This window comes from Triticum aestivum, chromosome 2A (genome assembly GCF_018294505.1).
Source record: "Triticum aestivum cultivar Chinese Spring chromosome 2A, IWGSC CS RefSeq v2.1, whole genome shotgun sequence".
Lineage (NCBI taxonomy): Eukaryota > Viridiplantae > Streptophyta > Magnoliopsida > Poales > Poaceae > Triticum > Triticum aestivum.
The window spans coordinates 20,071,375-20,143,463 of NC_057797.1; the positions used below are offsets into that span (position 1 = coordinate 20,071,375).

Sequence of the window (72,089 nt, forward strand, 5' to 3'; positions counted from 1 at the left end):
CCCGCGCGTCGCCATCGCCAAAATCCCCCAGTGGGTGACTTAGCTGCGAATCTGTTTCGCCTAAGTTCGAGAAATCCTACCGAGTGGAGAGCAAACCTCCTACTCGAGGGCTTAGCTGCAGTGCAGTACTCGCCTAAGTTTGAAAAAAATCCTATCGAGTGGAGAGCAAACCTCCCACTCGGGGGCTTAGCTGGAGTCCAGTACTCGCCTAAGTTTGAAAAAAATCCTACCGAGTGGAGAGCAAACCTCCCACTCGGGGGCTTAGCTGCAGTCCAGTACTCGCCTAAGTGTTTGAAATCCTACCGAGTAGAGAGCAAGCCTCCCACTCGAAGGCTTAGCTGCAGTCCAAGGACTCGCCTAAGTAGCCAAAATCCGACTGAGACAAGAGCAAACCTCTAATTCAAGGAGCTGCATCACAAGTATAATGTGCGCTCCATCCCTATCCGCAAAGACACCGAGACGAAGGTCGACTGTCACCATCGCCTCGTCATCACTCGGCCGCCCCACGCGTCGCTACTCGGTTGGTCGCCTCATCACCATTCAGCCACTCGCGCGCCTTCAAACAGCTAAGTCATTCTAGCACTACATTCTGTTATTTCCCCGTGCCTGAGTATCCCGTAATTCACAAATCATGTTCACTCGGAGGCCACGCCACCGAGTGTGCCCCTACGCTCGGTTTCTTATTTTTCACATACTTGCTTAGTACTCACTCCTGAGTCCAACTTCCATTTTTAATGCATACGTCATTCACGAACACCATGTGTTCTTCATTTCGAGTTTGCATCAGTCCTCGGGGGCTGCAACTCAGTCGGAACACTACACTTCCATTTTATTTGAGCCAGCACTCCAACATGTCCAGTTGGATCCTTCACTTCGTCAAGTTCGACTAGATCCTTCACTCTTTTAGAATGTTGTTGGTTTTGAACCAGCAAGCCCCTTGCACTCCCAGTGGGTGTCTATGGGTGTTATTTACATAAATCATTTCAGCACACATCAAATTTCCTCGAGAAATTATTTCGTTGGCTTGTGCCATTTTTTAGACAAGTTACGCGATCACTCGACGACCCTATGCGCCAACTTCATCGCTACTCGGACTCGGTCACCGTGCCGGCCCTAGCGTACCACAACACCAACATTGTCGCTCTATTGACTTCAAACACATTCAGCCAACCCCTCGGAGGAATCCTCTTCATCATATCAATTACATAGACCTTGTCAGGCATGAGACTGATAAGTCCCTTTTATAATTAAACTGCACCCTTCACTCCTTGCGAGTTTGCGTCTTTCGAGCATCACTCGGAAGCTTCTCCTCATCTTTACCCGAGTCCGACTCGATTAATTACAAATTATCCATTCCAAACTATATTTCTCGTATTCCGGCACGTCCGTTGTCGAAGCCTATAGTACGCTCGGGGGCTACGCCGCACTCGGGAGCTGCAGCTCATTCGGAATGATACAATCCTAAGTGGTTGAGTACTTCATCACCAGTTAGACCCTTCACTTCAAAAAGTACATTCGATCCGTCACTTTGACAAATTACATAATCACCCAGACACTCTGCATGCCATCTTCGTTCCTACTCAGACTCAGTTGTCGCGCCGGTCTTGTTGCGCCGCAGCCACACAACACCGACCTCGTCACTACATCAGCTTCGAAAGCATCTGGCTAATTCCTTCGAAGACCATTTCAGCCACTTGGCTGGACACACAGTCCTTCACTCGACCTCCCCGCGCTTCGCCACTTGGTTGTGCACGTCTTCACCACTTGGCCGCTCCGCGCGTCGCCTCTCGGTTGTGCATGCCTTCACCACATGGCCGCCCCGCGCGTCACAACTTGGCTGGACACATAGTCCTTCACTCGACCACCTCGCACATCCTCACTCAACCGCCCCGCGCGTCGCCACTTGGTTGTGCACGTCTTCACCACTTGGCCGCTCCGCGCGTCGCCTCTCGGTTGTGCATTCCTTCACCACATGGCCGCCCTGCGCGTCACAACTTGGCTGGACACATAGTCCTTCACTCGGTCACCTCGCACATCCTCACTCGACTGCCCCGCGCGTCGCCTCTCGGTTGTGCATTCCTTCACCACATGGCCGCCCCGCGCGTCACAACTTGGCTGGACATATAGTCCTTCACTCGGCCACCTCACACATCCTCACTCGGCCGCCCCGCGCGTCGCCATCGGTTGGTCACCTCATCATCACTCGGCCGCACCGCGCGTCACCATCGGTTGGTCACCTCATCACCGCTCGGCCGCCCCGCGCGTCGCCACTCGGTTGGTCACCTCATCACCCCTCGGCCGCCCCACGCGTCTCCACTCAGTTGGTCACCTCATAACCACTCGGCCGCCCCGCGTGTCGCCACTCGTTTGGTCACCTCATAACCACTCGGTCGCCCCGCCTTGGCTGTGCACGTCTTCACCACTCGGCCGCCCCGCGCGTTGCCACTCAGTTGTGCACGTCTTCATCATTCGACCACCTCGCACATCATGACTCGGCCGCTCCACGCGTCGCCACTCGGTTGTGCACGTCTTCACCACTCGACCGCCCCACGTGTCGTCACTCGGTTGTACACATCATCGCCCATCGGACACCTCGCGCGTCTCCATCATTTGGACATGTCTTTACCTCTACACCCAGCGGGTGCACTCAGCGTGCCCCCACTGGAAGAGAACTCAGAAAGAAACATTTTGCTCAATGCAATACCAGCTCCAGAATTACTCGACCTCCGAGTCAGAGAAGAACAAGTTCGATCAGTACCATCTAAGAAGAGTTTTAGTTCTCTCAGACCACCGCCGACTGCCCGCAGTCAACGGCGGTCTCGGGGACTACACCCAGTGGGTGCACTCAGCGTGCCCCCACTGGAGTAATCTCCACTCGGTACGGCCTGACCAGTCCGAGTGATGAACAACAACAAAAAAGACAGGCTCTAAGACTCTCGCCGACTGCCCGCAGTCGACGGCAGTCTCTGGGACTACACCCAGTGGGTGCACTCAGAGTGCCCCCACTGGAATGGTATCCACTCGGAACGGTCCGCCCGGTCCGAGTGACGGCCAAACAATAAAACAAAGACACGTTCCAGGCGTGAAGAAATTCCAAGTAATCAGTTACTCAATGCAGGACCAGCTTCAAATCACTCCAAAAAAAATTGCTATAAGGTGAGTTTAACGCTCCTCCGCGGACCCGTTTGAGCTCATTTCACTCGGACACCATACAGTCTGGAATCCGTCAAGGAAACATGCGGAGATAAGATCGCCGGATGACCAGAGGGAGTTCATAAGTGCCTCCGCAGCACTCGACTCATCTGGGAATTCACCTCGACTCGACCCGCTCAACCTCGACCGATTCGGGGGCTAATGACGAGGACATGTATTGGGGGTAGGGTAACAGGCCTGACCTAAAGGCCCTACCCATGGACATCGTACACTTTGTACTGGGCCCCTGGGCCAGATCGCTGTCCAGATGTACCGCAACTTGAAAGTCACTCGGACGGCGATCACCACTCGGAGCACGACACTGCACTCGACGAGCTCATTCCACTCGACCGTGTAACTCACTCGGATATGCGAAGACCAATAGTCAGCATGACGGTTTTGTAGTGGGCAGGCATTATGGCATTGATGCTCCATCGTGTAACATAAGGGGTGAGGGGGTGGCGCACTCTATATAAGCCACCCCCCACCACTAGACTAAGGGGGTCTTTTCTTCCATCTCTCTCTCTCTCTCTTTCACCATTAGTCTCAGGACTACGGGGATCCGTTCCCCTCTCATTGTAATCTCTGGATACATACTAAGATAAAACAAAGCCTCTCCTGAGCACGAGACGTAGGGTTGTTATCTCCACCGTGAGAGGCCCGAACTCGCTAAAACCACCGTGTCACACATATGCATCTCGATAGATCATGCTCCTTTATCCTACCCCTCACTTATTGTCGGAATCGTTACCACGACAATGCATGCAATTATTTTATTAATTATTTACAAAGACCTTACAAAATAATAGATCAGTAAGTCTAAAGCCATCATCTTGGTAACATCTGTCACTACTCGTATTCACTTGATAAAGGGGTGCCGATAGTATTAGTATGAACCAAATAACAAATAGACATTGCACCAAAGCATTACATCTAAACCCGGTGGCCCCAACCAAGCCGCATTGCCGGTCCGAGGCACACACCGATCCGGCGCACTCTCAGAGGCCGCCACTGCCGTCTTTCACTGATCCATCTTCAGAGCAGGTACTGACACATCGATCTTGTCAGGCCTGCCGTCGACGCCACCACGGCGCCAGACAACATCACCTTCCTACGTGTGTCCATCATCACACGTCCGTCGCCGAGACCCTACTACGCCTCGTCGATGCGTGACATGAAATGACGCTCCACCGCTAAAACCGTCCACTGGTCTCTCGAGCCAATGCGCACCTTTAAGAATGACGTCCCTAAAGAGGGAACGACACAAGAGCGTCGCCAACATCCGATCAACTGAATCACTAACAACGGTATTAGCTTCTTTCTTTGTTGCCTTTTGATTTCCCTTTCTTGGAGGCTGGCAGGCTGCCCAATAATCCAATCCACACAAGGCAAGTAGGCATCCATCATGTGGCCTGCCTGCACACGGCCACAACGAGAGAATCTAATCGCAGCCAGCCAGTCAGCCAGCCAGCCAACCAACCAATCAAGCTGTCTGTTCGAACGTAGTAGCGACACAAAACTGAATCATATCATTAAAAAAAAACAAAAAAAGCCACCAGACAGCATCCCATCACCTCCCTTCTCAGCGCCTGCAAATCTTGTTGGGTCTGTCTGGGACACATTTAGATGTGACATAGTTATGTCACATCTAATCTGATGTACACTTTGTTTATGGTCTATTTTTTTATTTTTTGTTTTTTTTGTTGCATTATTTATTTATGGAAGCTTAGATGTGACATCCTTAAATAAGATCTAGATGTGAATTAGACAAACTGAATCTTGTTATCTCGCCTGCAAAAAGAAAAGTATAAATCCTGTTGTCTCTTCGCTGGAGCCACGCATACTTCAAATAGGCTTTTGACCCGGTCTGCTTTACAAATAAAACCCAAACAGTTGAACTGAATATGGGTGGGCCGATGTTCATGGCAGCTTTGAAAGAGATGACATGTGAATCTGATAGATTATCGTTGGGTAGAGATGATGTTAGGTACAAATTGTTCTACTGAATATTCTATATCATATTCCTATGACACAGCTATCTACTTCTAGATGGTTAGGAAACGAGTACATTTTGATCATTTAGAGAAACTTGGTACTGCTAAAGTTGAAGTAAATTACCCATCCAGCTACCAATAAATGAAAAAAAAACTCTTCATTATATTTTTTTGAATTTTTCATTTGTCATCGAAACTATCCCTAAAGTTGAAGTAAATTACCAACCTCGCCCCGTAAAAATGAAAAAAGAGAGCACATTTTGATCATCTGGAGAAACTTCGTGAGAGGATATATACCACCTGGTTGTTTTGCAATCCCTCAATGTTGAGCCAGTTTATGGGAACTACTCCCTTCGTCCCATAATGTAAGACGTTTTTTGACACTACACTAGAGTCAAAAAACGTCTTCCATTATGGGACGAAGGGAGTAGAAAGGATGGCGCAGAGGAGCGTAGTGGTATATCTTTTATTGAAGAGCCATATAACTCGTGCTCGCCTATGATCGCGCTGTGTATGGCCCAACAGCGGGCACTTTTCTTGTCTATTCTTTGCGGTTTTCTTTTGGTTTATTTGGGAACCTGGTTTGTCTGTTTTTTTATTTTCGTTATTTTTTTGGCTTCCTTTTGTTTTTTGTTTACTTTGGGTTGTTTCTTTTTCATAACATAAACTCGTTTTATTTTAAATAGTTTTCAATTCTATTTTCTTGTTTCTTGTTTTATTTTCTACTTTATTTTCCTGTTCATCACTTATATAATATATTTTAATTTTATAGGGCAATATTTGTTTCAATATATATGGTTCTTACTTTTTTGCTGGTTTAAAAAAAATTTTATCGCGTATTTCAAGGTTGTTCACTGTGTTTAAATGAGTGTTCTAGGCATATTTAAAAAATGTTCATTTCATTTAAAAGAATGTTCATTATATATTTTAAAAAATGTTAATCATGTATGAAAAAGAGTTCATTGCGTACTAAAAAATGATCATCAGGTATTAAAACATTTCATTGTGTATTTTAAAGTCTTCATCTTGTATTTTAAAATCTTCACTATGTATTACAAAATCTTTACCTTGTATTTTTAAATGTCCTTTGTGTAATAATAAAACATTCATTGTGTAGTTAAAAAGTGTTCATCATGTACTACAAAAAATGTTATTGTGTATTAAATAGTTGTTTGCTGCGTATCTTAAAAATATTTGTGTAATTTAAAAGGTGTTCACATGTTAAAAAAGTATTATGTAATTTAAAGAAAATTAGTCGCATTTTTACGTAATTTCAAAAGTGTCTGTGAAAAAAATAATAGTCGCTCGTGCTCGTGCCATGCTACACATTGTGTCGCTGTTGCATGCATTCCAGTGTATATCGAATGTTGAATGCCCCGCCGCTATGTTGCTCCCGGCCCATGTTGAATGCTCCGGCCCATGTGTTTCGTCATGTAGACGATCGCTTGGTCCGGCTTGAATGCTGTTGGCGACTCTTGTGTGCGTCTCGCTAAAGGCGAGAAAGAGACGCGCGGTCAAGATCAGCCGTATGCTGATTTTGTTGGTAGTTGTGGACAGCTTGATCTGATTTTGTAGCTAGTAACCAATTGTCACGGGGAACTTGATGACAAGTGTGATGACTATGAAAGGGCGCTGCTCTCTGTCGGCTGTAGCAAACTGGAGTTTAAGGATGACTCATTTTCACATAAGAACTCCCTACGTGTCATGGAACTCAAGGAGAGCTCTGTGCAGAAGCTACCGGACTCCATCTGTCGGAGTCCATTTGTCAACTGAGGCACTTGGGGTATCTTAAAATATCAGAATTCATTGGACTGGTGACTCTGCCAGAGTCATTTGGTCATCTGATAAATCTGTTCCATGTCGACTTATCAGGCTACTCTAGGCTCACAACTCTTCCTGAATCGTTTGGGGATCTTATAAACTTGTCCCATGTCAATCTATCACGCTGCTATGGACTGGCAGAACTTCCCAAACCGTTCCAGAAGCTTTTTTTTTTTTTTGAGATGACCGTTCCAGAAGCTTGGCAAGCTGGTAAACCTAGATTTATTATTCTGGTCTTGTTTTGAAGATCCTGAATGACCTTGCTGTCCTCTGCAATCTCCAGCATCTGAACTTGTCAAACCCTTGCTGTTATCTTGCCCAACACCGCTCTCGTCTTAAAATGCTAAAGAATGCCGTGGGCAAGCTCACCAAACTCCGGTATCTGAACTTGTCTATGTGCTGGAATCCTACTCCCTCCGTCCCAGAGCGAGTATCTTTTACTAGCAGCAGTCACAGACAGTCTCCAATACATTAGAGAGTGTGTCAAAGCTCTTTCCGCTCTAGAGCATCTTGACCTGTCTCATAACACATTTCTTTTTCATCTGCATGAGAGTCTAGGTGACCCAGCAGACATATACTGAACCTCTCGGGCTGCATTAGACTGACGAGGGTAGGTGAAATGAAGTCGCTCAAGTTTATAGCTCTAAGGAAGTGCCGGGGTTGTTAACGTATAACTTTGTATAGCTAATCTCGCGTATTCCGTTTGCATATGGTTGTACATATACGCGCATAGGGTTTATTTCTTGGTCTCCAAGACTTGTAACTCTGCTATAAATATATGAGCCGATCGCCCCTTGAGAGGCGTCTTCCCTCAAACTGTTTCACGTTTATATGGTATCAGCCCTACATCCTAAACCCTCGTTTCCGCCGCCACCAAAACCCTAAGCCGCCGCCGCCATCTTCCCTCCGCGCCGCCGCAGCTCCTCCCTCCTCCCCAGGCCGCCGCCATGTCGACCTCCCCCTCCACCTCCTCTGCACTCAGAGCCTCCACCTCATCGACGCTCGAGACGCAGACCGCCGGGGCCTTGACCTCATCCATCGCGTCGCCGGCGTCCCAGGCCGTCCATGTCGCCAGCGTCAAGACGCACGTCCCCGTCGTCCTCGACCTCCCGAAGTCCAACTACGCCAAGTGGCGTATGCTCATCACCGTCCTCCTCGGCAAGTACGACCTCACCGACCACATCTCCGCCGTCACGCCGCCGGATGCCCGCTCGGCGGACTGGCAGCGCCAGGACTTCGTCGTGCGCTCGTGGATCTACGGCTCCATCAACGAGGACATCCTCGACACAATCATGGCCCAAGATCAGACCGCGTACGAGGCCTACGCGCTGATCCGGAACCTCTTCCTCGACAATCAGCTCACCCGCGCCGTCTACCTCGAGGCGGAGTTCCGGGCCCTCGTCCAAGGCGACCTCACCATCACCGCCTACTGCCATCGCCTGAAGGCCCTCTCCGACGCGTTCGCGGACGTGGGGCAGCCCGTGACCGACCAAACCCTGGTCCTCACCTGTCTCCGGGGGCTCAACCCCCGCTTCTCCGACATCACCACCATCGTCACGATGCAGGTTCCGGCCCCCACCTTTCTGCAGACTCGCTCCATCCTTCTCCTCCGCGAGAACCAGCTCGCCAACGCCGCCCCGGGCGGCCCCATGCCGTCCCAAGTCGCCCTCTACGGCAACACCACCGGCCCCTCCACCGGTGGTAATTCCGGCGGCAATGGCGGCCAAGGCGGCCGCTGGTCGAAGAAGAAGAAGAACGGCGGCGGGAACGGCGCCAACTCCAACCACGCCTACCCTGCCGCCTCGCCCGGACCATGGATCTGCTTCAACCCCTACACCGGGCAGACACAGCAGATGCAACCCACCTGGCGCCCCTACGGCGCTCCGACTGCTCCCGCCGGGGGGCCCCGGCCTCCTCGGGCCAGCCCCGCGGTCCACCGCCCCGGCACCGCCATCCCACCAGTCCACCTGGGTGCCCCCAGGCCAGGTCGCCTACACGACCCAGCTGGCGCCTCTGCATGGCCAGGCGTGGGGCACCAACCCGCCTCCACCTGCGGTGCCCTACCACTCTGCCGGCTCCGCTCCGGCTCCTCCATGGGACTGCTCGGCCCTCGTCGCCGCCCTCAACGCCACCGCTGGGCCCTCTGCCGCCGGCTCCTCCACGCCGGGTGCTTGGGTGATGGATTCCGACGCCACCTCCCACATGGTCTCCGACCCCGGTATACTCTCCACTTCCTCCCATCCTCCTCCCTCTCTTCGAGTCACTGTCGGTAATGGTGTTTCACTTCCTATCACCGCCACCGGCCACGTCACTCTGCACACACCTAGTCACACCTTTTATCTCAACAATGTTCTCGTTGTTCCAGGTATTATAAAAAATCTCCTTTCTACTCGTCAATTTACCATCGATAATTCTGTTTCTGTGGAATATGACCCATGTGGTTTTTCTATTAAGGATCTGGACACTCGGCGCGAGATCATTCGCTGCAGTAGCCCCGGACCGCTCTACGAGTTCAACACCAACACCAACTGATACGTCCAAAACGTATCTATAATTTCTGCTTGCTCCATGCCTCTTTTGGGTGATATTGCTACGATATTTATACACTTCCATACACTTTTGACCATATTTGGACTAACCTATTAACTCAGTGCACCCCAGTGCCAGTTTCTGTTTTCTGCTGTTTTTGTATTTCAGGTTTTCCCATTACGAAAACTGCCAGAAAAATTCCGGAAAAATTATATAAAAAATCAGCATTCCAGAAGATTCCCGGCACCCAAAGGAGAGCCAGAGGGGAGCCAGGGGCAGCCCAGGCGGCCTGCCCGCGCGGCCCACCCCCTGGCCGCGCCGGGGGGGGCGCCTGGGCCCCCCAGACCTCCGCTGATGCCCCCCTTTGGCCTATATTTATATCGCGTCGCAGAAACCCTGATTCCAAACCCCTTTTCTCCAGACGCAATTCCGATCTCCGCCGCCATCGCCATCAAGCTTCGGGGGACCAGAATTCCTGTGCCGGCACCCTGCCGGGACGAGGAAGTGCCCCCGGATTCATCTCCATTGACGTTGCTTCCTCCCTCCATGATGCGGGAGTAGTTCCTCCTCGGGGCTGAGGTTTCTACCAGTAGCTATGTGGTCAATTCTCTCTCCCATGATGTGATCTTCGTTGTGATCATAGGCTATGTTAATCTAGGGTGATCCCATGATATTTCCCCTTCCTCTATGTATTGGATTGATGTACTCACTTGTCTTTATCTAGTATAATTCCCGAGACCAAGGTGACAGCGGTCTATTGGGCATGGATTAGAAAAAAAAATTCATGAGTGATTTCCTCTCTTGTGTGTCGATTGAAGATTGAGAGTCTCTTGGTGCTTGTCTTTGACTATCCTTTAGATATGTTGTGGTGATTGTGGGACTCTCTTTGGATGGCCGCGGTGACATTGGGAAATCCTTAGATGAGAACTACGAACTTTGAGGTGTGCTTTTGTAGCCCTACATAATTCTCGTCCTCTCTTGACCACGAAGGAATGACCTCCAGGTGTGTCCCCTTTACATGTTTTATGGGAAATATCATGTGATTCGATTATGTTAATGTTGTTGGGAGTTGCCACTAGTGAAAGTATGATCCCTAGGCCTTGTTTCCACCATTGCAATACCATTTATGCTCACGTTTACCACTTGTTTGCTTGCTGCACTTTTTATTACAGATTTGTATTACTTTGTTTTGCCATCCATATCACTTGCCATTTAACATCTCTTCGCCGAACTAGTGCACCTATACATCTAACAAGTGTATTAGGTGTGTTGGGGACACAAGAGACTTCTTGTATCTTAGTTGCAGGGTTGCTTGAGAGAGACCATCTTCAACCTCTACTTCCCTGAGTTCGATAAACCTTAGGTCATCCACTTGAGGGAAATTGCTGTTGTCCTACAAACCTCTGCGCTTGGAGGCCCAAAATTGTCTTCAAGAGTAGAAGCGCGTGTAGACATCAAGCTATTTCTGGCGCGTTTCCGGGGAGGTGAGCGCTTGAAGGTATATCTTTAGATCTTGCAATTAAATCTTTTTGTTTCTTGTTTTTATTTCACTAGTTATGTTTACGGAAAACCGTGCTATTGGATCGTTGCTTGCGGGAAGACGCCCCACACCTGTGGTGGTTGCTCCTCCCCCTACTGAAATTGTGCCCTATAAAATACCAGCTAGTATTATCGATTATGTTTTGACTAATCGTTATGCAGGAGACAGACATCCCGGTGAACACTTGCTATATCTGTCACAATTATGTTCATTATTTAAGCTTGCAGGTGTATCAAGGGAGTTTGTCATGAGTAAATTGTTCGCCGTATCACTTATAGATAAAGCTTTAGATTGGTATAAGCTTCTCGATAACTCGCACTTGCTTGATTGGCAAGAGCTTATGTCTCTCTTTTATACTAAGTTTTATCCTCTTCATGAAATTCATCGAGACAAGAACTATATCTATAACTTTAGGTCTCGTGACGGAGAAAGCATTGCTCAAGCTTGGGGGAGACTGAAAACGTTAATGCTAAAAAGTCCTAACCATGGGCTCCCCAAAGATGCTTATGTGGAGAGTAAGAGTACCTTTTTGCATGTGGATCATGGTAACAATGCTTTATGTGATGCTTATATTGTTGAGTTTATTCGTGATCCCACTGAAAATTATTATGAGAGGGGAACATATGCTTATAGATATTTCAATAATATTAAGTTCCCTCTCTTTATGTTGAAGGTTTTGAAGCTGCAATTGTTTTGTCTTCCTATGTTTATTGCTTTGTGCTTCAATGAATTATTCTATTGCAATATTCCTATGCATAGGAAGCATGTTAGGCTTAAATGTGTTTGGTATTTGCTCCTTGATGCTCTCTTTTGTTCTTCAACTCTTATTCCTACGAGAGCATCATTAAAGTCTTAAGCCTATCTTTATGGCTATAAAGAAAGAGCTCTAGGGAGACAACCCTTGTTATCCTTGATTTCAGTTTGTTCTTTCAGTTTTTAGTGGTCTTGATGTTTGTTACTACTGTAGCAACATCATTGTATCTTTACTTTTCAACTTTGTGCCAAGTGTAGCCTCTGACTGCAAGAAAGATCAAGAGTTGTGACGTGCTGTCCAGGAAACAGATTCTGTCCTCGCACAGAAAAATTCGTATAAAATCACCAGATCATCTTTTTGGTCTGAATTTTTTCCGCAGCGTGCTCTATACAATTGTCTTTCAGGCTTCTGTTCTGAGTTTTTTGATTGGAGTTGCAGAAGTGCCCCGAAAAAATCATTTACTACCTGCTGGTCTGTTTTTCACAGATTCTGTCCTGCTTTGCCTTTCCTTCATTTTGCGAACCTTGAGCTTGCTCTTTCTTTGCGAAAACCTTTTGGCGATCTTGAGAAACAGTAGACTTTCAAGAATATCTTTATTTCCAGCAAGGAACAATTATACTATTATGGGTACTAACCTCGCTAATCAGATTATGATGAGTTATGTATGAAGGGAGTTTTCAAGTGTGCGAGGGAAGATGATGAAAAGATTCAGGAGTGTCAAACGCTCAAGCTTGGGGATGCCCCCATGAACCCCCAAGAAATATTCAAGAAGACTCAAGCGTCTAAGCTTGGGGATGCCCCCGCGCATCCCCTTCTCCATCAACATTATCAGTTCGTCTTTCGTTCCACTATATTTTTATCACTTCATGTGTTATGTGCTATGCTTGGAGCGTCTTGCTTTTAGTTTTCCTTTTAGTTTTCTTTAGCTTTTCATAACGAGTCGGAACTCAGCTTTCTTTATGTGGGAGAGAAACACGCTCCACTTCTACCTAGAACATAACATGGAATTTTCATGTCTATCTTTGCTGTGTGTGTTCTTTGTCTTTCAATAGCAACTTTCATGCTTAGCTTTTAGTTTTCATGCTTATCTTTTTAAAGAGCTTTTGTTTAGTTGGTTGCTTGAACTCTCTTTATTATCATGATTATCTTATTAAGAGAGTTTGCTTCTGTTGCATTGGTTGATATGTCTATGATAAAGATGCTACGTGCATGATGTTGCTTGGTAATTCATGTTTACTTATGGTTAGTTTCAAATAGCTGGAGGGGTTCCAATGTGTTATTAGAGTACCAACATGATTTGTTCGAATATGATGTGGTATGGTTTAGTGATATCTTCCTTCGAGAATTTATTTTGATTGACTTGGCGTATGCTCACGCATATTTAAGACTGTAAAGAAAGTCTGTCAAGCCTTGATGATCTTTTATTTCTGAGTAGCGATATAACTTCCATGCCTGATTCAATGTTGCTTTGTCGCTCTGCATGATTATGACCGTCATTGCTCTCTTAGTTGGTCGCTCCCAGTCTTTTGCTAACCTTCGCCTGCACTAAGCGGACTGACTGCTTGTGCATCCAAAATCCTTCAAACCAGTTATGCCATATGAGTTCACCATACCTTCCTATACATGGTATTTACCTGCCATTCCTAACGAAGACTTTCATGTGCCATCTCGAAATTATTCAAATAAAGCATTTCTATTTTGTGCCCCTGTTTTAGCTCATGAGGAAGTAGTAGTTAATTCATGATCTTTTTAAGTTGGACAAGCTTCACCCCGGGATTGCATGTCTAATGTGCAAACCCTTAATATGAGAAGGAGCTGGCTTAGAGTGCGCCCGGCTCATAATAATTAATATAACAAACGAACTCTCCTTCACGCTTTGTTCATGAGAAATCAGAAAACTTTGGCAGTGATAAACAAAGGAGATTAAGAGGATGTGATAGTCCTCATTCGGGAGCCGTTCCTCGAAACTTGTCCAGCTCAAGAAGTAATTGGGTTATCTGCTAGCATTTGTTGACAAAACATGCATATCCAAAAAAATAATTATTACCTCTGTTTTCAAAACCAAGAGCTCTGGTACATGCTTTGTCTTTGTTTCCGACTACGGGTTTTCAACCTTGTCAACAAAAGCCACGGTTCGAGAGTCTCCACCTTCTTTTAAAGCACCAACTACTGAGAGCATGATTGTCATTCTGAGTGTAATGTGCATTGTCCCAAAGTAGCATTGTCTTTTGCATGATTGTGATATCGTTTATTCTGAAATCATTGTATCTACTCGTAACTTAAACCTTGGAGGTGCCACTGCATTTATGTTTTGCTTCACTAAAGGGGGCAAGCGAGATATCACTTTATTATATTTGCACACCATGCTCATTACAAATCTATTTGATGTTTCAGTATCATGTTGTAAAACTTTCAGTTCTTTGTGATTTTCTCACAAGGCGACTTAATTACTACATATTCATTGTCTCAGTAAGCTTTTGTCATGTGACTATGAAAAGTCCTATATGGTTAATAGCATGTCACCACAGAAATTATTCTTGTTATCATTTACCTACTCGAGGACGAGCAGAAATTAAGCTTGGGGATGTTGATACGTCCAAAACGTATCTATAATTTCTGCTTGCTCCATGCCTCTTTTGGGTGATATTGGTATGATATTTATACACTTCCATACACTTTTGATCATATTTGGACTAACCTATTAACTCAGTGCACCCCAGTGCCAGTTTCTGTTTTCTGCTGTTTTTGTATTTCAGGTTTTCCCATTACGAAAACTGCCAGAAAAATTCCGGAAAAATTATATAAAAAATCAGCGTTCTAGAAGATTCCCGGCACCCGAAGGAGAGCTAGAGGGGAGCCAGGGGTAGCCCAGGCGGCCTGCCCGCGCGGCCCACCCCCTGGCCGCGCCGGGGGGGGGGCGCCTGGGCCCCCCAGACCTCCGCTGATGCCCCCCTTTGGCCTATATTTATATCGCGTTGCAGAAACCCTGATTCCAGACCCCTTTTCTCCAGACGCAATTCCGATCTCCGCCGCCATCGCCATCAAGCTTTGGGGGACCAGAATTCCTGTGCCGGCACCCTGCCGGGACGGGGAAGTGCCCCCGGATTCATCTCCATCGACGTTGCTTCCTCCCTCCATGATGCGGGAGTAGTTCCTCCTCGGGGCTGAGGTTTCTACCAGTAGCTATGTGGTCAATTCTCTCTCCCATGATGTGATCTTCGTTGTGATCATAGGCTATGTTAATCTAGGGTCATCCCATGATATTTCCCCTTCCTCTATGTATTGGATTGATGTACTCACTTGTCTTTATCTAGTATAATTCCCGAGACCAAGGTGACAGCGGTCTATTGGACATGGATTAGAAAAATATTTTCATGAGTGATTTCCTCTCTTGTGTGTCGATTGAAGATTGAGAGTCTCTTGGTGCTTGTCTTTGACTATCCTTTAGATATGTTGTGGTGATTGTGGGACTCTCTTTGGATGGCCGCGGTGACATTGGGAAATCCTTAGATGAGAACTACGAACTTTGAGGTGTGCTTTTGTAGCCCTACATAATTCTCGTCCTCTCTTGACCACGAAGGAATGACCTCCGGGTGTGTCCCCTTTACATGTTTTATGGGAAATATCATGTGATTCGATTATGTTAATGTTGTTGGGAGTTGCCACTAGTGAAAGTATGATCCCTAGGCCTTGTTTCCACCATTGCAATACCATTTGTGCTCACGTTTACCACTTGTTTGCTTGCTGCACTTTTTATTACAAATTTATATTACTTTGTTTTGCCATCCATATCACTTGCCATTTAACATCTCTTCGCCGAACTAGTGCACCTATACATCTAACAAGTGTATTAGGTGTGTTGGGGACACAAGAGACTTCTTGTATCTTAGTTGCAGGGTTGCTTGAGAGAGACCATCTTCAACCTCTACTTCCCTGAGTTCAATAAACCTTAGGTCATCCACTTGAGGGAAATTGCTGCTGTCCTACAAACCTCTGCGCTTGGAGGCCCAACATAGTCTACAAGAGTAGAAGCGCGTGTAGACATCACCAACCCCACCACCTCCCCGTTTGGACTCGTCGCCACCACCACCACATCGGACCTATGGCATCGTCGCTTAGGACATCCCGGTCGTGACTCTATGTCACATTTATCTTCAGAATTTGCTATTCCATGTAATAAAAGCACTCAAGTGTGTCATGCATGCCAACTTGGCAAGCATGTGCGTTTACCTTTTTCTAGATCATCAACAGTTTGTGTAGCTCCGTTCCAATTACTTCATTGTGATTTATGGACCTCACCTGTTGCTAGTAATTCTTGTTTCAAATATTACCTTGTCATTGTTGATGACTTCTCTCATTTTATGTGGACGTTTCCCCTTCGCCGGAAATCCGACACATGTGATATTCTCATCAACTTTGTTGCATACGCACGCACACAATTCAACCTCCCCGTCATATCCTTCCAAACCGATAATGGAACCGAGTTCGTTAACTCTACCTTCATCGAGTTCCTTGCACGCAACGGTGTACACCTCCGCATGTCCTGCCCATACACCTCCCCTCAAAACGGCAAGGCCGAACGAGCACTTCGCACTCTCAATGACATTACCCGCACCTTGCTGTTCCAAGCTTATATGCCCCCTGCGTACTGGGCCAAGGCCCTTGCAGTCGCAACCTTCTTGCTTAACCGTCGTCCAAGCCAAGCCTTGGACTTCCAGATTCCGTATACCCTCCTCTACCAAAAACACCCCTCCTTTTCCGACCTCCGTGTCTTCGGGTGCCTATGCTACCCTAACCAGTCCGCCACGGCACCTCATAAACTCGCCCCTCGCTCCACCACATGCGTCTTTCTTGGGTACCCTGCATCGCATCGTGGCTATCGGTGCCTGGACTTAACGACACGCCGCATCATCATCTCGCGACATGTCGTTTTTGACGAACACACCTTTCCTTTCGCCACCACCCGAACCACTCAGTCTCCGGACGATCTCGATTTTCTTCTCGACTTGGTCGCCACGCAGCCTGCTCCCGCGGTCGTCGTGCCTCCCGCAGGCTGGCCCAACATGGCACCGGCCTCCTCGGCCCAGCCCGCCATGCATGGCTCGGGGCCTTCCACCCCGACGCCGAGCACCACAGCACCCGCCTCACCCGCGCCGCTCTCGCCTGCGTCACCACCCCCGTCCCCTTCCCCACCACCACCACCACCCCTCCCTCCTACTCGTCGCTCTCGCGACAGCACCGCCTCCACCACCAACACTCACACCATGCTCACTCGCGCCAAGCGTGGAATTTTTCAGCCCATTGACAAACTTAATCTATCGGCTGAACACTCCTCTCTCTCTCCTATTCCCAAAACATATTGCTCTGCTCTCCAGGATCCTCTTTGGCATGCTGCCATGACTGAGGAGTATGATGCCATCCTTCAGAACCGCACTTGGACTCTTGTTCCTCGACCGGTTGGTTCTAACATTGTTTCAGGGAAGTGGATCTTCAAGCACAAGTTTGGTGCTGACGGTGCTCTCGCTCGGTACAAGGCCCGGTGGGTGGTCCGTGGATTCTCGCAGCAGCCTCGCATTCACTACGACGAGACCTTCAGTCCCGTCGTCAAGCCGGCCACGATCCGCGTTGTGCTCAGCATCGTCGTCTCCCATGCTTGGCCGGTTCATTAGCTGGACGTCAAGAATGCCTTTCTCCATGGCGATCTCGACGAGGTGGTCCACTGTGAGCAGCCACCCGACTTCATCGACCCTACACGTCCTCACCATGTCTGCCTGCTCCACAAGTCCCTCTATGGACTCAAGCAGGCGCCCCGCGCATGGTACCAGCGGTTCGCTCATCACGCTCATCGACTGGGCTTTGTGGCTTCTCAGAGCGACGTATCTCTGTTCGTGCTCCGGCGCGGCTCTGAGATGGCCTACCTGCTCCTCTACGTGGACGACATCATCCTCACAGCATCCAGCGCCGCGCTTCTCCAGCACATCACGGACCAGCTTCACCAGGAGTTCTCCATGACCAATCTCGGGGACCTGACTTACTTCCTCGGGATCTCGATCTCTCGATCTTCTTCCGGGATGCTTCTCTCGCAGCGGCAGTATGCCATCGATCTTCTTCACCACGCTGGCATGATGGACTGCAACCCGTGTGTCACGCCTATTGACACCTGTTGCAAGCTCCGCCGACGAGGGTCCCCTCGTCACCGACGCCACGGAGTACAGGAGCTTTGCCGGGGCTCTTCAGTACCTGACGTTCACTCGCCCCGACATTGCGCATGCTCTTCAGCAAGCGTGCCTCTACATGCATGCTCCCCGGGAACCTCATCTCAACCTCGTCAAGCGGATTCTTCGCTATGTTCGTGGCACCCTCGACCTCGGCCTACAGCTCCACTCCACTCCGGCCGCCTCGCTGACTGCATATTCTGACGCGGATTGGGCCGGCTGCCCCGACACCCGACGATCTACCTCTGGCTACTGTGTCTACCTCGGTGATAACCTGGTGTCTTGGTCCTCCAAATGCCAGGCCACGGTGTCTCGCTCCAGTGCCGAGGCCGAGTATCGAGCCGTGGCCCATGTCGTGGCTGAGTGTTGCTGGCTCCGCCAACTTCTCCTCGAGCTTCATCGTCCTCTTCCATCCGCCACCGTTGTCTTCTGTGATAAAGTCAGTGCTGTTTACATGGCATGTAACCCAGTCCAGCATCGCCGCACGAAGCACATCGAGATCGACATCCACTTCATCCGCAAGAAGGTGTCTCTCGGTCAGATTCGGGTTCTTCATGTGCCATCCTCACAGTAGTTTGCCGATATCATGATGAAGGGCTTACCGACTCAGCTCTTCTTGGACTTTCGGTACAGTTTATGCGTTCGACCGACGCACAAACTGCGGGGGGATGTTAACGTATAACTTTGTATAGCTAATCTCGCGTATTCCGTTTGCATACGGTTGTACATATACGCGCATAGGGTTTATTTCTTGGTCTCCAAGACTTGCAACTCTGCTATAAATATATGAGCCGATCGCCCCTTGAGAGGCGTCTTCCCTCAAACTGTTTCACGTTTATAGGGGTCTAGAGAGTTACCACTTTGTGGTTCGCGTTGTCGATGATGACGATGCTTGTAGCAGCAGCAACATTGTTCAACTGGAGCGTGTTTTTTTTTCAAAACCGAGAATTACCCTCGGCCTTTGCATCACAATGATGCACACAGCCATTTTTTATTAATTATTCACCAGAGTCTAACAAAATTAATACAAGGATTAACCCGAAGGCCCCTTTTTGGCGAACAAAGTCGTTACACCTACACCAATACAGATGTGCCTTGTCCGCATAACAGACACAATCTAATCCAGAGGTGTTAATACTATCTGGTCTAGGCGTCCTATAACATGCCATGCACTCAGGCTGAAGGATCCGCCACCGCCATCTTCCGCCATCCCATCTTCAGCTGGAGTGTGTAAATTGCAAGAGCTTCTGATAAGCTGCCTTGAAAATGTTAGGTCTAGGGAGGAAGCACAGAGAATCAAATTGGCTGAGAAACAAAACCTTGAAGAGTTTGTTCGTACCATATTGCTTGCCGTTCTACTACTATTCTGTTTTACATTCCTTGCTTTGGTTAGTGTATTGTTGCTCAGAGAGCTGCTTATGTAGAAAATTGATGTACCCATCCCTGGTCTCATGTCTCAACTGGTCTCAAAGTGTTGACCTTGTTCGTTTCGCAGAGAACGTGGAAGTACTAGCTAGCAGGCAGGTAGATCAATCATCAGTGAGGTGGAGGCGGTGTAGGCAGAGGCCGCATCGAGTGATTGTGTTTGTTGTGATGAACAAGTTTCTTTGCAGTATGGAATGACATTTGATAATCAGCTTTTTTTTACAATACTAGGTGACCTGTTGCATCATGGCACAAATTTACCGACTATGACCAAAACTTGCATGCTTACTGGAACAATATATGTTTTTTCTACTCCCGGGTGAACAACACATTGAAAAAGATACTATGAAACAAAATCCAAAAATTCTGAAACGGCTCCCGGCACCCCCTTATCACCCTCTCCAATCCCACTAAGTTCCGTGCCGAGGCCTGACGAAAATCATACCATTTGCAGCACCTGCCAGCTTTGTTAGCCATTTCACCGTTCTAACAATGATGCTGGTAGACGCGTACTGCCTGGCCTCTCTTCAAAAGCATGTTAGGACGGTCACTGACTCACTGCTCTATGATGCTGTGTGACATGTGAAGGAGCCTCATCCTCCATGGATGGTGTGTTCTGCAGTATTTCAGAGTATTAGAGCATCTCTAGCGGACCCTTTATATCGCGCCGAACTGCAAAATAACCGCCAATTTACAGTTTTGTGTGAAAAAAGGTGGCCTGAACAGACACCATAAACGCCCCTGACCCTTCAATTTTTTTGAGGGGCGCGATAAATTGCCCCCCCCCCTCCCGGCACCTCGACCCATGAAAACACAGGTCCACCCCCCTCCCCGCTGGTGCCCTGTATCATGGAAAAACAGTTGGCGGGAGGGACACGTCAGCCCGCGTGCGTTCCCCTCCCCTGTTCCGCAGCCACCCGCCGCCGTCGCCGCCCGCCCGCCGCCTTCAATTCCGGCTATATCCACCGGCGGAAACACACCGGCGGGCCGCTGCAGACCCGGGCCCACTGCGCCCCTTTGCTGGCGCCCCGGATCCCCCGCGTCCAGCCGCCCCCGGGTCGCAGTTGCCCCGGATCGACCGCAGCCGAGTCGCCGCGCGCCCTGGATCCGCCGGTGAGTCCTTTTTACCCCTTCAAGTTAGATTTAGCGGGCGATTTTCGTTCATGCTAGCTCCTTTGCGATTTGTAGATGGATTTGATCCCTTGCGAGGAATTTTTTCTCGAGGATTCGTCCTCGGCCGACGACTGGGACATAAGACGCTGCTCGAGAACAATCGGCAGCAGATGGTGGTGGTGGTCCTCTTCTTGAAGGAGCTCGAGGATAGGAACAGAAAGAGACGACAAGGATCGACCGTCGGCCGTCTTTGCATCCCTAGCAACCGCCATTAGACATACCTGGAAATTGAAGACCGAAACAACAACCACCAGCTTCAGCACGATCTCATTAAGCACAATTGGCAAAGGCATGGGCAGTAACAAAACCTGCCATTATTACAATCATTTAATTTAATCATGTGTGATTTGTATCAGTGTTGTATTCGGAACCATTCTTGTATTGAACTATAAGTTTAATTCTTAGATTTAAATAATTATTGTAATTTGGAAGATTGTTGTATTGTACTATTCAGATTTTAATTTATAATGATTTCATATTTCTATGTAATATGACACATAGGTGTCAAATTGAGAAAAAACCACGTTTTCTGCTGCACTTATACTCACTTTAAAGTTTCGCGCGATAAGGGGTTGCTAGAGATGCTCTTACCCTGATTGGCCATGGTGAGACCGGACACCCATGTTTTTCAGATGGCACTGGTGAAACTGAACATGGTGACACTACTTTGCAATTTGCTCTATCTCATAAAAACCAATTGCTTTCTTTCTCCTTTCTCTCTCTCTCTCTCACAACCTCTCTCTCCTGGCATTTCTCCCCTCACTCCCTTCAAAGCCCCTCCCCTCCTCCCTGACAGCCTCTCTCATTTTCAAACACCGGAAAGTGACAGGTGCATGGAGAATCTACTTGTAGTCAACAGTTCCCTAGTTGGTAAAGTTGTATTTTCACATTCATTTACTATTCACCTAGCCTGCTAATCTAAATTGTGGTGCATGACCCTACACATATCCCAACAAGATGGGTACTGACTGGACGGTGGATAGCCAGGTGTCGGGACACCCGGGTGTTGAAAAGCCGGTCTCATTCTAAAGTTTTGCAACATCAAACATGATCAAATGTTTTAGGTGCATGCAAATGAACAAATAACATTCGAGGAGCTCTCAACAAAAACAAAATCACAACTCAATGTTTTGTGCACTGCATTACACGCGATATTCTTCACCGTACAAGGAGGGATACATGAATATATGAGATTTTCCTTATATGGAACTTGCAAGACCATGCTACAACAACACCTTGGAGAAGTAGTATTCAGCTGGAAAACCTCTCATCGGAGATGGGGTCTTATTCAAGAGGATATTGCAATGAAACAGTCTATACCAATGATCACATCCGGACCAAGACGATTCACTGATTCGTTTCTTACAACAATATCCCTCACAGATTTGTTGCCTTCCGCTGCAGCTTTATACAAATAAATAAATAAATGCAGACACCATGGACAAGAGCTCTCTGCATCTTCATTACAACATTTTGAACAATTTAGAGATTCTTGTATCAGATGCATGTCCAGAGATGAATACACATAAAAAATACATGTCCCCAATCCGAGGGAGGGGGTAGGACAGGAGTCCGAGATGGTGAGGCGAAGAGCAGAGAGACCCTAGTCCTACCTCTGTTGTTGTATTGCGTGGGCGCTCCATGAAGAGCGATGTTTCTCGGACTGTATGTCTCTCAACTTGGTGTTAGAGAGAAGTGGGTGGAGAGGACCTTACTCTAGTTTTTTTAAAACTAGGCAAAAGATTTGCCATTTTCATTGATTAAGGGAGAAGGTTTAGAGTTCAGGCCAAAGGCCAAAGGCCAAAACATCACTCTCGCGGCACCCTAGGGTTTTCCTGGAGTCGATTCTTGCTTGCCTCTAGGAAGCCCCTAACTTGCCTTATATACCTGGTCAAGTTAGGGTTACAGGCCTCAGGCTAGCCTATGCTCGGATGGCTCTACCGGTGGTGCCGAACCCCATCTCGTCCCTTGAGTTTCCTCAAAAAGAAAATCTCGTCCCTTGGGCTTACTCAGAGTGTGTCATCCCGAAGCCTCTAGGTCCTAGTTGTCAGTATCCAAGATTCTCGTCATAGAGAGGGTTGACATGAGAGTGGGATGTGTGTGTGTGTGTGGGGGGGGGGGGGGGGTCGGTGATACAATTTCTTCATTTCAATTATGATATAGTATAGTAGTATACCCAAAGTATACCTCTCTAAAATAGAACTTTAGTGCTACCCTTCTGACAGTGAGATACAAGGGAGGGGAGCACCCATGAGATCCTATGCAAGTCACGCCTATTGCATGCGTAATCAACTGACGACGTGTCAATACCGAAGGTAGCATACTGTTCACATACAAAACTGTACAACTATATATGGACTCTTGTTAACATCGATACAAATAGGCACATAGGCCATTGCTAACACATAGTCATGCATGCCAACCAATCAAAACACATATACATGTTTATATGGATCTTCTAAAAAGCAAATAATATGGATCGATCCATTATTGACTTCAGGTGATCTCCAAATCCACTTCTTCTTGTGTTCCTTTATATATAATCTTCTAGCTTCACTTGCGCTTTGGGCACTTTAAAGGCCATCCCAATATTGTTACAAACTATTCTTCCCTTCCAAAAGAAAAACTAGTGAAACCATAGTTTAATGAAAATTAGCGTCAATCAATTGAAGTTGTTCGTAATATGTCTTGTATGGAAATTAGCACTTGGATTTACAAAATAAAATTAAACTAGAACTGATTGTGCAATAAATGAATAAATTAGACATATGATATAAAATAGGTAAATCCATTATTTAGAAAGAGATAGGTATCGACAAGCATGGGTTGCTTCTCATTATGGAAAAACATGAAATGGTAATTATTTCCGACAAGAATAGGTTTTAATGGTATAACGTCCCTCCTTTCTGGTTTATTGGGCTCATCTCATTTTCTTGGTTTTTCCATTTTATAGGTCTTATTTTCACCTCTTTCCACCACATGTTCACCTTCCGAGGCACACTAAATTGATGCATGCAAGGACTAAAAGAAAATTGACCAATGCATGTAACCATCCTACTCATTTAGTGGCCATCCATGCATGCACTGTAGGTAATGCAAATGAAAGTTTGAGTAACTACGAGATATATTCCTCCACTCATCTTCTACCTTGGTTGATAAGATTTCAGATTTAAGCCATATAAACCGGAAAGGAGGGAGTATAACAAAACATTTTGATAGAAATAAAGTGGAGACGAGTGAAAGCATTCATGAACTGGTTTCCATCGATGACCAATGATAGTTGGATTTAATTCTTGATGGAAAGTAGTCCAAGACATTTAAAGTAAGTGTCATACTGAAGGGTTCTTTTTTGGTGCCTAAATACCTTTAAATTACGAATGACTAAATCATGACATAGTTGAGGGAGAATTAGCCATGTGAATAGATATAAAATTTGAATGATATAATGAGCACACTATTTAAACAACATGCTTAATTCTAGATGTATCTGGGTATTATGTTTTTAATGTATCCATAACTAGTAAAACAATTCAATACTAAAATTGCATGCCTTCAATGATGTGACATATGGAGGGAAGAAAACACGGGATTATAAGAGTCATCTACATTTATAGTTATTAAGAAAATGATATAAATATTGGTGGAAGAATAGACATTGAGTACTAAGAACGATTTAATGAGGAAAACCTAGATACTATGATGACTGCTATGATTTTAATGGTGAATCTAGACATATCTGAGATCTTTACCAACAGTAATACATCAAATGCATTAGAAAAATACAATCAAATCATCAACACATAGTCATTTTTTCTACAATATTTCCTATATTTTAAGTGTATTAAAGCTAATATATGAGTGAAGTAATCGGATAATATTAGGCAGGACGGGCAAAGTTGTCGAGAGACAAAAACTAGGACTCCGCTTATTAAGCAATAGATGGCACCATATGATGATTCAATCAAACTTTCTATTGTGGGTTATTCATATACAAACTTCTACTCCTTCCGATCCATATTACTTGTCGCTCAAACGGATGTATCGTCTAGACCTATTTCAATGCTAGATACATGTGTTTGAGTGACAAGTAATATGTATCATAGGGAGTATTTTATCTGGTCAAGTATTTTATTCATCATGTCCTTTTCCTATAATACTATTATTTACAATTTTATACAAGCATGTTAGTTGGTCATAATTATGCACGAAAGACATTTTAAATTCAAAAACAACAATATAATAACATATAGTGAAAATGCCTTGTTCACAGTGCTTGTTTTTTTTTAAAACAACAACAATAAACCCAAGGTCCACATTACGATGACCACTATCCGCACCGTGATCCTAGCGCATTATATAATCAAAGTATCACGAACCTAAAAATATAAAAGCTACAAAGAAAATATGAGAAGGAATAGGAGTAAAAAATGTATCAACGTGATGTCCTCGGATAAAAAGAAGGTTTCATGTATAATTTGGGTATGTGTCTAGACAACAAATGGGATAACAGTCATAGCGAATTGTGCCAATCACACTCCAGAGTCACAGATGGTAAATCCTATCCATAGGTTTCCCTTATCTTTGCATCAATTTCAGTCGTTCAATTCAAACTTATTTGCCAGCCATAAGTGGGGTTCGATTTAAGAATCAAAGAAAATCATGCGGTCAACAGTCTTAGTTATTTTGTAGCTTCTTAAAAATCATGGTTAAGGGGGAAGTTCCATCCCATATATGTATGGTTTTAGGTAGAAATGAGGCACCTTGAGGAGACCGCCTTGAATGCAGGTGGGTGCTCTAGCTCACTTCTTGTTCACGACATCACTAGGCAGATCAAGTCCGGACGGTATCTTCCCATAGAAATTGCATGTATGGGTTTCTGATCCAAGCTTACTGCAACATTGCAAAGAAAATCCATGCTATGAAATATCCATCATCTGTACTGTAATCATTGAAGCAAAACAAGAGCTAACCTTATGTCGACCAACACCATGGAGCGAAGCTCACAATTAGCAAAGCTGTATATAACCAGATCAAAGTTAGCAACATGCACCCCACCCCCCACCCCTCTCAAAAGGAAAAGTGAGCGACATGCACTTGTGATGATACAATCAACCATGGTCTAAACATTTTAGGATCTAGCACAAGAATATTCATACTGAGATTGCAAGACAAAATTTCTCTGGAGAATTAGCTCTTTCTAGTCATGTTATCCCAAGCTGAAGAATACAATACTTCTTTCCATGTACATATAGAAAAACTAGTCCAATTTTCTTGTACTTGTGGGGTTTAAAGTTGTTGCATGTATATAATGCAAATATTGTGCTCTCACAACAGCACAAGATTGCAGATATGGTGGGTTGATTATATGAAAATTATCAAGGGAAACAAGTACTTACCGCTTGCGCAGATCCTCTGCTATGGCTGGATGACACTCTTTACCATACATGTTTAAAGTGAAATCCAAGAAACTACTGTGGGTGACAATAGCTATGTCTTTTTCTTCTCTTGTCCATAACCTACGATCACATCCAGAGATCAGTTTTAATAAGACTACCAAAATAATTTACATGTAGAGTCAATGTGTCATCTAAGGTTTGTCTTTCTCAATACATGCTACCCATGAGTCTCTAACACTAGGACTTTCTAGTGTCAAATAGTTACTTAGTGATAACTCACTAGTATATGAGAAACAAGAAATCCGAGGTAGCATTGTGTGGGACGGAGGGTATTATCCAAGGCAGTGCACAAACCTTTGCCATTAGTTCTAGCTTTTCTATAAAACATGCAACTAGGTTTTGTGTTGACACACACAAAGTAACTTATATGTCAATACATGTGTAAAGGCAAATAGCCTTATTCGTGGGAAACATGGGAACAAATTGTTTTAAAGGACATGGGAAAATTACCAAAAGTGATATAGGACGTGAACGTGAGTACTATTGAGGTACTTGGGTTTCATTTTCATATGAAGATCAATAGAATTTTATTTTCAAGGAACTAAAGAAAATAAATTAATCAGTCATAACAAGGAAAATTACCAGTCAATAAACTTCATGCCCCTAGCAGCAATAGATTCAATTGTTTCTCTGACTTCTGGTTCCCAAAGAACATCTTCATCATTCTCTATCTGTAAAGAACACAAGAACACATATATTAAACACCATCAGACACTGTTGCATGGACTGTTCTTGTGAACTAGCAATATTAGGTACTTGCCAAGGAAAAATCAATGGCAGGAAAGAGAGTACGGTATTTTGTTATGCTGCTCCTCCTGTCACAGGGATGAACACCCTGCATTTTCAATCAAATTTAAAATGAAATATTAGAATATTTGTTGATAGCGCATTACTGATGCGGGAGAAGAAAAGGTAAATAGAGGCGTCAATTTCTCAAGCGACGGTAGTTGACTTAGAAGAGAACAAACTAAGCGGAATAAGGTATTCTAGTAACTACAAAAAAGCCCATTCTATTTAATATCTAAGGGAGGTCAATGTAAACAAGGAACTCAATGTTGACAACACTATATAGATATGTAAAAAATGGTTGCTCATGTTTTAATTGTATTTCTTCATGAGAGAAATACCAAGCGCTCCCTGCATGCCTCAACTGCAAGAAACGGTGGGCAGTTCAAACTTGAAATCGCCTTATGTCCACTGTGTCCAGCACCTTCTACCATTAATAATGGTGATGCATTTACTTCATCCATATAGCTCCCATGACCAAAGACCCCCACTGCAGTTTGCATAGTCCTGTGAGATTAGTTCAAAGAAATATTGTGAGGCTCATTGAGAAAAAACATACTACTGTAATGCACCATCATATTATATCGTACCTCAACATAGGAGTTCTCATAATAATGTATACTAGATAAGCATGATTAAGGGTGTAAAAGAAGAGCTCAAACTAAATTTCGCTTTTACTAGATTATGTGCACATGGGTCATGTAAGACATGTCGCAATGATTGCACACAACAATGATATTCATTAGTGTACAAAACCCAACCTATAAAGTTTAGAACAATAATATCAAAGGGTCAAGGAAAACTATACCTCAGTAGAGGGGAAACAATGACCAGCTCAATCTTTTTGTCTAGTCCACATTTTGTCACATGTTCTCGTAGGCAATCAACCTACAAGTGCATGTAAATTAACATCTATGCAATTGGGAATGCTAAATGAAAAAAAATGATATTTCAATCAACTTCATGTGTATAAAGACTTCAAAATGACCTTTTCAAATGGGCTCACGACCATAAATGAATCAACTACATGAATCTCAATGTCATCCAAAAAGACGGTGTCATTGCGTTTTGATGCAACTAGGATTATGACTAACTTGATGCTATCCCACACCTTTCTGCGAAAATGTTTTGCAATATAATTCAATGAGATTTGGTTGTATGGAACATAAATATTTGGAGTAATAATACGAGAACTAAAAAATAAAATACATATAACTTACTGTGTTTAGTTATTTTATACTTGTAAAAGATTTATTAAATATAAATAACATGATATAATGGAAATTCTCATGCATGTTTGCATGTTGAAGTGGACTTTGTCCTATGCATGATTGCATGCCGAGGTGATGCTATTTCCATGCATGTTCCATGATAAGGTGTCATGCTCGCATGTTGAGATAAATGGGTTAGTGGGGGCAATCCATTTAGGTATAGAAGATATACTGAGAATACATATAACTTATTGTGTTTGATTATTTTATTTTATAAAATATTTATTACCAGTAGATAGCATAATAGTGTGAAATTTTGCATGCACATTTGCATGTCGAAGTGGTTTTTTCCTATGCATGGGTGCATGTTGAGGTGGACCTATTCCCATGCATATTGCATGATGGGGATGTGTGCTTGCCTGGTAATAGAATATTTAGAAATAGAACATATCATTTGCCCGAGGTTCATGCTAACACATGATAATTCATTTCTGTTAAGGTGGCAATAAGAACCATGTGAAGTTGTGAACTACCAACTCGCAACAACAACGTATGATTTTGCATGAAGATTACATTAGTAAAGAAATAGTATTCTCCAGGATGTCAGCAATAGAAGCTTGACACAACAAAGATAATGAACATTGCCATAACACTACTAATCCCTGCCACCATTTGCATTTGACTGGAGATGTCACAATCTAAATAAAGGTTGAACATCATAAGTGAGGACCTGTTAGTATGTGAAGTGAATGAATCTTGAACCCAACACTTAAATTGCAGAACAAATGTCTTCTACCACTAGAGCATCATGATTTGATGCTACTTTTAGACATTTTTATATTAACAATCTTAATGTCGGATAACATTGTACCGCTGATGGCTTGATACCCTGAGCAGAACACATGATAGTGACATACAAGCTACCATCCAATCCTATGGTGGTGAAAGATAACAGAAAAAGCATTTGTGCTTCCATTTGTAATGCTCTTGTCAACATCACTATGGCATTGTTGCCTTAAATAGTTGACAAAAGCACCACCTTGGTTGCCCACAACATAATGTGTACCTTTGTTATTAGATATGAGAACACATGGTAATTAACTAACAGAAAAGAAACAAGGGATTTTACTTGGCTCCAGCCCAAAGGGGTAATGTGAGCATCAAGCAGCGCAGGCGACATGTAGGCACTATGATCCTTTTCGCCTTCCACATTATGAATACCTTGAGCATGCCTCACCTGCACACGTTTGCTACAGTTAATCAGATGGGACATTCTTTACATGTTTCATACAAGTTGGTTGCCTAAAATTGAGGAGGTGTAGTACCAGGTATATGTTTTTGCAACGGTGCTGAGGATACATAGCAGTGCGAGCAGAGGCCTCCATTTCTGCCCAACAGAAATCAACAATCATATATTGTTATCCAAAGAGTAGTTAGACAGATAACAACAATGGAAATAGATAGTTGCATCATTGCGAGATGGAGTTGGACAGGTTCTTAACTTTCCCATCAATACTTAATTCTTTACTAAAAGACGCACATCTGATTCAGCAAAATGGAATAGTTGTATTGAAAACTCACTTTGAAAAGTCTTATGACAAATTCAAATGGCCTTTTATTTAGCAAACATAAGAATGAAGGGCTTCTCTGATAAATGGGTTATGTGGGTTGATTAATTTCCTAGTGATATAGTGTGGCCACGAAAGGGAACGGGTATGTTGGGCATTGCTTCCAAACAAAAAAGGAGTCTGTTAGGATGATCCATTTTCTCTAATAGTTTTTAATATTGATGTTGATATGTTGGCCATACTGATTGAGTGTGCTAAACAATACGACCAAGTTGCATGAATAGTGCCACATCTAATTGAGGAGGGTCTCTCAATTCTGCCATATGCAAGGATACGATTCTGCTTATGGAATATGACACGGAAAAGGCTAAAAAACTTAAATTCTTGCTCTCAGCATTCGGTCAGATGTTGGGTCTCAAAATTAATTTTCGAAAAAGAGAATTGTTCTGTTTCGAAGAAGCTAAAAGGCAGCTGCACAATATGCTCGAGTTGTTGGGTTGCGAGCAATGTTACTTACCAATTAAGTACTTGGGAATTTCGAACCCATTATTGGACCTTTCAAATGCGTAGTGGAAATATGTCTAGGATCGATTGGAGAAATGCCTAAGTAGTTGGAAAGGCAAGTTGCTTTGTGCCATGGGGGGGGGGGGGCTTTTTTGATCAACTCAGTACTCACCAATATGCTATCATTTTGCAACTACCAAAGTGTGTTCTACAAAGCCTGGATTACTTTAAGTCCAATTTTGTCTCTGAAAGTGACATTGAAAAGAACAAGTATAGGCTGGCTAAATGGAACGTGTTTTGCCAACCTAAATATTAGGGGTCTTGGCATACATCATAACCAGGTAAAAAACAATGCCCTGATTGGTAAATGTCTATATAAGCTTCCAGCTGAGAAAAGCGTCTGAAAATCTCTTGCACAATAAGTATCTAGGCCCAAAAAACGTGTCCCAGGCATACTCGAAACTCGGGGACTCACATTTTTTTACAGGTCTGATGGCCACAAAGAAACACCTTTTCCACTTTGGATCATTCACAATTGGAGAGGCTCATAGCTTGTGAGAGGATAAGTTATTGGGAGACACATGCTTCTATCCAAAGACAATATACATCCTTATATCTCATAGTTCGTGATAAGAATGATACACTTGCACAAGTTTCAAGCACCTCCCCCCCTAGTGTATCTTTCAGGCAAGATTTGTTCGGTCCCCAACTTGTGTCATGGTAGGACCATCTAGCCACTTAGATTCCATTCAACTGATGTAAGTTTGAGACAAATTCCACTGAAACTTGATGTAGAGTGGGTTTCATGGTAGACTCATATACTGTGACACACACTTTGAGGTGTCAGTAGACAATGATTAAAATAATATGGAAGTCGGAGATACCATTCAAAGTTAGAAAAAATATGTCGTATATTCATTAAGGCATGGTCCTGACAATGCACAACCTTGCTCGCTGCAATTGGCAAGGAATCAAGAAGTGTAGTTTTGTCATATTGATGGGATAATTAAACACCTTTTCTTTCATTGCTCTTTTGCATGTGCTACATGGTCAATCATGCAAGTAGCATCAAACGTATATGCGGTGTTTCCAATATGTATGATCGCTTGCTAGATGCTATTCCATGCAAGTTTAGTATGCTTATTAGGGTGAGAGTGTATGTCTTATTGTTGTCGCTTTAGTTGTGTAGAAATGAAATGATTTTTTAAAGTAAAAGTTCATTTCAATTGTAGATTATCTACCAGTGTACACATTGGCACCGTTTGTGGTCTACACTACAATGACAAGAGCATCGATCGTTGTTTACAACAGTGTGTACGTGATCAAAACAAGCGACAACAGATGGTTTTACCCCCACATGGGTGGCATCATAGTCTACAGATAGGTCATTCTCCCCCCCTCGCGTGATGCATGGTTTCAACATTTTATAATTTTCTTCTGTCGATGTTTATTTGGCACTAGTAGAGAAATGGCTAGCCTCAACTTTAGCTGGTGGCACGCTAATTTGAACCAATCCAACACTATTTTTTTCAAATAGTGGCGGTGTTGGCATATTGGTACGCCATCGTTATGGGCTTATTGCTGGTGTTGTATTTTTTTTCACGTCGTATATGTTTCATGATTTTTTTCCAGTGGGCTGCACATTATTATGGTGTGGCCTATTAGGCCAACGCCAGCACTAGTCCACTATCTACCCCCTTATTAAAAAAACTAACTCATTCTGATCCGATTCACCCATATCTTTTTCACCCCACCTTTCGACCAACGTTGCCGCCGCCACTCCCGGCCTCGCCGCTCGCCACCACCGGACCTGCAGGTTAGATCCCTTCCCCTCGCACATCTTCTCTCCCCCTCCGGGCCTCATCGCTTGTCTCCGCTCGCTTCCGCCGTATTATAATTCGATTGGAATCCATGAAAGTTCGTGTAGAATTAGATTAGTAGTAGTATAATTTGATTTTGTACTTAGGGTTGAAACCATGGACGTCCATGAACCAATTTTGTACTTAGGGTTGAATTTTGATTGGTAGAATTAGATTAGTAGTAGTATAATTTGATTTGGTACTTAAGATTGAATCCATGGACGTCCATGAACCAATTTTGTACTCAGATTAGTTGTAGTATAATTTGATTATGTACTTAGTGTTTAATCCGATTATACTTAGTATAATTTGATTTATTAGTATAGAAACCGATTTTGTACTTAGGGTTGAATTTTTTGTTGTGTTGTATATGTTTTAGTGTAGAATTGGATGCTAGTCTTTTGTGTTGATTTAGTAGTAGAATCCGATGAATTAATGCTTTTTTGATGAATGCTTTTGTAGAATGTCACCACCATCACCACTATGCCAACTTTGCAAGTCAACACAAAATCATCGTTTTAGTGTAGAATTTTAGTAGTGTAAGTTCTTTTAGTGTAGAATCCATAATTGGTAGAAATTTAGTAGTGTATAGAATCCATGGAATGATTATGTGTACAATCCGATTTTTTGATAGTGAATTTAGTGTACAAATTTAGTAGTCTACTTAGCCATTAATTATCTTCACTAATAGGAAAATGGTGTCATCACCACCATGTCGATTGTGCAAGTCAAGGTTCGCCAGCAGCCTTGCAACTCGCATGTTGTTGGGAATCTAATTCCAGCCGAGTTTTGTTCCTGCAGCGTTAACAAATTATATAAACCTTCTAACAATTATTTATTTTGATTTTATTGCTATTATCATTATGCATTATGTGTGTTTTTTCTTACGTAGATCGTCCCATGCAATGTGAGGCTGGAATTCAATGAGCTGACGGGAGACACTGTGATCTTCGAGGCTCCTGGGGACCCTACACTTTGGAGGTCCAAAAGGGACGAAAGATGTCCTAGACAAGAGGAGATGGTTTTTTTCTTACATTCATCGTCCACATGTGTCTCACTAGGGGTGAATTGACCAGTTTCTCCTTCAGAGGACGAAGCCCTAGGCTGGCTGTTATCTATCTTAACATGGATGAAGATAATGAGGACCCACTTGATGAAGCCCTCTATGCCCAAAGAATGAGGAGGAGATGGGCAACCTCTGGTGCATACTTCCGCCACGTGATGCCTATATATGTCGGGGTGCCATTCATGACCCGTCTGACAAGGACGAATGTTACCCGCCATGTCATGGTATGTTATTTAGTGTAGTAATTTGATGATATGCTTAGTGTGGTAATTTGATGATATGCTCATTGTAGAAATTCCATGATATGCTTATATTAGTGTAGAATCAGATGATATGTTTAGTGTAGAATCCGATGATATGCTTGGTGCAGAATCCGATGATATATGTGAATTGAAGTGTATGCTTTTTTTATAATTATGCATGACTTGCTCATTTATCACAATGTAGGGAAATTTGTATGATATGCTTGTGAGAGTATGTGCGAGGCTACATAATTGATATGTTTTTTCTTCAAAAACTGCCTAGGAGGCTATCTGTCAGTTGTGGCTCTGTCCCCAAGGGGATCTGTCCCCACCTGTGCGTAGGAAGTGGACATGTACGGTCGCACTATCTTAAGCTCGGTGGGGTGGACAACTTTCTTGTTAGCAAGGATCTCCATGTTGGACAGACCGTCTTAATCACTATCAGGAACACATTGCGCGATGACTTAAGGATGATGATGATAATCAACCTCATTTAAAATTATGTGTGTGGCTGGGCCATCGATGCTACTTAGTCTCTTAAGTAAATTGCTTATTAACTATTAGTTCGCCATGAGATGTATGCATGCATGTTTGACCATGCCTACCTAGCTAGTGTTTTGTGAGATTGCCAGTTATTAACTGGTATTGTTCTATATAATTACTTGTTTTTTCCATCAGTTAAATTATTGTTGTTCTACTGTGTATTGTTTCATATGTGCCGCTTCACTGTGGATGCAAAATGTTATATCCTGGGGACAAAAAATTGCCAGCACAAAATGTTGGTGACATGCAAATTACATTATACGTCCCTATGCGAGAAATTATAGTGATGGCGTCAGCCACATGGCATGCCATCAACATGTCAAATACTGATGACGTGAGCTCCAGCGTCACCACTATTTTTTAACAATGACACCATATTAGTGGTGTTTGGCTCCCACGCCAGCAAGGCATTTTTTGCCATGCCATAGTTAGGCATTTCTGCACCAGTGTGAGGTTGACCGTGTGCATCCTAGTCATGCAGAGGCGGATGTTTACTCATTTTTCTCAATATCCTAACAATGTTACATTATAAACTAATAAATGTGCCCTTTATTGAAAAAAGGAGTGGTCCTGTACAGGTGCTGGTTCCAGGCTGCGAAATAATAGTATGGTAATAACAATTGTTGATGATTCTCCCTTGGTTAGAAACCATATATATATATCTGTGTGTGTATGTGCTGATTTTTTTGATAGAGAAAAATATATTAATATCAAGACGACATCAATTACGCACGGTCTAGCTATAAGTGGTAGTGTTCTGGTATCAATTACGAAAATAATTCCAATAAGATCGAGGGAAAGAAGTGGTGATTTATCTAGGTGGAGCAGTTCTCTATGGATTCAGCCTTATACCGCTTCGCCCTGTTTTGATATTTTTCCTCTCACATCTCTAGTTTTTTCCACCGTTATCCCCTAAAGACCGCCTCAACTGCCCTACATCTTATTGGCTTCCCAAATAAAATCTTTGGTAAGGCAACAAGTGTTGACTCGGTCAGCAGATAAAGTCCATTTTTGCTAGGAAATAATATGAACTTAGTGAAATATTTGTAGGCCCCCCCCTGGGTAAATGTATGTTAAACTTAGAAACATGAACCTCTTATGAAGGAAAAAAGAATAGGCGGGTTCGGATGCAAGGTATATCTAGAGTTTTCTGTTGATACTATGCATAGACACCCCATTTGGTTTTAGCATCAAACCATCATGAGAACTGTAAAGAGTCTCCTCCCTCCTTCCCCAAGCTCACATCGCTCTTGAGGGAGGCGGAACCCTTGTGCCACTATCCCGCCCCTACCTCCTCCCTCACTGTCGTCAAAGGACGTCAGGGGGCTAAGCCTGTTCGGCAGACAGCGGCGGGGGTAGGGTGGGGGTGCTTGTTCGCGCATCACTCTCGGGACATACTCACGGAGAGGGAGGCTCCTCCATTGTGTGATCTAGTTAGCATCTTGCCAGCAGCTCCTTTGGCACCATCTCTAGCAAGATGGTGTTTCCGGTGCCCGCCTCTGCGGTTGGATCAGCGTGCGTGTGTGCTTCGGCCTCCAACCCCCAGCTGGTAGTGGAGCAATCGGGTGGCCGACAATGCTCCTCTCTTAGTTTGTGTTACTCGGCTATTGGCTGCTCTTTCATTCGCATGTATGTTTGGCATGGTGGGGTCATCCTTGCTCGGGGTGGCCTCGGGCCATTGGTGTGACTATGGTAGGGCAACATATCTGACTTGTTGTCTTATTGGCGGTGGGGTAGTGGCGCCGACATGGTGCTGGGCACATCCAACGTGGTGGGGGTCTGCGATCGGCTTCCCTAATTTAGTCGGCCGCATGTCTGTGAGGAGGCCGGTTGTTCCGGGTAAAGGTCGTGGGTGTTATTCTTCCTCTTTGGGGGCCGTTGTGGAGCTCTCCGATAGTGTCCACCCATGGTACGTCTTTGGCACTATGGAAAACGACGTTGATGGATCAATTTTGTAGGTGGGACTCAAGTCGGATTGAGACATTTGTATTTGCCGATGAGCAGTACCGCCTTGAGGGGTAGGGGTTGTAGGGGAAAACAACCTTTTCGAGTTACGAGGAGTCCTATCGAGCTACTCAATTAGAAAAAGAAAAGTAAAATCAATAATCTACCGACCTAGTGCAGTGCCTATGAAGATTATCGAATGTAGACTAGATAGGTATATGACTCATTTAGGCTTTTTTTAGACTTTTCTTCTTCAAAACAAGAAACTACGGACCTAGCACAATGCCTATGAAGAAGTTAGTGTAGACTAGATAGGAATATGACTCTTTAGGCGATAGCTTTTAGAAGGTCAACAAACATTTACTTTTGATTGTTTACAAAGACCCAAATTGAGCTACTTACGATGAAGGGGGCAGAGAGACTATGCTATTACCATGCTGAAAGCCTAAGGCCATGTTGCAGAGTCAAGCAACGGCATTGCTCCCGTGTGCCTTCCCTCCTTGGGACATCGTCTTGAAGAATTGGTCCCCTTCGGTCATATTATCCTAAAGCCAGACATGCACTGCATCATAGTTGGCGGGTGCTCGACTAGTGATGCAAGTGGTTGGTGTTGCGACTCATGCGGCAATGATGATGTTTATAAGAGATGGGGTCATGACAAGTTCTACTTTGTCACCCGCCTGTCGCTTCCCTGGGTTCGTCTTTGCGTCTGCTTGTTGTGTGGTTGTGAAGGGGGAGCTGCAAGTGAATCACAATGAAGACTCTTGGTTGGTCATCTGTGGTGAAGTAAGAGTTACTTGATCAGGGAGAAGTGACTATGGTGTCAGTTACTAGCAACCTGGAAGGAGTTTCTCTCTTCAATGATATGTGGGTCTTTGCGGGTAGCCAGGTCGGTTGGGTGCCACGTGTTTTGTTGGCGTGATGTACCGGATTCTCCTGATTTTCTGCTAATTAATTGGATAATTATCTTCTTCTTAATTAGCGAATAGAGCAAAAGCGTCTTCTTAATATGCCCTTGTATGCTATTATCTCTTTGAACTGTTAAAACGTCTTACATTTAATTACAGAAGAGGTAGTAAATAAGTAGATAGGTACTCGCGTACGGAAAGGCAAAGCAAATAAATAAGGAGATAAGATCACGAGAAGGACGCGTAAAGAAATTCCTACTCCCACTTATATGGAAATAATAAAAATACATACGCAGTTCAAAGAAATTCCTATTGTTTCACGCAAAGTGAAGGGAGTAGGGAAGCGCTCCGTAGGAAGAAGACAATTGATCCTTCCATTCTTGCAACCTTCCAGGGAGAGGAGAGGGAGCCATTCCATTTGGTAGAGAAGGTTAGGAGGAGAAGGAGGGTGGACCGCGGCCGTACCTGAGGGAGGAGGACGAGGAGGAGGAGCAGCGAAGCGGTAGCGATGGAGGCAGGCGGAGGCAAAAATAGAGGGAGTATGTGTGGGGCATCGCGTAGCTTGTATTTATCTATACTCGCCGAGGTAGGTGCCTGCCCGTCTAGGCTTGCGGCTCCACCTCTTCTGCCCCATGATCGATCGTTCTCCGTGTCGAGTACTCAATGCGGGATGAAGACGACGGGCACGCGCGCGTCCGCATCCTTCGCTTCGCATCAATCAATTCCTCGTGGTATACCCGCTTGAGTCTTCCATTGTGCCGTTCAAACAAAAAGATTTTTTTTATTTTTAAGAGAAATGGTTTGAATTGTTTACCACATGTGTCACATGGTAACAAAAAGTTACTCCACTGCGTTCGTCAATTCGCCACTGATCTTCCTGTACGGTTGGGCAGCAGGCCGAACGCTGACAGGCGAGGACGACTGCCCAACCGCCGACCGAATCTCTTTTCTCTGATCTCCTTCCTTCTTTCTTCCTCGGAGGCTGATGAATGCCAATCCACGTCAAGTTTTGAATGTCAAAATGCCAATCCATATCAGACATCACACCTGGCTTGCCCGCCCGCCCGAGTGGATATCGATCCACATCACGTATCCATATTTCCGTGTTGCATATTCTTTTCCTTTTTTCCGTATGAATAAAGTAGGTGAGCTACACGCTTTCATATATTTTCTTCTTTTTGTTTCTTCGGGGAAGATCGGCCGAGTCGCAATCCGTCAGATATGCTTATTGTGTGATTTGGATATTGCAACAGAATCGTCATTGCAAATGCATCTCGCAACAAGACCCTTGTTGAAAAAAAAAACACATCTTCCCTCTCCCCGCCACCACCTACGCCGGTCGATTCCGGTGAGTACCAGCGGCAATCGATGGCACGCACCCGGGGTCGCCTCATTCCAGTCCTTCCTACCCTCTGGCCAGACATGTCAGAGTAGTCGCTGAGCATCCGCTTCAGCGCTGCCCGTCCCAACCCTCTGCCTCGTCTAGATCCGCATCGGATCACCGAAGCCGGTGAGCCTGCTTCGCCTCACCGCCGCCCGCTCTCCTTCACTCTCGAGCCAGCACCGTCCTCCGGCTCTTCCATGGCGCCAAACCGAGCTCTAAAAACCATGACATCGTCAGCTCCCCCGCACGACCGCACCTCATCCACCTCACCGGCCTTCCCCTCGCCTTCTCCGTCTGATTCCTACTGTTGAGGGATCCAGACCCTCCCTTTGTCGGTTTGTAACAGACCGGTTGCAGTTGGGAAGATTGCAACAGTGGCCCAATTACAAAACCTAGACTATGGAAAGAGGTTGCTTCCGAGCCGTCCAATCAACAACACATCCGACGGCCACCAAGGCGGAGGAAGCACGTGGCATTATCAGTCGGCTAATGCCAAGCATTTCCGGTTTTTTCTTTGGGACCAGCTTTTCTACTCTCAGGTGTAGGTACACCCGAGTTTGAAAAAAAAACATGATAAAACAATGTCAAAAAAATCTGCAATTTTGGGACATGAAACTTCATCAAATGTTCAAGCTTTTTGCAAAAATTCAGCGAAAAATAACATCAGAGGAGCTCTCGGCAAAAAAACAAAATCAATGTTCTAAGTTTGAGCATTGATTTTTTTTTTTGGTGAGAGCTCCTCGGATGTTGTTTTTAGCTGAAGTTTTGCAAAAAGTTCAAACACTTGATGAAGCTTGTTGTCTCAAGATTTCAGATTTTTTGACCTTGCTTTATCACATTTTTCAAAGTTTTGCAAACTCGGGTGTACCTACACCCGAGAGTAGCCACAACTTTCCGGACGTGGAGTTTCTGCACCCGAGCTCAAATGAGCTCGGGTGAACAGTAAAATCAAAACTAAATAAAAAAAATTCAAAAAAATCCAAACTTTTTTTTGGAGAAACATTGACAAAAGTTCTAAGTGCTTGCAAAAATTCGTCATGAAATCACATTTCTAGAAGGCGTGAAAAAAAAAACAAAATCAGTACTCTGAAAAAGCTACTTTCGAAAGCATTTTGGAGCACTGAATTTGTTGTTTTTTCTGCGCCTTACAGGAATGTGATTTCATGATGAATTTTTGCAAGCACTTAGAACTTTTGTCAATGTTTCTCCCAAAAAAAAATTTGGAATTTTTTGAATTTTTTTTTTGAATTGTTTTCGGTTTTACTGTTCACCGAGCTCAAATGAGCTCGGGAGCAGAAAGGCACTTTCGCAACTTTCCCTTTTTCTTTCTTATACAAAAGAAAAAAGATGAGGCTGCCATGCTACGCAATGAATATCCGATCACACTAGGCACAGTGGCCAGCACATAAGAGTATGGAAGCATAGTCATGCCAAGCTGTCTGTTCGAACAAATAATTTAACAAAATACAGAAACCATGGACAAATAATTCTCTCATATCTTCGTTAGATTAGAACATGTTGAACAATTTAACGATTCTGGTACAAGATGTCCAGAGATGAGTACACATAAATACATGTCCATCGTCTTGAATGAAATTTACAACGACATTTGCGTCGAAGAGAACTACAAGATCTCGGTAACTGATTATCAAATTTGGCAGTGCGCACGCACACACAAACAAGACCGAGAGAACATTTAGGTATTCATACAACGTACCTGGATGAAGCATCATCCTTTTTTTCACAGTATCAGCCTTGCTTCTTCGAGAGAGTAAAGCAGCAGTAGCATGAAAATATCTGAGTTGTGCTTTGGATTAGTCATTGATCGAGGATTATCTTGGGTGCCTTGCCATCGGTCCTCCTCTTCACTGATGTCTCCACCTCGCGCTGCACCTCTTTCGTCATATATTCACCGTCTTTGTCCTTCAACGTCAGGTGCACCACCTTGAGTCCCGCAAGGTTTTCCACGCCATAAAGCCCCTCCAGCATGCTGAACCGTAGCTCAAGCCTCTCCAGCTCTGGCATGGCATTCTTCGAAAAGGTCAGTACTGGCAAGAGAGGAGCAAAGAAGCGAAGAAGCCTAAGGCTCTTAAAACCAGCATCTGGAATTGTGATCTCCCCATCAGAGGACAGCTTGTTTTCTGCCAGAATGGTCAGTGTCTCCGAATCCTGCTTTTCTGCCCTGAATGAGAATGTGAGGGAGAACAGTGCATCTAGATTGCTAAGGAGCAGCAGGTTATCTGTCCGGAGAGCTGTTACTGAAAGGGTTAGCTTGGTGAGAGCACTGAGTTGTGTGATCCAGCTGGGGAGCTGAACCATCTTGCCAGATAACTCAAGGGCAACAAGGAACTTTGGTGGTGATGACAGGTCATCCAGTGAATTGATAAACTTGGATGACTCGTCATCAATTATGAGGGTGTTCAGAGAGTAGCCCCCCAGGTACTCGATAGAGGAGCTTAAATCTTTGAAACTCGGATCGTCACTCATGGTGCTGAGCTTGTAGATGGCAAGCTTCCTCAGCTCAGTCAGATGATGAAGGTCTGCCAATCCCCCAACAATCTCAATCCCTGACAGTATGCGCAAGCCCTTCATTTTCTTCTTCTTATTCAACTCTTGAGGAAGCTTCAATGCCCTTCTTGTTATTTTATCCCCACCAAGTATGTTCACCAGCCGTTCAAGCTGGCATACGGTTTTAGGCAACTCAACAACACTTATCTCTCTAATGTCGAGAGTCTCAAGGTTCTCAAGCTTTCCAATCGCTTTTGGAAGTTGTTTAGTGTCACTTCTTCGGAGGCTGAGATACTTGAGAAGAAGCATTTTGCATATCTCCTCTGTATGATGCGCTTTGAAACCCATGCAGCCTTCAAGATCCAGGACTTGTACAATTCCAAACTTGAATGAATGGGAAGGCAGTTGGTTCAAACTCCCAAACATGGTCAGTGACCGGACATGTGACAGGTTCATCTTCTCTGTATCATTTGCACGTTTGGAATCGCTTTCTTGGAGGGACAGCCGGCGGACCTTGCTGCTAGGTAGCTGCATAAGCCAGTTACCACCAATCACAGTGATGAAATTCTCCTCACTTGCCTTGGCTACAATGTGTTCAAGGACCATGTCGTGCACTATGCATTTCTTCACCTTCCCGTTGCTGCTGTGCTCAACTGGTCGGATGATCTTCCTTCTTATGAGATGATTGAAATATGTCTCTGCAACGTCCTCCACACTCAGGCCCTGCTTCTCAGCAACGAAAGCTTCAGCTATCCATCGCCTTGTCAAACGCTTCCTGCTGATTTTCTGGCCCTTTGGAAATATGCTCAAATACAGGGAGCAAGTCTTGATGTCAGCAGGCATGTCATTGTAGCAATGACTAACAATCCTACCAACTTCCTCCTGGGTAAGGTCTCTCCTACCATCTTTCCCATGATCCTTCCCTGACTCTGGAAATAGAGATTTGCAGACCTTCAACCATTCGGCCGCTGATTTGTTTGGGTTGCAGGCTACGTGACCAGCCATGATAACTATGGCCAACGGCAGCCCCCCACACATCTTCCAAACTTCCTCTTGAACCTTATCAACCTCGCTACCTTTGGATTCAAAGAAGGCCTCACTACCTTTGGATTCAAAGAAGGCCTGCTTAAATAGCCTCTCAGATTCTTCAACGCCAAGAGGGGAAACTTTACGAGTATGATCACCTTCTTCCCCTCTGCGTGTTTTAGCAACAGCTTGAAACCGTGTAGTAACTATTATTCTAGTGCGCTTATTACTTGTAGGAAGTGACTTTCTGATCTGGTCGCACGTTGCTGCAGACCAAACATCATCAACCAAGACCAAGTAACTGCAAGAAAAGAAACCAAAAGTGGGAGCAGAGATTGAGTTTTCAAGAAAACGGAGCAAAGAGAGTGACCAGAAATGACAAACTCCTCTATCTGAACTAAATGGTTGTAAAATTCATGTCTAAAAGACAGTACTACATCCCTATTTTTTTTATCAGAATCAAATGATGTGGGCAAAGGAGCAGAATAAAGTTGTGAAGAAACATAATTGCATAGGCAGGGATTCCCACCAAGTGATCATCAATTTCATCAGCTAAAACATGAAGCTATACAGTCATGGTACTGAAGGTATGCTCTTTTCAGTTAAGTGCACTCTTTATTGACTCATAATGTCCCATCAAGTGGATATAAACACAACGAGTACACACCCGGCCTCTGCACAACTTGGATACACATAGGGGAGCTTTAGGATCCCCTCTGAGGGCCAACTGTCAGTTTCAAACATTTAGGATGAAAAAAATGAGGGCCAAATTCCATGGGCCAAAAATTTTATTTTTCCTAGTGAGCAATGAATGAAATGAAATGCATAACTAGAACTAATCCATGTCTCCCAATGATATATACACTTGCTATGTCATGGGTACTAAAAAGACGAATTAAGTACATCATGTTATCATTATCAGATTGTAACTGACATTAGCATAATCAGGAATCAGGATTTCTGCTCATTAAGCATTAATCAGAGAAAGCAATAAGGATCCGACGTGTACAATATACCTGCTGTTGTCAAAGTGTCCCGTGAGCTCTTTCTTGAGCCGGTCCAGCTTCGTCTCACCACGCGTTTCCTCTGAGGCGCCGGCGCTGCAGCACTTGGCCGCCAATGCGGAGGTGCCTCGCTTGAGCTGGCCGAGTACGCCTCCGCCGGCTTGCTGCATTTGGCCGCTGGACTGCGGCATGACTTGATTCTTGATGTTGGTGAGGACAGCGTTGATGTCGGAGCTCTGAGACACGTTGACCATGGCGCGGTGGTCGAATTGGTCCCCAAATTTCCGGTACAGGGCGGTGGCAATGGTGGTCTTCCCCACCCCTCCGAACCCGACAACATACAGCACGCCGGAGGTGTTCTTGTCGTTGGTCAGCCACTCCTCCAGCTCTTTCATGTGGTCCTCCACCCCCACCGGATCTTTCATGGCGACGAGCTCAAGGCTCGCCTCCTGGTTGTCGGCGGCGTCGAATCCGGCAGCGGTGCCGTTTCCGGCATGGGAACCCTCAGATCCGCCGGCGGCCTCCGGGTTGTTGACCCCGTACCTCTCCCTCCGCTCCCCGATCTGCTGCGCCCGCATCTTGAGGACGGAGATCTTGGCGGCGACGTCGCGGCGAGGCCACCAGGTGAGGACCTCGTAGACGCTGTTGGCGAAGTAGTAGCAGCACATGTCGGAGCGGAGGCCGTGGAGGCGGTGGGCGGAGTCGTCGATGCAATCCTCGATGTCGTAGGTGATGTCGCGGATCTGCTTCATCCAGTCCTTCATCCGGTGGCCGTGGCTCTGGGCTCGGCCGGCGCCGACGGCGGTGAGGTCCCGGAGGAAGGACTGCATGCTGGCCAGCTCGTCGTTGATGTACTGGAGGTCGCCGTTGACGCCCCGAATCAGGGTGTACTCCTGGGCGAGGAGGCCGCCCAGCTTGCCCATGACGGACTTCATCGTCGCCTCCGAAGCTCCCACCACCAGCTCCATGGCTGCCGGCCTTGCTCTTCCCCTGCCGATTGAGGAGAGCTCTGCACAGATTTGGGCGGAAAACAGAAGATGATTAAGTTGGAATGGATGGGGAGAAGCAGAGGAATCAAGCGAAGCCGAATAAGTGGACTAGGAGACCTGCAAAAGAAAGAATCTGCGGATGAGGCGGCTGGGGCAGACCAAGCTGCCTCTCTGTCTGTTCAGTAGTTGGGGACTGGATATTTGGATTTGGGTTTTTTGGCTAGCACAGCACGGTGGCCGTCACAAAATGGGAGGGCATTGTTTTTTTTAGTATATGTTATACTTACTCCGTAAACTAATATAAGAGCGTTTAGAATACTAAAAAATACTCTTATATTAGTTTACAGAGGTTGTATATATGTTGTAAATGGGAGGACATTTCATATATGTTGTATATATGAAAAATAAGGTTATAAATTCATAGGTATTTACATTGTAATTTTTGAAACTAGCTGCCCGTACATTTCTATGGAACAATAATAAATTATATAATTCGGTTTCAAAATACACATACATCCAATTTTGCTTGAGAGATAGTTCTCTATACATTAATAAGAGGTCGAAGGCACTAGAAATCTGATGGCAGATTTTTAGGCATGACAAATCTAATGTTTTCTAAGGTAATACATACTGGCGCGATGATGGCAAGTTTTGCTTGCAAGCACGACAATTTTCTGACAAAAATAAAATAAATTAAAGCCAATTTGCTTGTCATCTATAATTGCTATCCTCGGGGAACATAATTTGTTATGAAAAATGTTTAATTTGCCATGATAAAAATCTGACATCGGATTTGTAGTGGAGTCCTAAAGAATATATGGATTCTTGAGAAGATATGAGTTGTGGTGTTATTTCTTGTCGCACATATTGTTAGTCCTTCTTCGAACCTCTCTCATCTCCGCCTATCACCCAACCTTGGTCCACTTCGTGTCTTTCTGTTGTAGCATGCAGTTTCATCACATCTAAAACATTCCATTTCCAATAGCTCGCTTATATAAAAAACAATAACATTAATAGTATCCTAGTCCTTTTCGAAAAAATAGTATCCTAGTACTATAAATCACACGCAATGAGGAAAATTCAACAAGATACAGTGAGCGACAACTTATTTATACTTAGGTCTTCTTTGATTCATAGGATGGGAATATCATAGGAACAGAAAAATGAGATCACATACATCTCAATTTCTATAGAAAAAGATATCTCATTGTTCATAGGATAAGGATTTTCCATTCGATCTGAGCTACTATTTTTTTCTTTGAAATGTGATGGATAGGAAACAATCCTACAAAGAAATACAAAGTTCATTCCTACTTCCTCTAAAAAAATTGGAAACCATTTCTACAAACCAAAGGGTTCTTAAGAAAAATCCTATAAAATTCCTACGAACCAATGAAGGTCTTATTAGTCATCAATATTCCAAATTGCCAGCACGATTTGTAGTTCTTGTAACACAGTTCATGTTTTGTCAGTATATGGATACGCAACAAGACTTATCCCCTTCCTTTTGCAGTTCAAATCATGTGGTGGGATGGTAGTGGTCTTAGGCAACATGATTAACTCTCAAATCAGAAAAGGATAATTTGGTGGTCAAATTCTTGTTAGTAGAAACCGGAGGACATCACCTTATTGTTATGCGTGAATATTACCTTGGTTTACACAACCAAGTGGAATATGGCCCGAGCCTCAAGCTCATAGTCCAAAATTAGCAATCACTATTTTATCATATGTATACAATAAGTTTGTCTAAAATGCATGCCATGTATCATGAAACTATCATTATAAGAAGTTAACTGGCAATAGCAGTGACATTAAGACATACAAGCAAACATATAAAGATCTAGAGTGATCACTAAGAGACGTACAAAATCATTTCACGTGCCATGAAGGCCATGTTTAGAACATATCACATTATATAGTGAACTAGTATAAAATACCCCTATCTTTCTCTAAAGAATATCTCCAATAGCTGCCCTATTTTAGACACCATATTATGGTTGGAGTAAAGTTTAGGGCACCAAAAGGAGGGTTTTTTTTGTCACAACAACTACCCTATAGGGCACCTAATAAGGCAAACCGCTCCAACAGCTGCCCTAAAATAGGGCAGCCGCACCATATGACATTCAACTTCAAATTCTCATACCGAATTTGGCTAAATTTAACATATGGTTTTTGCACCACGACTATGCAAGATCACCACATACATAAATCAACAACATATGACATTCAACTTCAAATTCTCATACCGAATTCTAATGCAAATCACAAACATAGTGCATGACCAACACAGACAAAAGTGCACATAAACATAAAGATACATAGCCTCTCAACTTTCATTGCCGCACATGCTTTCTTTCTCCTCACCATGGCTTGCAACATTGGCCCCATGATCATCATTAACTTATTTTCCTTCATTGCCATGCTTTGTGCCATCCATGTACTCACCCACACCTCCCATTGCATTCATGCCGCCACCACCTCTCATGGCACCCATCGTACCACCAAATAATCTACATACTGCAATGAGAGCAAGCATCATTGAGAAAGAGAAAATAATTACCTTGTCTTCATTGTTGCAACCATTTGGGTTAATCCGGTCGACATTTTTCAAGCAAGCCGACGACTTGACAAAATCCACAGATTTTATGGACCATCGATGGCGAAGAGAAGCGCCGACTGGTCAAATCAAATTTTGTTTCGTTCATCGAAAAACTCAGTGATCCGCATCCAATATGTGTTCATTGGTTGCTTGGTTCCGACGGACACATCAATTCTTCCAATCCATACATAGCAATATATCTTCACTATTTCTGTGGTTTCCAGTTCTTCCCCTAGGATAGTAGCATCAACAAAACCCTCGTCCTTCATCATCATCATATTGGGTTTGAAACTCTTGAGATGGAAATTTGAGAGATAAAATATTTATTTTTAACATTTAAATATTGCAGAAATGTTTCATCATCGACACTACATTCACACAGTTCAACATAAAAACACATCACTTGTCATTGCATTCAACACTAGAAGCCCAATTGAAATAAAAAATGAAGGAATATTTTTCTTTACCTTTCGGACATAGTACCGAACATGTTGTGGGCGCTAGTGATGGTAGCCGCAAGTGTTGACAGCTCATCCTCCACGACCAGCAGCAGGGAAGGAGGAGGAGGAGGGGGAGGGTCCGGAGTAGCAGCGGCAGCTAACGGAGTAGCACTAGTAGAAAACGGGCCTATTGTCCCGGTTTGTAAGGGCCTTTTGTCCCGGTTCCTGAACCGGGACTAAAGGGTCGTTACTAATGCCCTGACCCTTTAGTCCCGGTTATAACCAGAACCGGGACAGATGGGCCTCCACGTGGCCTGCGCGCTGAGCCCAGGCAGGAGGGCCTTTGGTCCCGGTTGGTGGCACCAACCGAGACCAATAGGCATCCACGCGTCAGCAACTGGCTGGAGCTGAGGTTTTTTTTAAGGGGCTGGTTTAGGGGTTTTGGGGGTTAATTTAGTTTGTTATTAGCTAGCTAATAGAGAGAAGTGTCCTCTCTTATATCTCCGTTCTTGGTTTATACCAACGCTATGCTATGCCTAAACATGTCTTAGATTGAAGTGAAGGCAACATGTGGTGCATGTCGGAAGTAATACTAATTAATCCTAACTTTATCAAGTTTGAATTAGTACTACTTTCGACATGCACCACATGCATGTTGCCTTCACTTCAATCCAATCCATGCTCATTTCATCCACTGATATATAATAACTCTTCATGCTCACATCATGCATCATCATAATAATAAGTCCTATTAATCATCATGATACAACTTCTACTCGTTATTAATAACAAGTCATACGATCATCATCCTCATAGTCATCGAACCAACCCTACTTAATTGTTCTTAGCGCATGATCATCAGTATTAGGTAGGACCTAAATACCCTTTTTAAGGTAAAATAGCATAAAGCAGTGTAGACCCTGACTCTCCATTATGGAGAATGGAGATCATCCTGTCTCCAATTCTTGCGTTGCGCTTCCTTTTGCCTCCAAGAACCTCTTTACGAGTGTCCATACATTTTTTCCATTCTTTGATTTGCATGTCTCCACTTATTTTAGAAATCCGGTATGGACAGTTGAGATTCGTAGGATGACCTGGATATATGTTCAAAACATCAAGGCGACCATGCTCATACATCAGATGAGGCACAAAATCCTCTGGGATTATCTGTTGAAAAACATAATAATAACTTCATAGTTAGCAATGATGTACTAGTTTTATAGAAGTATGCAAAAGATGCACGGATGTCGTAATAGTAAAAAATCTTACCAGGGTATCTCCATAGTAGTTACCGTAGTTCAACACGTGCACTAGTGGCACGTATTGACCATAATGTTGAGGAGTTTGATTGTAGATATTGTAATTCTCAACATCATTACAAAATCCAACCAGATGATTTTTCTCCTTGTAAGTTAACTCAGAGCCATCGGTGTAGTAAGTTTTATCTACCATCTTCTGCACATTCTTTGATACTTCAAGCTAAGCTGTCAATGGAAATAAGCTGTCAACTATTCTAAAATGAACAATATAAATTAGTTAATAATTAACTATGTTTGAGAAACTCACATAGTGGTAGATCTGGAGGCGTATCAACAAGGACCCAAATGTCCATATTGTCTTGCTCGATTTCAGGATCACCAAGATCCATGGTGACAAGCATACCCTCATCAAAACCATACATCTTGCAAAATGCTTCCCAATTTTTGTAACCAAAATGGGTTACGCTCTCAACATTATACAGATTTACTTCAAAATCCACATCATGATGGGTCCTTAGGTGAATTTTCTTCGTTTCAAAATTTTCATGGTCTTTAAAATCCATCCTCTCCAAGACATAGCGTCTTGCATGGCATGGGATAAACTATACTCGAATTGTAAAAGATGAAAATTACACGTTGAAATAGTTGAAGTCATGCTTAATTATGAAAAAAAACACTTGTCGTCGTTGCGTACCATTTCAACTTCGAAGGTCTCCTCGATCTTAATGCTGAAGCGTCGATCATCGTCCAGGTGAGGCCTGTCGCACAGACCTCGATCGTCGTGGCACCAGTCGCACTCCCCCGGGAGACTTCCGTCGTCCGATGATGACATTTCTGTCGACACACGAACACGTCACGTGTACCCTCGACACCGGGGGTGATGCACCGCAGCTCACGTCGAAGGAGACCCGACCGACAGCGCGATACGCAAGACAGTCGACGGGCGCTTTTGCAGACCCGAAAACCCCACACCCCCGGGAGGGACCCCGTCAGGGAGTGCGGCGGCTATGGGCTGCCCTAGGTCGATTCGCTCGCCCCTAGAGCCTCGGGATTCGCAGCTCTCAAACACAAAGAACAGCGAAGAACGAGAGAGAAAAACGGTGGAGAGATAAAACGTAGATGAAAAAGTAGTATATTGATTTGTTCGATTGTGTGTTGTTCCAATCGGCCATCACCCCTAACATATATAAGAGGCGGCTGGACTTCCCGTACAAGTAAAGGATTCATCTAGGCTTTCCTTACAAAAAATTACATCAATTCACGTCCTAGAGTCCTGATTCTATTTCAACTCGGATTCAGTCTGAATCTGGCCCAAACTCTGTCTTCCTCCTTGCGCGGGCCGCCGAGCTTGCATATGATCTCCGATCAAGACGGCCCAAATAGCAAACTTGTGCGCCTCGACGATACGAACAACTCTCATGTTGATCACTTTTTCAAATAAGGCCATCTCGAATACTTTTCGAGATCATCTTTATCTTCCAGTCGGACTCGGTCTTTGCAGTCGACTGGACTATCCGAGTCTCATAGTGAACTTACAGGCTGTATACTATCTCAGATGATAATGACTCCAAAACCAAAGTTCACCGTTTTGACGATGCGCACAACTTCCGTGTTGATCACTTTTCCATCCGAGGTCATCTGGATTACCTTTCGGGCACATCTTCAGTTTCACTCGGAATACAATTTTCACTCGGATGACCATATTTTCACTCGGAAGGCAATATTTTTACTCGACCGGCAATTTTCACTCGATCGGTAAATTTTCACTCGGACTTTCTACTCGATAGGTAGGTTTTCACTCGACCTTCTATTCGATCGGTAGGTTTTCACTCGACCGGTAATTTTCACTCGACCGGTAAATTTTCACTCGGACGGCAAGATTTTCACTCGACCGAAAACATAGGCTGATCTTGATTTGTCTCTCCAGGTTGCATACGACCTCGGATTGAGACGAATTATATATGAAAATCGATCGGCTCGACGAGACGAAACTTTTCCTTGTTGAAGGTTTTTCGATTCAAGGCCGTCTTGATGGCCGAATTACTCGCGCAACCCATCAGACAAGTGTCTGGCACCTCGCGCCACATTTCCGCTGCGGTTCAGTCTGCAGTATATTGCCTCTAACTTTTGCATATGAACTCGGATTAAGATGATTTATATATCAAAATCGATTGCCTCGACGAGGCGAAGACAATTTCTTAAGAGTGCTCCTTCATCCGAGGTCATATTGAGGGCGTAATCGGCCAAAAACCACTCGAATCATTGAACTATGCCACCCGGAATATAATTTCGGTCCGTAAGATAAAGTCGAATGGATATAACCGAAACATCAAAGTGATTCCACTCGGTGGCGTGAATATTTTTATGCTGAAAACTCATTCACTCGAGACCATCTTCATTGCAATCTATATCGTGCCAAAATCAGGTGTCAACACATGCCCCCCTGTTTTTCGGCAAAGCTTGCACGCCGAAAAATAATATGCATAATGTTTGTTCTAAGGACGATGTCAACACTCCATCGGCCATTTATTTTTCTCAGGGCGATAATTATGTATCGGCCATGTTTGTGCTAAGGGCGATAATTGTATATCGGCCATTGCCTACTTAGGCTTCCTGCCACACACTTGGGTGGTACTTCTTCAAATATTTGCCATTGAGAGCTCGAGGTAACAATGCCCCTTGTATTGATTCCACCAAATATGAATTTCCGGGAACAACTCTTGTAATCCTAAAAGGACCTTCCCAACTTGGAGACCACTTCCCGAATTTTCTATCTCTTGAACCAATCGGCAGAATCACTTTCCAGACGAGATCACCAACTTGAAAATTCTTCAACTTAACTTTTTTATTGTAAGCCCTTGCCACCCTCAACTTATCTCTCTCTATGGCATTCAAAGCAGCCAAACGTTTATCAGCAACCTCATCAATGTTGTCCATCATCAAGTTATAGAAGTCTATTGCCGATAAGTCATTTTGTTTGGCTATTCTCAAAGCATTCAAATTTACTTCCACTGGTAAAACAGCCTCCTGACCATATACTAGCTCATATGGAGTCACTTTCGTAGCACCATGCCTTGAGATTCTATGTGCCCATAATGCCTCAGACAACAAGTCATGCCATCTCCTTGGATTGTCCTCAATCTTCTTCTTGATGAGCTTGATTAAAATTTTATTGCTAGACTCAGCTTGTCCATTAGCTTGGGCATAATATGGAGAGGAATTGAGCAACTTTATGTTATAAGATTCGGCAAACTCTCTGACTTGGTGTGACATGAAAGATGAACCTTGATCCGTAGTTAACGTTTGAGGAATACCGAATCTATGAATAATATGCTCGGCTATGAATTGAATTACCTCTGTATGTGTCATGTTCTTGAGAGGTACTGCTTCAGACCATTTAGTGAAATAATCAGTTGCCACCAATACGAACCGATGCCCTTTTGAGGAAGACGGATGGATTTGTCCAATGAAATCTAAACCCCAACCCCTGAAAGGCCACGGTTTGATAATAGGATGTAACATAGCAGCAGGAGCCAATTGAATATCACCAAACTTTTGACAAGCTTCACACCCTTTATAATATCTGAAGCAATCATTAATCATAGTCGGCCAATAAAACCCAGCACGTCGCAATAACCATTTCATCTTGGGGGCCCACTGGTGAGTGCCACAAATACCTTCATGTACTTCTCCCATAGCAACTCTTGCTTGGTCCTCATCCAAGCACTTTAAAAGAACATCATCAACTGTTCGGCGATAAAGGTCATCACCCCTCATAGTATATTTGAAAGCCATACGCCGAACAGCCCTGTCCATCCTTTCACTCGGATTGCACAAGTAATCAACAATGGGCTTCCTCCAGTCGGAATTGTCTCCTGCACTAGATTTTTTGTTAATGGCCGAATCAGTGAGTTCAGGTTCGGCCTCTTCTATACTGGTAAGACAAGACATCGGACTTTGAGAAATATGAAACATGCCATGATCAACATGGTATCCAGATGCTTGTTGTGCCAACTCATTTGCTTTCCAATTGTCATGTCTAGATATATGAGCAATGCTAAAGCAATCCAAAGTAGAAATTATATCTAGACATCTATCAAGATAAACATTAAGTGATTCGTCCAAACACTGAAAGACTTTGGATATTTGCTGCACCACTAGTAACGAATCACCATAAGCCTCAATATGTGTAGCACCTATAGCAAGTAACATCTCTAGGCCGAATAACAATGCTTCATATTCGGCTTGATTGTTTGTGCCAAAATATTCTAAGCGGCATGAGGCTTCAAAAACAGCACCATGAGGAGATATATAAACAATACCAACACCTTGGCCATTGCTACAAACTGAACCATCAAAGTATAATCTCCATGGTGCTAATGAAACAATGTTCATATCAACATCATTCTTGTCATTAATCCGATGTTCAACAATGAAATTGGCAACAATTTGGCCTTTCATGGATTTTAGAGATTCATAAGCCAAATCATATTCAATCAAAGCATAAGCCCACTTGCCAATTCTACCACTAAGAATTGGCCTATGTAACATGTATTTAATGACATCGGTTTGACAAGCTACTACACAAGCACTTGGCACTAGATAATGTCTCAGTTTTGTGCAAGCATAATATAAGCATAGACATAATTTCTCAATAAATGTATACCTTGTCTCCGCGTCCAATAAGCGGCGGCTCAAATAAGTGATGGCATGCTCTTTTCCTTCGGTCTCTTGAGTTAGAACAGCACCAATAACTCCTTCCTCTGCTGCAATGTAAAGTCTGAAGGGTTCCCTATGCTTGGGTGCTCTCATCACCGGAGGAGTGCACAAATAATTCTTGATCATATCAAATGCTTCTTGCTGTTTTGCCCCCCAAGTGAAATCAGCATCATTTTTTAACCGAAGGATAGGAGTAAATGCATCAACTTTCCCTGACAGATTAGCTATGAACCTTCTCAAATAATTGACCTTGCCAAGGAACTTTTGCATATCTCTCTTGCATGTTGGAGCCTCCACTTTCTGTATAGCCTCTATCTTTTTGGGATCAATCTCTATGCCATCCTCATGAATAATGAAACCCAAAAACTTGCCAGCTGACACGCCAAAAGCACACTTCAAAGGATTCATCTTCAGTCCATACTTTTTCATTCTTTCAAAAGCTAAACGCAAATCGGCCAAGTGAGATTCAAAAGCATCCGATTTGACAACAATATCATCAATATAAACTTCAAGTATGACACCGAGTAAATCATGAAAAATCAAATTCATAGCCCTTTGATATGTGGCGCCAGCATTTTTTCATCCGAATGTCATCACTGTCCACTCGAATAAACCAAGGAAGCCAGGGCATCGAAAAGCAGTCTTGTACATGTCCTCTTCGGCCATAAAAATTTGATTGTATCCGGCATTACCATCTAGAAAGCTAATAACCTTATGTCCAGAAGCATCATTAATAAGCATATCGGCTATTGGCATAGGATACTCATCTTTGGGTGTAGCCCTATTCAAATCTCTGAAGTCAATGCACACCCTCAACTTGCCGGATCCTTTCTTTTCTACTGGGACGATGTTAGAAATCCACTCGGCATACCTGCAAGGTCGAATGAAATTAGCTTCAAGCAGTCGACCGATCTCTTCCTTGATCCGGTCATATGTTTTCGGATTAAATTTTCTGGCCGACTGTTTATATGGTCTAAAACCGGCCTTTATAGGTAACCGATGTTCCACTAGTTCTCGGCTTAAACCTGGCATCTCATGATATTCCCATGCAAAGCAACAAACATATTCTTTCAATAGCTCGATTAACTTAGCTTTACAATCGGCTTTCAAATTTTTGTTTACAAACGTCGGTCGAGTGACTGGACCATCTCCAATATCTACCTCTTCTAATGGATCGGCCGACGTAAAACCTTGTCCAAGTTTATCCATGTCATCCAACTCCTCTATAGACTCATACATATCGTTCTCGCTGGACCGATATTTCACAAGACGTTTTTGTAACCACTCAGAGCTAGAATCCATTTAAACATATCATACCTTGGAGCCGATTGCATTCAGTCGGCTTTAAAGAGACGGGCACAAAACCATTCTTGGTCGCGCTGAGAAAATCAAACTCTGATAAGTCACGTCCCGTCAAGCAAGTGGCATGGGGATGTTGCCAATCCACCGATGCATCGGCCAAAGCAACACAGGCCGAGTTATCCGCATGAATGACTTCCACTTCATTATCAACCCACTGAATCAAAAACTGGTGCATAGTGGATGGCACGCATTGGTTTGCATGAACCCAATCACGGCCTAGTATGACGTTGTAGTTACCTTGCACCTCAGCGACAAAGAATGCAGTAGCCAACGTTTTGCTTCCGACTGTAAGCTCCACATACATTACACCTTTGGCTTCAGTTTTCTCTTTGCCTTCAAATCCATTGAGCACCATATTCGTTTTTATCAGCTCTTCATCAGCCAAACCCAATTTTTTTAAGACCGAATAGGGCATAAGATTTACCACAGCACCACCATCAACAAGCATTCGACTGAGTGGCGATCCATTGATATGACCTCTGAGATACAACGGTTTCAAATGTGTTACTGGTTCTTTTGGCTTCTCGAATATTGCGTTTTTAGGGCCAAAATCTAGCTGAGCCACTTCCCCTTCCTCATCTACAGCACGAAACTCAGCAGGTAAGTAATACACCATATTGATATCCATACCTTCATGAATCGGCGTAGACTCATAGTCCAACATATCAGCCTCTTCTTCGAGTGCATTCACCGATTCAGAAATTCGTCCGAGTGAAGGAGAAGTAAGAAGTGTCACAGACGATGTGATATCTGTTGCATCGTCCTCCTTTGGTGATGTAGGTGTTGCTGTGATAGATGTAGAAGCTATTGTATCTTGTATTTGTTTAGGCCTCCACACTTGTTTTGCTGGAACCACGGGTCGAATGTCATTGAACAACTTATCCCTTTGTTTCTCGGCCTCCTTTTCTGCCATCTCTTGACTCCTTAACCTCTGTAGTTTCCTCTTTTGTGTTTTTGTTAGCCCTGGAGGACACCACTTTGGCTGAGCGTATTTAGGATCTTTTGCTTTTACTTGGCTGGTGCTTGCTTCATGATCATTGGTCGAGTGCTTTGGCGCGATAGCAAGTATCGGCTCAGTCGGATTGCTATGCACAATCGGCTGTCGTATGACGAATATTTTGGTGCCCAAGATAAGTGAGTCGGCATCCATTTTCTCCTTGCCTTTTCCCGACTCAACTGCTGCAACACTTGGTGACTTAACACGCCATTCTTTTCGACTTTCCAGATGCATGAAATTTCCACTCGGGCGCAACTTCTTACTCTGATGGAATCCACTCGGATGGATGTCACTCGGATGGAATTCACTCGGATGGAATTCACTCGGATGAAAGTCAGTTGGATGGAATCTACTTGGCCACATTTTTTCACTCGGATAGCTTCCACCTGGGTGCATTCTTACACTCGGATAATTTCCACTCGGTCGCATATTTTGACCAGTCGACTGATAGTTGAGTCGGTCATTATATGAGTAGTCAAGTCGATCCCAAACAGATTGCGTATACTCTCCTGGAAATTGCGCCCTTGGTCCACTCGGTTTAGTATACCGACTGAACATATCAGCTGATGGTGACCTTGGCCGTTTCAGATGAGTCGGTCGATTGAAACTAGAACCGACCGAGTGGTTAGCATACTTGGACAACAACATATCAAAAGTTGGCTTGATCCGTTTGCGCTGCACTTTAGCTTCGTTCTTCTTCCACTTGCCAACTTCTGGACTCTTGGGCTTGACAAATTTAACACGAGTATTTTCTTGTACTTGCGGTTGCCCCCCGAGTGTAGGGTTCTTGATGGTGATTTTGATGACTTCCTTGCCGTCGGGTTGCTTATCAAGCACAACTTGTCTCCCCAAGACCTTGCTGTCCTCATTGTCTTTCCTGGGCTCACCAACAATAACATTAGCTTTGTTAGCAGATTCGGCTACCTCCGGCCGAATGAGTAGCTTCTTCCCCTCCAAATCCATGGTATTCATTGGAAAAGGCTGTTTATCAACTTGCATTTCAGAAAAGTTCAATCGTCCGTCATTAATGGCCGATTGTATCTGTCGTCGAAAAACATTGCAATCGTTAGTAGCATGAGAAAAAGAATTATGATACTTGCAATAAGCGCGCCGTTTCAGCTCTTCAAACGGCGGTAAAGTATGAATTATTCTAATAATTTTAGCTTGCAGCAAAGCATCAAATATTTTATCACACTTGGCAATGTTAAAAGTAAACTTCATCTCTTCATCACGATTCTTATGAATCGGTTTCAGATCATTGCAAGTAAATGGTTTGGCCTTAGATGGCCAAACAAATTCAGTAGCAAAAACATCACCCTCATCGTCCGAGTGATCACTATCATATTCCACCACATTCATCTTTGGACGATCGGCTTTGTACCTATGCACTTCTTTGAGGTCTTTGCTTCGGCTTTCCTGAGCCAAAGCCCTTTGTAAGACTTGATTGATATTTAAGAACTCATAGCCTTCTAGCTTTTCTCTGATGGGAGTTCTCAAACCACTTAGCACTAGGTCTGCCAAGTCTCTCTCGGTTATCACCAAACTAAAACACCGGTTTTTTGTTTCTCTGAATCTCTTGACGTAATCGGAGACCGATTCATCATGCTTTTGTTTAACCGATGTTAGATGTGACAACTTGAGTTCATTGTCGCCGCTATAAAAGTGATCATGAAATTTCTGCTCTAGCTGCGACCAAACCCGAATGGAACCATGTGGTAAAGAAGAAAACCATGAAAATGCGGTACCAGTTAATGATAAAGGAAATAAACGCACTTTCAATTCATTTAATGAGCCTGCCTCACCCAATTGTGCTAAATATTGACTAACATGCTCCCATGTGGTTTTTGTGCCTTCTCCATTAAATTTAACAAAATCTGGAATTTTATATCCTGGAGGGCACTGGATGGCATCAAAGTACTCGGGGTACGGCTTTTGGTAAATCCGATTCCGAGGTAACTCAACTCCAAAATTCTCTCGAAGCATCTTAGCCATCTCCTCTCTAAGATTAGCTAGACCATCATCCATAGTGGACGATGAAGCTTGTGGCAGTGGCATAGGAGGAGCAGGGTTACTAGCTGTAGGCAGGAATTGTGGTATGTACGTCGACCCATAATTTGGTAATGGTCGAGTGGATGTAGCTGTAGGTAGGGTTTGGTTCGGCGTTGCCACCGAACTTGGCATGCTCATAATAGGGTTGATGGGTGCAGTTACAATCTGATTTGTTTGGGTAGGATAATAAGTCATCGGCACGGGAGGCGCCGATGCAATAGGTAAAGCCAGATTAGGGTTTTGCACACTAGCAGCTACACCATCATTACCACTAGTCGATTGAGATATATTATTCTGAGCATTAGTATTTTCTATGAAAGTTTGATACACTAGATTATTACCATCAGCAATACGACTTTCAATCTCAGCCCACTGCTCAGGAGAAAAGGCAGTACTTACAGAGGGTTTAATCTGCTCGGCTTGAAGAGGAGGGAACTTTATTTCTTCAATCGGAGTGATGTTGCCTTGGCGATCCTTCTTGAACTTTGCAAGGAACTCCTGCAGGTCCTTCTCCTCGCGAGCCTTCTTGTACTCCTCATAGGCTTGGCGATGATCGGCCGATATCTCATCAAGACTAGGCTTAATGATGTTATCGGCGTCTACCTCAGATGGCTTGGGAAGATCTGACATGGTGGATGATGACGATTGATCTTCGTTCCCCAGCGGAGTCGCCAAAAAGTGTGTCGACACACGAACACGTCACGTGTACCCTCGACGCCGGGAGTGATGCACCGCAGCTCACGTCGAAGGAGACCCGACCGACAGCGCGATACGCAAGACAGTCGACGGGCGCTTTTGCAGACCCGAAAACCCCACACCCCCGGGAGGGACCCCGTCAGGGAGTGCGGCGGCTATGGGCTGCCCTAGGTCGATTCGCTCGCCCCTAGAGCCTCGGGATTCGCAGCTCTCAAACACGAAGAACAGCGAAGAACGAGAGAGAAAAACGGTGGAGAGATAAAACGTAGATGAAAAAGTAGTATATTGATTTGTTCGATTGTGTGTTGTTCCAATCGGCCATCACCCCTAACATATATAAGAGGCGGCTGGACTTCCCGTACAAGTAAAGGATTCATCTAGGCTGTCCTTACAAAAAATTACATCAATTCACGTCCTAGAGTCCTGATTCTATTTCAACTCGGATTCAGTCTAAATCTGGCCCAAACTCTGTCTTCCTCCTTGCGCGGGCCGCCGAGCTTGCATATGATCTCCGATCAAGACGGCCCAAATAGCAAACTTGTGCGCCTCGACGATACGAACAACTCTCATGTTGATCACTTTTTCAAATAAGGCCATCTCGAATACTTTTCGAGATCATCTTTATCTTCCAGTCGGACTCGGTCTTTGCAGTCGACTGGACTATCCGAGTCTCATAGTGAACTTACAGGCTGTATACTATCTCAGATGATAATGACTCCAAAACCAAAGTTCACCGTTTTGACGATGCGCACAACTTCCGTGTTGATCACTTTTCCATCCGAGGTCATCTGGATTACCTTTCGGGCACATCTTCAGTTTCACTCGGAATACAATTTTCACTCGGATGACCATATTTTCACTCGGAAGGCAATATTTTCACTCGACCGGCAATTTTCACTCGACCGGTAAATTTTCACTCGGACTTTCTACTCGATAGGTAGGTTTTCACTCGACCTTCTATTCGATCGGTAGGTTTTCACTCGACCGGTAATTTTCACTCGACCGGTAAATTTTCACTCGGACGGCAAGATTTTCACTCGACCGAAAACATAGGCTGATCTTGATTTGTCTCTCCAGGTTGCATACGACCTCGGATTGAGACGAATTATATATGAAAATCGATCGGCTCGACGAGACGAAACTTTTCCTTGTTGAAGGTTTTTCGATTCAAGGCCGTCTTGATGGCCGAATTACTCGCGCAACCCATCAGACAAGTGTCTGGCACCTCGCGCCACATTTCCGCTGCGGTTCAGTCTGCAGTATATTGCCTCTAACTTTTGCATATGAACTCGGATTAAGATGATTTATATATCAAAATCGATTGCCTCGACGAGACGAAGACAATTTCTTAAGAGTGCTCCTTCATCCGAGGTCATATTGAGGGCGTAATCGGCCAAAAACCACTCGGATCATTGAACTATGCCACCCGGAATATAATTTCGGTCCGTAAGATAAAGTCGAATGGATATAACCGAAACATCAAAGTGATTCCACTCGGTGGCGTGAATATTTTTATGCTGAAAACTCATTCACTCGAGACCATCTTCATTGCAATCTATATCGTGCCAAAATCAGGTGTCAACAATTTCCTACGTTCATAATTCAAAGATTAAACATGTACAATTAAATATATGTACTACAAAAACTAAATTAGATCATTATTATTCAACTAATCATACGCATTGCCTTGCATAGTGCTCTCCAATTTGGGCATTCAATAACAAAAATCAAATCGCAAAATAAAGTAGTATTAAAATTAGGATGCATTAAATTATAAGAAAAACTACATCATCTCCATGTGTCCGTACATCGTCGAATATTATAACTAATACACGTCGAATACTATCATACATATCGCTAGTACAGCTAGAACCGTACCGCCAGACGGGTATCGGCGCGGGCGGTGGACACCCAAAGGGAAGGAACCATCACAGGATCATAGCTCCAGTGAGATCCCTGAAGAACCTGCCAGGTATTCTCGAACCTGCCCTCCAACGCAACCATGTAGCGACGGACGTGCTGGTCCTCCTCGCTGACACGGTGACGTACCACCTCCGCGGTGTCCGGAAGCCTCGGCACCGTCACTGGCCCACGCGACCGCCACCAAACAAGGATCGGGTCAACGACGGGTTGGCTCCTCACCAACCTACGCCCCCAGAAGGTAGCACCTCCCAAAACCAGCCCGACGGAGCCCAGTCCCGGACATGGCCCCTCTAATGAAGCCGACCTCCTCCGCCGAGGTGACGACGAGGATGCGGGATAGGCATCGTCGACGTCGATGCGTGAATAATTGCTTGAACTAAAAAAATAAACTAGTACTATTAATTTTTTTGCTAAAAATAAACTACTTCTATATATAGTAAATAAACTAGTTTTCTTAAATCAACCAGTTCAACTACTACTAATATAAGCACTTAATTACTATAAATAAAATAAAGTAGTACTAACTAAAAATAAACTACTTGTATATATATAAAATAAATTAGTACTTATTAAATCAACTATTTTAACTACTAATTAAACTAGTTCAAAGCACTAACCTAGAATGTACTATCCTAAAATGCACTAACAGTAGAACTAATAACCTCAAATGCATTAAATCAACTAACCTTAAATATACATAAATTGACAAAAAAAATTCTATGAACAAAAAAATCATACATCAATTCATACATATCAGTGGATCATACATACATCTCCATATATACATATACATACAACATCCATATATACATACATCAATGAATTACAAAAATATATATGAAAAAAACAGAGAGCAGGCCGGGGCGGCGGCGGCGGCGCGCGGCAAAGCAGAGCAGGCCAGGGCGGTGGCTATGGCGCGCGGCAAGCAGAGAAGGCAGGGCGGCGGCATGGGGGAAGGGAGGGACCGGGGCTCACTGGGCGGCGATGACGAGGCGTGGCAGAGGGCGGCGACGGCAAGGTCGGGGCAGAGGGCGGCCACGTCGGGGTGGCGCGGTGCAGCGACGGCGTCGGGGCGGCGCGGGACGGCGTCAGAGGGGGCGGGACGGCGCGAGGCGACGACCGCGATGGCGAGGCAGAGGGCAGCCTGGCGGCGGCGGCGCGTGGAAGAAGAACTGAAACGAAAATTTCCAAAGTGTTGTATATATAGACAGAGCATCGATACCGGTTCGTGGAACCAACCGGTACCAATGCACCCCTTTAGTCCCGGTTGGTGCCACCAACCTGGACCAAAGGCCACTTTTCGGCAGCCTAAAGGGCGGGAAGCGGCGGCCTTTGGTCCCGGTTGGTGGCACCAACCGGGACTAAAGGGGGGGCATTGGTCCCGGTTGGTGCCATGAACCGGTACTGATGCCCCCTTTAGTCTCGGTTGGTGTCACCAACCGGGACCAAAGGCCTTGTGCTGCTGCGCCCGCGTCAAAAGTTTAGTCCCACCTCGCTAGTTGAGAGGGGTGCGCAGTGATTTATAAGCCCCACTGCCGCACCCCTCTCGAGCTCCTCTCCATTGCAGGCTTACGGGCCTAATTGTCACTGCTATGCCTGTGGGCCTACTGGGCCTCCTACTGGCCTGAATCCTGGCCCATGGATGGGTTTCTAGTCGTATTCACGCCGTGGGGGCCCAGTAGGCGGCACTTTTTTTTGTTGCTTTATTTATTTTATTTTGTTTCTACTTATAACAAAATACTTATTGTTGCTATTTTTATTTTTTTCCAGTTTTTTTTGTTTTATTTTCTGCATTATTTATTTTCTTTTGTTTTTTGCTTTATTTTTTAATTCTTTATGCTTTTAGTTTTAGAAAAATTATAAACTTTTTGTTAATGCCATTAGTTTACAAATTTGAAAACACTTATTTTGTTTTTTTGTTTTCTTTGTTGCTTTATTTATTTTATTTTGTTTCTACTTACAACAAAATACTTATTGTTGCTATTTTTATTTTTATTTTTTAGTTTTTTTGTTTTGTTTTCTGCATTATTTATTTTCTTTTGTTTTTTGCTTTATTTTTTAATTCTTTTTGCTTTTAGTTTTAGAAAAATTATAAACTTTTTTTTCGATAAACAGGGGATCGCCCCCCGGTTCCATTTCATATAGAAAGAAACCACAGCAGGACAAGTCTTACAAAACCAGGACTCAACAGGACAAAATAAAGAAACGGACTCAGAGAGAAGAAGCATCATGCCTCCTCCCACAAACGCCAACACTTGAAACAACAGAACCACCAAAGTAACTTGCCACCTGGAACTACAAACCTCAGGTCACCAACCTTAAGCTAACACACACCAAGCTCAGCAACATCTATGCCAAACTGCTCTAAACTGACAGAGGCCCCCACCCGATGTTGACCACGTGAATGCTGTCAGCTTCCTCGGGGTGCTGTAGTTGATACTCCAGAGTGGTCCTCCCACCATGAGCAGCCTTTTCCCACTGCATTCTTCCAGAGCCCCTCTCCAGCGTTTTGATCTTCAAACCAATTGCGACAGATCAGCCCGGCTCTAGCATCAATGGTTTTCTCAGCCGCTCCCAGATCAGTTCCTGAAACTCTTGCATTTTCCCTCCCTGGAGATCTAGGAACAGCTTGGTCTAGTCCCTCAGATAACGATAGACTCTTCCCAAGACCTGTTTCATAGAAATCCAAGAGCATCTATTAAAGACTACAGAATTCCTAAAATTCCAAAGTCCCCACAGGACATCGGAGCTCACAACATTAAGTTGCTTGCATTTCTTGACACATAACCAGTTTTTCGCAACAGAAACAAAGCCACTGACCGAGATGTTAAAGACAGATTCTACGTCAGTCCAGACCAGCTTAGCTACGACACATTCTAGTGGTTTTGCTATGCCTCTTTTCCTCAAATTATCACAAGTCATGATTTTATTCTGAGAAAAAATCCACAAAAACCCTTGAACTCTAGGTGGTACTTTCACATTCCAGACAGCAGGGAGGTAAATAGGCTGCACCCCCCTGAAATTAACAATAGCATATAGAGACTTAGAAGAATAAACTCCTTTAGACTCATACTTCCAAATCCAAGAGTCTGTCCCCTGAGTAAAGTCAGTCAAGGAAAGTATTTCAATCAACTCAAACCATTGTAACATCAGTTCATCCGAGAAGGTCCTTCTAAAGGTGCATTTGAGCTCCTGTCCATCCAAGAGATCTGCAATGGTTTTATTCTTTTCATTAACCAAAACATATAGGTCCCAGTACTATGTGGCTAGGGGAGTGTTACCATACCAGGTATCTTCCCATAATCTAACCAATCTACCATCACCTATTTGCCATTTATACCCCATCTTCACTGCCTGCAGGGCCCACATAAAACTCTTCCAGAACTAAGAAGGGTGTGGGTCTCTACAGCACAGAATATTAGGATTTTTAGTATTATATTTACTATCTACAATCTTTCTCCACAGAGATCCCTCTCCAGCTATGTATCTCTTAACCCAGGAACTCAAAATTATAAACTTTCTGTTAGTGCCATTAGTTTTCAACTTAGAATAGTTAAAATTTGAATTCTTTGAAATTTGTGTGAATCACAAGTTTGTGATTAACTTTACTAAAAAATGAACATAGATGCGCCTATAGAGAAAATTCAACATAAAGTCATAATCAATTTCTATGAATTTCAGAGAAATTCACTATGAATTTAGGTCAAATTCCCTGTATAGGGGCATCTATTTTCACTTTGAGAGGAGCTCAACAAGGCAGAGAGGGACGGGCTTATAAACCGGTGTGAGCGCCCTTCGGTTGGCGAGGTGGGACTAAACTCTGAGCGCAATGAGGACCAACCCTTTAGTCCCGGTTGGTGGCATGAACCGGGACTAAAGGGGAGCCTTTGGTCCCGGTTCATGCCACCAACCGGGACCAATGATGGTGGGCCAGGAGCGAGGCCCATTGGTCCCGGTTCGTTCCACCAACCGGGACCAATTTGGTCCAGACAAACCGGGACCAATGGCCCACGTGGCCCGGGCGGCCCCCTGGGCTCACGAACCGGGTCCAATGCACCCGTTGGTCCCGGTTCTGGACTGAACCGGGACTAATGGGCTTACCCGGCCTGAACCTTTGCCCCATTTTCTACTAGTGTAGCCAGCTTGGATGCCTTCGCCTTCTTGGATGCTGCCATAGCCGAAGGGTCGCACGGTGGGCGCTTCATGTTAGGTGTGGCGACTCCTTTTTTTAATCTTTTGACTTGCTTGTATGGGCTACTCCCCACCACCTTGTTTCACTTCAGCCGTTTGGGCTTATATAAAGTGAAGCCAAAGCCTGTTTTGAGATCCTTTTGCCGGCGGTAGCTACTGCTTTACCCCGATGGCCTAGCCAATTCATTATGCCTCTCCCTTCATTTGCTACCTCCCTCCACCGCGAATAGCTCACCCCTTTCCTCAGACGAGGAAAGACTGACACAATGCACCCCATCCCTCCATCTCAAACCGGATGGGTTTTGCTAATAATACCCTGAAACTCATGAGCACGAACCCCAAAAAAATAGACAAATATTCTAGAAACATGCTTTGAGATTTGTGTATGCTCCAAAATTTGTCAGCCGGAAATTTGACTGAGCACCAAATTGAAATTAGGCAACTGAAATTTAGCAAAAAGATTGTTTCAATGGACATAGCACATGCTAATTAGTTATATATTTCAAAAGTGAAGAAAGGAAGAACCACCAATTTTGGGAGCTCATTGTACGTCAAATAACACTTATAATGCTCGCATTGGCCGACCCATTCTTTCTTGCACGCGGAGAAAACAAATCGAGCACTCGTGATGAAAAAAAAAACTGTTGGCTGCCCTTGCTAAAAAAACTGTTCATCCGGCTTTTTTACAATACCAGAAACGTATTATTTAAAATACATGTGAAATTTAAATTTTCATATATTAGAAAATGTTCATGTACAAGGGAAAAAAGTTGATAAGTGTGTTAGAAAAATAAGTTGACGTGTTTGGGAAAAAACTTTATGGATTTTTAAAAAAGCTCATGTGTTTGAAATGTTTTTCATAAACTTTAACAAAGTGTTTAGAAACTTTAAATATTTCCTAGGATTTAAAAAATTCATTAATTAAGAAACTCATGTATTGGGGAAAGTAAAAAATATGACCGGAAAAATGAAACGGATTTTAGTTTATGATTTTCAATATTCATTTAATCTAAAAATATATTTATCTGGCTAATTTATATCATCAGTTTAAAAAACAATTAAACTGTTTGTGTGTTATAGAATGATGTTCACATATATGAAAAATAATACTCGGGTATTTTCAAAATGTGCTCAAACAATTTTATTTTTGGTTGTGAACCGCTTCCGATTGATAGCCTCCACCTGGTTGCTTCCGCTCCTCCAAGGGCATGCCCAGCGTGAGCGTGCTGAAATTTGCCACCAAACCAAAATTTGACGATGGACCTAAATTTCCACATATTTTTCTCTCTGTAACTAATGTACTAGCTCAAATTCTACACCGCTAGCATGCCCAGCGTGAGCGTGCTGAAATTTGCCACCAAACCAAAATTTGACGATGGACCTAAATTTCCACATATTTTTCTCTCTGTAACTAATGTACTAGCTCAAATTCTACACCGCTAGCATGCCCAGCGTGAGCGTGCTGAAATTTGCCACCAAACCAAAATTTGACGATGGACCTAAATTTCCACATATTTTTCTCTCTGTAACTAATGTACTAGCTCAAATTCTACACCGCTAGCTTAAATTCTACAAGGTGGGGCCCACATGTATCAAAACTAAAGCCGCGGTCCACACGCATGGTTTTCCCTATCCATTCACGCCGTGTCTTCTATCTCTACACTCTCCTTGCCCACCAAGCAAAATTCGGCAGATCTTTTCTTTTCTCATAGCCAACCCCAAATCCAATCCTACATTGGTAGGCTCCGGACATCCCCAAAGGCCCCTCTGCTTCTCTCTCAGTTTACCTATCAACCCCACTCGTTGACCACAGACAAAGAAAGCTCGTTGTAGGAGTAAACCAGCAGTAATGGCTACCCGAGCCATCGTCCAGAGGGCATGCGCGAAGCTCAGATCCGCCATAAGACTTGAAGCCGTGGTGCATTTGAACTTTGCCCGTGACCTGCGGGATATGTTGGAGGTGCTGGTGGCCATCCAAACGATGCTGGAGGATGCCGAGATGCAGCTGTTCAGGGATGGATCGACGGCGTCTTATCTGCAGCTTGCGGTGAGCGCCGCCTACAGTACCATAGACACTGTAGACGAGCTGCAGGACGCGACAACGGTATATTGCACTGCAACTGACCGTTCAATTTTTTGCTTCCTTATTCCGGCGAAGCAAATACTACCATTCATTACTTGTTGTCTTCACCGACGTGAGAGATTGGTTAGAGTATAATTCATTGATCGATGTTTTAGCTGTGCTGTCGTTAAAACTTCCAATATTTTGATTTTAAGACAGTTTGATGCTTTCTCTAAGCAAGATAATATAAGGGTCCATATTTGCAGATGACAAGGATGCTGCCCCGCCTTGCCATCATGAAGAATGCAATGGCCACCCAGGTGCAGGAGACCAAAAAGATAGTGATGTGGGTACTGGAATGTTCGCGTGAGTTATCAGAATATACAGAAGAAAACACAATAATGTTCCATCAAATTATTGAGGAACGAAAAACTGGACCAGTTTTTGAGGAAGCAATGGTTTTGGGAAGAGGGTCAGATAAAGAGAGGATAATAGCCGCACTCCTATCTACTGAGCCCAACATCACGCAAGAGAACATCACCATCCTTCCCATCTTTGGGCTTCTAGGCAGTGGCAAGACAACCATGGCACAAATGGTTTTTAACGATACTCACTCCCTCCAAGGCTACGACTTCCGGGTATGGATTCATGTGTCTCCCCAGTTCGACTTCCATACAATAGGCAACTCCATTATTTCTCACGTATCAGGAAGGGGACAAGAAGAGATCAACCATTCTTCTTCAGACGTGGAGGGCATGGAAAGTATGATGAACCGCCTTCAGAAGCTACTTAGTGGTAAAAAGGTGCTCCTTGTTTTGGATGACTTGTGGGAGGAGGATCCCATTCAGTTGCGGCGGTTGAAGTCCATGTTAACTTCCTTGGGAGACAAGATGGACGTACTAGTAACCACATGCAACCAAGCCATCGCCAGAAGGATCTGTACAGTTGAGCCGTACATGCTAAATCGGTTGAGTGATGACACGTGTTGGCAAATAATCAAGAAATCGATCCGATTCAAAGTAGGAGAAGAAGAGTTGGAGAAGATTGGACGGGAGATCGCAAGCAAGTGCAGGGGTGTGCCATCAGCAGCTAGAGATTATGCAGGGATGCTAGATTGTTATTCCCGAGATGCTAGATTATGGTGGAAAAAAACCATGGAACTGAATATCTGCTTTAGTGTTATGAACTATGGTTCAGCATTTTCGCTAGTCCTTTCAACTTTCGAGCTAAGCTACAAGAGTATGCCACCATCTTTGAGGCTATGCTTTGCTTATTGTTGTCTAATCTTCCCAGCCAGCCACAGCATGGTCAAAGATGACCTGGTTCATCACTGGATCGCTCTTCACCTCATTGAGCCATCTGAAATATTGTCTGCCACAAAGATAGCTGAGGAGTATATTACCAGGCTTCAAGACTTGTCATTCCTTCAAACTGCAGAGCTGGACAACGTGAGTAACTGTCTACTACTCTGTCGTACAAAATTTGTGGAATTTTAGAGTCACAAAACTGAAGTAAAATTTGAGTGAATTGCATCATACATATTCCTATTGGACGGATTACTACTATGTGGGTATGGTAGTATGCTACTAGTATACGTATGCTCGAGGGACATGATAATGAAACGAAAAAATTACATACATCAACCAGACTAAGACATATTTAGTCTTACTAATCTTTTGTTAGAGAAGAGGATCCTCTAATCGGTTGTTCGATCATGCGCTAGAATCGGCCGTGTTGATCGAGCCGCACCTGCCCCCCACGTCACTGGCTCCCTTTGACATTATCCATTCCTGATTCAAAAAAATGTAAAATAATTTTGGAGAATTCTAATTCTTAGGATTACAATTCTTATTAATTTTTCTGATGATTCATTTGTACTTTTCATAGGAATTTTTTCATCCATTTACAACCTCATGTGAAGAATCTTACATTTTTTCCTGCGCACAATCAAACGCTCATACTACTGCTGTAGTATTAAAGATGATGTGTCATTATGTTTTTCTTACAGTATTATAAGTTTTACAAAACATGTGAGTCAAAGAGGCTCTAAAATTCTTTTTCCTTCCTGAACCACCCCCTCCTCCACCTCTTTCTGTGATGTTGCCATCCGTTGTCGTCTCCTCCATTCACCGGACGTGGATTTTTAGAGCACCTGCACCCAGGCCCTGCTATCCTAGCTCTCCAATATTGCTTTAAGATCCATGCGACACAACTAACTTTCTTTATGAAATTTTTTCTTTTTTGTTTCTCCCACACAGAACATCTCTTGAAGTTCAAACCTATGCAGTGTGGCAAAGCTTTCTAACTAGAATCTAGGAAAATCTTTCAGAATTTTTTGTCCGACATGAATACTAAAAATTTGATTTTTTTTAATCAAAGAAAACTTATTTTGTATATTTATGTTTGATAAAAAAATCTGAAAGATTTATCCTAGAGTCTAGTTAGAAAGCTTTGCCACGCTGCATAGGTTTGAACTTCAAGATATATTCTGTGTGGGAGAAATAAAAAAGAGAAATGTACTTGCATGAATCGTGATGCAGAAAATGAATGGCTAGATAGAGAGGGCCTGGGTGCATGTGCTCTATTATATATTTTCGTCCATTCACCCATCCCCATTCCGGCCACTGCTGCCGGAGACGAGCTCACACACAGATAATGTTGCTGCAAGAGAGAGGGACGCCCATGTAGTAGAGTCCGAGCGCCGGGTTGCAAGGACAGACCGAGCGGTCATGCATGTTGAAGCCGGCCGGACGGTGGTGGAGTGAGCCTCCGGCGCGCAAGGACATCTGCAGCGGGGGTGGCCGCAGATGCTGCGGGCGGGGAAGGGCTGATGCTATGACGCGGCGGCGATGATGCTATGCCGTGGCCACGACGAAGATGCGAGGTGGCGTGCTATGAGCGGCGACCGAATGTGCTACGAGGGGCAACTGCTGTTGCTGCGACCAGCAGCGGCTGTGCTACGAGGGGCGATGGCTGTCTGGGCGGCAATGGTGGATGGATAGCGTTGCTGCAACCTGCAACTGTCTACCACAGAGCCGCAATCAGCGACGCCGTGATGCGACCGTGTATGACGGGAGATACAAGTTTTTTGAAAAGAAGGATGACCCCGGCCTCTGTATCTGGGAGATGCATATTGTCATTTTATTAATTATTCTCACAAGACCTTACAAAGTCATACAACAGTAATACTAAAGCCGCCGTCTAAGCAACAATCTGTCGCTACACCTATCCAGTTGATGAAGAGGCGCAGATAGTTTGGGCCTAATACCAAACAGACATCGCAGCCAAGCCTAACATCTAAGACCTGAGACCCCAACCTAGCCACTTGCCGGGTCTGGGGCACACACTGGTCCGGCGTGCTTTCAGAGGCCGCCGCCGCCAACTGCCACCGCTCCATCTTCAGAACTGTACTGATGAATCAACCTTACTCAGTCCAGCTATCGTCGACGCAACTACGGTGCCCAACGACACCTCCTCCCTGCGCGCAAACAACTGAACACGTCGCGGTCGCCACTGATACACCTCAGTGCCATGCTGCCAAGTACCACCAGCCAGCACAGCTTGAAGCCCTTGGAGGTTATGTCGTGCGTAGCACCTGCCGACCAGGCATGACCAAGCGTAGCAGCTGTCGATCAGGCATGACTTGACATCTCCACCGAAGCTTCGTGCAAGACGAAACCGCTCCACCTCCTGCCTCTGACTTCCAGCGCTGCTCCATAAAACGATGCTCCCAAGAGAGAAACGACACCGAAGTGCCGCCATCGTCCGGTCTGGAACACCAGATCCTAGGGTTTCCCCCTGAGCAATACGAGTGGGTCGACGATAGTCACATGACGATGCCTTCATCAAGGTAACGATGTGGAACGCCGCCATCGCCCGCCGTCGGCTCGGTTTTCACCGACAACTACATCTTCCCGACTCGCAGCTAGTGCCAGATGACGGATCCCGAGATCCGAACACCCAGCCTCAGGCCAACCACCTCTGACGGAAGAGATGGCCACCACCGCCGGCTGCACCAGTCAGAACTGATCTGATCGGAGGTGCCGCCGAAGAAACCACCAGGCCCTCCACGCCGCCGTCGCCGATCTGAAGGCAACATGCACGCCACCGCAGCCAAGCCGGCCGGCGCCGCCGCCCGAAGGGCCATCTGCAGCGCCCGCAGCCCTGGCCTCCGCCACGCCAAGCCGTCGCCGTCTGAGGACGGGCCGGCCTCCCACCGCCTGCAGCCATCCGCCGCGCCGCAGATCCCAAGTCGGTCGCGCCACCACACGCCTTGGGGTCCGCCCCACCCCGGAGATGCGCGAGAGAGGAGATCCCCCGCCACCGCCGTCGGCCTCCGGGCTTAGCCCGGCGGCGTCTTCCGGCGGTGGCGGAGGGAGAGGAGGAGGGAGTTTGCGGTGGCGGCGGCTAGGTTTCTGGCCGCCCGAGTCGCCCTAGGGGGAGGACGACGCGGGGGCTCCCGACCTGACTAGTAAGATAATCCACGGGAGATGCAAGTAACGATAGCCGAGCTGCGACCGTTGATAGGAGTGCTGCAACTGCAAGTTCTGCGTCCAGGCTTTCGACGGCGATGCCGGTGGTTCTGCGAGCCATCACGGTGCTGCTACATGCGTGGGAGTGTGTTGCCGCAAAGGGTGTCTTTACCGACGATGACCATGGTGACAGCAGATCACACCGGTGCGACCCCAGCGCTTAGATATTTGCATGAACCCACGGTGCAGGAGCATGCTGGGAAGATCGTGTAGCGTTGAGGAAGCAGGTGCAGAAACTGATTTTTTGGGACACCCGGATCTGACCGCGATGTACGACCACATCTGACGGCTCGCGAGGTGATCGATCGGGGCTTTCAATCGGTCGACCGACGCCTAGCGTCCTCCTTTGTAGTTAATGTTAAAATCATAGATTCAAATAGCCCGCGAAATAGCCGCGATAGCTGCGCTATAGCTGCCCGGGAGCCTCGACGCTACGCTATGGCTGCTGCCGCGAAATCCTTCACAAATCCCTCTAAACGGCTTAACAGTGAGCAAAACCCTCTAAAAATCATCTTTTTCACCAGAAAAATTTCCGCTATTTGCCGCGATTGCCCGCTATGGTGGCCACTATAGCTCTGGGAGAGGCCGCCGCTAAAACATTTCTCCGCGATTTTAATCTATATCTAAGCTCCACATGTCCAAGTTGCACAATAGTAGTTACACTTCCTCAAGATAAATATTTTGTGATGCATCTTATATTTATGTGTATATATATATGCCTTCAATTTGCTATAGGTCAGTGGAAAAGATGAAAAGGGTGCAATCTTGTTCACTATACATGATCCGGTGCACGACCTCATGGTATGGTTCCTAGGAAATTCGAGCTACCGTCTAGCCACCAATCCTCATGGGAAAATTGATGACACGTATGATAAGTATCTAAGGGCACTATGTTGTGTTGGTTGTAGCAAAGTGGAGTTTAAAGATGACTCTTTTTCACGCAAGAAGTGCCTACGTGTGCTGGAACTAAAGGAGAGCTCTGTGCAAAAGCTACCACACTCCATCTGTCAACTGAGGTACCTGGGGTATCTCAAGATATCAGAATTCACTGGGCTGGTTACTCTGCCAGACTCATTTGGGCAACTGAAAAATCTGTTCCATATTGACTTATCAGGCTGCTCCAGGCTTGCAGCTCTTCCGGAATCATTTGGAGATCTCATAAACTTGAGCCATGTCAATCTATCACGATGCCATGGACTGGCAGGGCTTCCAGAACCACTCCAGAATCTCGGCAAACTGGTACACCTGGATTTATCATTCTGGTCTTGTTTTGAAGAGATCGGGAAAAACCTTGGTGGCCTCACCACGCTGGAGCATTTGAACTTATCAAACCCTTGCTGTCATCTTGATCACCGGTCTCATCTCAAAGGGCTAAAAGGGCTAAAAGATGGTCTGTGCAAGCTCACCAAACTACGATATCTGAACTTGTCAGCGTGTCTGAATCCTATCTTTTACTACCACCAGTCACAAGAGGACAGTCTCAAATACCTTGGAGAGTGTGTCAGAAATCTTTCTAGCCTAGAACATTTGGACCTGTCTCATCACACATTTCTTTTTGGTCTGCCTGCGAGTCTAGGTGAGCTCAACAATCTGAAAACACTGAATCTCTCAGGCTGCAT

The 72,089-nt window shown here is 44.5% G+C and overlaps 3 protein-coding genes across 5 annotated transcripts in view; 1 reads left to right on the forward strand and 2 right to left on the reverse strand.

The window, feature by feature from the left end:
• Positions 1 to 16,125: 16,125 nt before the first annotated feature.
• On the reverse strand, positions 16,126 to 29,481 carry LOC123191364 (phosphoglycerate mutase-like protein 1). Its single transcript, XM_044604134.1, has 10 exons — positions 29,422 to 29,481; positions 29,226 to 29,333; positions 27,694 to 27,773; positions 27,227 to 27,392; positions 26,860 to 26,934; positions 26,682 to 26,770; positions 26,040 to 26,159; positions 25,614 to 25,658; positions 25,447 to 25,533; positions 16,126 to 16,459 (listed from the first exon to the last, which is right to left on the reverse strand). Exons 1-10 carry the CDS (start codon positions 29,479 to 29,481, stop codon positions 16,126 to 16,128), a joined length of 1,164 nt encoding a protein of 387 aa, XP_044460069.1.
• Positions 29,482 to 39,590: 10,109 nt separating this feature from the next.
• On the reverse strand, positions 39,591 to 43,881 carry LOC123187098 (disease resistance protein Pik-2). 2 transcript variants are annotated; one of them, XM_044598869.1, is made up of 3 exons: positions 43,759 to 43,881; positions 42,665 to 43,661; positions 39,591 to 41,949 (listed from the first exon to the last, which is right to left on the reverse strand). In XM_044598869.1, exons 2-3 carry the CDS (start codon positions 43,618 to 43,620, stop codon positions 39,933 to 39,935), a joined length of 2,973 nt encoding a protein of 990 aa, XP_044454804.1. In that variant the 5' UTR covers positions 43,621 to 43,661; positions 43,759 to 43,881; the 3' UTR covers positions 39,591 to 39,932. The 2 variants fall into 2 exon arrangements, with proteins under 2 accessions (XP_044454804.1, XP_044454806.1); XM_044598871.1 differs by having other exon boundaries at positions 42,665 to 43,781.
• Positions 43,882 to 65,560: 21,679 nt separating this feature from the next.
• LOC123187100 (putative disease resistance protein RGA1) overlaps positions 65,561 to 72,089 on the forward strand; it is a 7,552-nt gene continuing 1,023 nt past the window's right edge. Inside the window, exons 1-3 of one of the 2 annotated variants that reach the window (XM_044598874.1) lie at positions 65,561 to 65,923; positions 66,205 to 67,386; positions 71,206 to 72,089. The exon at positions 71,206 to 72,089 is cut by the window's right edge and continues 567 nt beyond it. In XM_044598874.1, the coding sequence (XP_044454809.1) occupies positions 65,726 to 65,923; positions 66,205 to 67,386; positions 71,206 to 72,089 (2,264 nt within the window). In that variant the 5' untranslated portion in view covers positions 65,561 to 65,725. Of the gene's footprint in view, positions 65,981 to 66,204; positions 67,387 to 71,205 lie in introns of both variants that reach the window. The other variant, XM_044598873.1, reaches the window with a different exon arrangement.

Bases quoted from the DNA above. Each gene is read 5' to 3' on its own strand.
- LOC123191364 (XM_044604134.1), bottom strand. From the start codon at position 29,481: ATGGAGGCCTCTGCTCGCACTGCTATGTATCCTCAGCACCGTTGCAAA. The intron at 27,774-29,225 runs GTAAAATCCCTT...ATGCACTTGTAG, and splicing joins CCCCTTTGGGCTGGAGCCAA to GTTGATTGCCTACGAGAACA. The intron at 25,534-25,613 runs GTTAGCTCTTGT...GCAATGTTGCAG, and splicing joins ATGGTGTTGGTCGACATAAG to TAAGCTTGGATCAGAAACCC.
- LOC123187098 (XM_044598869.1), bottom strand. From the start codon at position 43,620: ATGGAGCTGGTGGTGGGAGCTTCGGAGGCGACGATGAAGTCCGTCATG. The intron at 41,950-42,664 runs GTATATTGTACA...CTTTTCTTGCAG, and splicing joins GGACACTTTGACAACAGCAG to TTACTTGGTCTTGGTTGATG.